The following is a 70,839-nucleotide window of genomic DNA, read 5'->3' as shown; positions in this document are numbered from 1 at the left end:
CCATTTATCCTCATGTTGTTTTCATAATGGCCAAAAAACCTCATGACAGCATAAGTTTACAATATTATCCTTATTTTCAACTACTCTTTTATTTATATTTATTATAAATCACATGAATAGAAACTAAATAAAAAATTAAACATTAAAAACAAGAAATATATGTTTTGATATGAGCAAAAAAATTAATAATTTGATACACTAATATTAGACAGTAAGCCAATATCTTTCATTTTCTTTAAATAAGAAAAATTCACATGGCCTAAACTATCATGCCATAAATCAATAGAGTCAACAATATAAGAGGAAGGAGAGACTTTATTATTAATATTTGTGTCAAGTACATTAATCTTGAACAAATCACCACTGGAATATCCTTTCCCAACAAAAATCCCATTTTTGGTCATTACAATTTTATCCCCTTCAAAGGAGACTTTTACACCCGCTTTCCCAAGTACATATACAGAAATTAAATTATATCTAATCTTGGGAACATATAGTACGTTGTTCAATGAAAGAATTTTTCCAGAAATCAATTTGAGAAGAATTTTCCCTTTTCCCATAATTGGAATAGAGTGGGAATCACCAAGATACACTTGTTCTTCTCCATCACTCAATTGAACATACTCAAAGAAAGAATTTATATCACTACAAATGTGTTTTGGTAGCGCCAGAATCTATCGCCCATTCTTTCTTTCCCTCAGCAGCAACCATGTTCGCTTGAGAGACCACCACAGCGGCAATAAAATCTTCCCCATTGACCAAATTGGCCTTAGGAGGCTTGTGATCTCCCTTTTCTGTATCTGCATTTATTAGCAAAATGTCCAGGTTTGCCACAAACATAACAATTGCCTTTTTTTTTTTCTTGAATGTGGTCTTTTTAATTTTGAAAAACGTTTTGTTGGGCTTTTGATTCTTGCTTGGATGAGCCTCATTCTCGATTATATTAGCCTTAGAAGTAATTTCCTTGGCTTTCTCCAATTGATCCATTTGTCCATGTTTTTCTTCAATTCGGATATGAACAATAGCATCCTCCAAATTCTGATGCTTCCTTTCATGCTTATTATTTTTCTTATAATCTTTCCATGAGTCAGGCAATTTTTCAATTAGGTAACCAACCACAAAAGACTCTGGAAGAATGATATTTTCATTTTTCAGATCATTAATAAGCAAATGGAAGCCATGAATTTGAGAAGTCACTTCCTTATCTTCCGTCATCTTGAAATCTAAAAAATTAGCAATGGCATATTTTTGGGCTCCAGCATCTTCTATGATATATTTTTTCTTCAATTGAGCCCAAATTTCATATGCAAACCTGTGCTGTGAATAAACATCATATAATTAATTTGAAAGAGTGTTGAGAATGGTACTTCGGCATACCTTATTTGCATTTAATCCAATTTTGAAGTAATTCCTCATAATTTTCAGAGTCGGAATCTGCTGGAGGCTCTGTGAGAAATTCAGCAAGGTTCATTACATCCAATGTATCACAGATTCGATCATGCCACCGCTTGAAAAAATTCCCACCAAACGGTTCAATTTTTGATGTGTTAGGTAAGGCTTTGGTGGCAGCCATCAATGAAGCATCAGTTACGGCATCCATGAAAGAAATAGTCTTAAGAATGTTGTAGATGAAATTAAGATAATAAATAAGATGCCGAAAAAAATAAATAAAAAGAAAGTCAAGGCGTGCTGAGCACTGTCCTTAAGACTATTTCTGTCCCTCAAAATAATATTTTGGTGCAAATAGGTTGTTGATAGATAGTCCCCAGAATACAATGACTGTAATTGTTGTAAGAGTGCACACTCAAATACAACAATGTGGAATAGCAGTAAATAAATATAATACGATGACTTATGTGGTAGAGTTTGGAATATATAAGAAGTAGAGTTGAAGAAGAAGTTAAGAAAAAGTTAATCTCTTGTAGTAATCTATCGATTACTATTTATAGATTAATGGTGTCTATCCAAAACACCTTTTCGAATAGCCACCATTTAATTTAAGTCTCTTTCAACTCCTCTCAACTTCCTTCAACATTATTTTTATAACAATCATAACTTCCTCATTAACATTTAAATTTGAACACTTGTAATTTGATTCATATTTAACTTTGCAGGATTCGGTATTTTGAAATATCCTCACATTCATACAACATTACCCAATAAGAGTGGGTTTGATTACACGAATGGAAGCTGGGAATGAATATTAATCACAGCCTATGTAATACGCACTCTCTTTAGAGACTTGGTCGAAGGGTTTTTAAATAATTTTATTTAATTAAATACCTAAGTTTAAATTTTAAAAAATTCAGTTAAAATTTTAATTTTAATTTTATCATCCCTTTACCTTCTTAAATAAATATAAAAATTTATTTAAAAAGAACCTTGACATTCTCCCTTGCAAGTTATATAAAATATTAATAATTAATTTTTCATACAAACAAAGCCTTCTTCTAAAGATTAAAAACATTGTTTTATTTAAACATAGGGAAGGTCTAAAGCAGACTCTCGTCAAATTATGTTTAACTTCGATAATTACTTATTATGTTTAAATGAACAAATCAAATCAACTTGAATATACTTGGAGAGCAGATTATTTGATAATATTCATCACAATCTCCAACATGCTCTCATTGTATTATGATGCACACATTTAATTTTGAGATTTTCTTCAAAAAATAAACTTTTGGCACCATTTGTCCTGAATGGCCGTGTGGATAGAAATTTTGGGGAGAAAATTAGTCCAAGACAGAAATCAAAGTTGAACCAGAAATAGCTAGCTATATAAAATTTTTTATTCTCATAAAATATTATATTCTAAAAAGATTTCCTTGACTATGGATAACTTTCAACGTGATCCATATATATCCTTACCTTATATAGAAAAATCTAAAGACTATAAGCAGACATAAATATAGTTCGCATTCACGAATTTATTTAATCAATTGTATACAATAAAAAATAAAGTTTCCGTTTAGACTGTGACTCCTCAAATTCGGTTGATTAATTAATGAGAAAATGATCAAAACTTCGTCTTATTTTAATAATTAAGGCAAGTTCTGAGGTTAATATAATTATTTATCTCCATACCATTTTCATAATATTCAAAACACCCTTATACTAAGAAATTTAAAGGAAAAGAGGAGTAAATGATCATTTGATTGATAATTTATCTTGGGAATATAAAATATATATTTATTAGAAGAGAAATGTTTAAATAATAACAAAAAGAATAAAAAATCCTATTATTATTTTTTATTTACATCGAAACATATATTTCTTTTTTTAGTACTTCAATTTTTTTATTATAAATTTCAATTATATGATTATTTAATTTATAATAAATATGAATAAAATTGCATTTGAAAAAAAGAATAATACTGCAAAATAATGTTGCCATGGGGTTATTAACTATTATAAAAACAATAAGGGAGTGAGTGATATAATTTCAGTAGGGCCAAAACTAGAAATATCCCTTAAAAATTGCTAAATCTAAAAATTTTTATTGATCAACGGAGGATTTTTACCACATCAAGGATTAAATAAAAAAGATACAATACAAAAAAGTTAAAAGTCAATCATTTTCTTAATAGCAGGAAGTCTTGATGAGATTTGAAACATGAAGAGGGAATCAGGGAAATGATATATTTATCTGCACTATTGGTGTTGTTTTGATAATTTTCTTAATCACTTTTTAAAAGTTAATCATTTTATCACATCAAGGATCAAAATATAAAATATACAATTAAAAAAAAGTTAAAAACTTAAAAGTTAATCATTTTGTCAACAGCAGGAAGTCTTGATGAGCTTTGAAACATGAAGAGGGAATAAGGGAAATGATATATTTATCTACACTACTAGGGTTGTTTTGATCATTTTTTTCGTAAATTTATTTGTGCCATTTTTGCATTAAGGGAGATTGTTAGCTTTTTCCCTACTGAAATTAATAGATAATGTTGATCCTTTTACTGTTTTCATAATATTCAATAGGATGAAATTATTTGAACCTACTAAAATATTCATTAGACCCATCTTTTAATGAGCATTTTTATTACTAATTTATCTCCAATGTAAATTACAATTATGAACAAGGTAATACGGTTTAAAAAAAAGAAAAAATTCTCCCATCTTGATCTTCACTGAATTGTCCTCTCACTTTGGTCAATGGGAATTCAAACAATTGGAATTACAAAGCATGAATTTATCAATTTAAGGGATGTCCTTTACTAAGGAAAGAAGGACAATGCAAGAGGAACAAAAGTTATTTGCTCGATTTGCCATTGATTCTTAGTTTAAACGTGAAGCAGCTTGATTTGATTTTTATCTCATCTTTAACGTTAATAGAATAAAGATCGAAGTCGTATTTGACCAAAAACATTTGGCCGGAAAAGACCTTTCTAGCCCACTTTCATGGGATTCAGTAGTGAATTCTCAGTTTTTGGTCAAGAATTTTGTATACAGAAAGAAAAATAGTTGGTGGGGTAGAGATTTTGTTATTCACTGTGGTTTACCTAGTCTTAGATTTATGAAAATACATGGAAAAATTAATGGAAAAGAAAAATAGTGAAGTGGGAGTGAAAACTTCACATATGGTGGAGATAAATCCAAAATAACTAGAGATGCGAAAAAAGGTTGAAGAAATCGTCAATAAAAAATTACATAAATTATGATAAATTAACTAATAAGGGTATAATAGGCATTAAGATGGGTCTACATAATAAAATATAAAAATTTTAAATTTTGATGATAGGTCTATTAAGTTAATGGGTTTAAAGAGTATTTTGGTGGGTTCAAATAACTCTACCCTAGCCAATAATCCCCCGACAATATAATTTTACTGTATTATCCTTATTTCTAAATATAATTTTATTCATATTTATTATAAATTAAATAAACAATATAAATAGAAATTACAATAAAAAATTTAAGAATTAAGAATAAGAAATATATGTTTTGATTTGAAAAAAATAATAATATTAAGATACTTTTCTTGTACTTTTTGTTTTTTTTTAAATATTTTTCTTATAATAAATATATATTTCATATTCTCAAGATAAATTATCAAGTAAATGATCAATTTATCCCCTCTTTTCTATTAAATTTTTTGTGACAAGGGGGTTTTTGAATATTATGAAAACAATAGAAAGATAAATAATACATATTAACTTCAAGGAAAATTCTATAATGTCATAATAAAAATTACGGCATCAATACCATGATAAACATAAATATTATAAGTTACACATAGAACTACTAAATGTAAAGTGAAATCAGTAAATTCATATAAGATTATTAATTATTTAAAATATTAAAGTTGTTTCTACAGAGATTTAGTGAAAAATATTTTATTCATTTACAAAAAAAATATTTTCTTTCATTAAACAAAGAAAATTTTTTCATTAATTAAACAAAAAAATATACTAAAAAAAGTGGAATAAGTTTTATTGAATTCGTTTAACCATAAATTCTATATTTATTCTACGACATTTGAGTACTTTTTTTCCCATTTTCTATAATAATATTTATTTATTACACAAGTTAATTAAGCACAATTATTTATCTTGATATGTATCAAGCAAAAACAAAATAAATAAAAAATTCTTATATTACTCAACACATATATGATAAATCACTAAAATTAGATCTTATTTTGAGTCTTGTCCATACTTCATGTAGTTTTAAACTTCTTACTTATACTTAGAGACCATTTAGGGTTGTTGTTAAGGAAGTGTAGAAACATGCAAAATAACCTCATCTTACAACAACTATGGAAGATATTAAAATAATATTTTTTTCAAAATCTGATTTTGAGAATAAATTCATCCTTAATAAAGCATCACATCTATTACATAAATGCAAAACTAGTGTTATTCAATTTAAATAAAAAAGAATATATATATAAGGTAATAAACATTAAAATGAGTTTTTATTTTACAATTGTGAACTTTTTTTTCGGTAGTAACTCTTATATTAATTTACTTATTTTACCTTTTATTCATAAGTTTTAGGCATAATCTACAAAATTTATATTTTATTTTGCAATTAATGTTGTTTTACTTGTTTTATGTTATATTTGTGATTTTTTGTTTTATTTACTAGTAATTCATCAATTTACCAGCTTTATAGTAATTTATTTATTTTACCTTCCTTTTACAAGTTTTATGTTCTATTTTCAAAATTTATGTTTTATTTTATAGTTAGTGTTGATTTACTAGTTTTATGTTATATTTGCAAGTTTTTATTTTATTTACCATTAATACATTAATTTACTAGTTTTATATTAATTTACTTGCTTTACCTTCCATTTACAAGTTTTATGTTCCATCTCCAAAAATTATGCTTTTGCGCTTAATATTGATTTACTAGTTTTATGTTATATTTGCAAGTTTTTGTTTTATTTACTTGTAATACATCAAATTACCAGTTTTATAGTAATTTACTTATCTTACTTTTTCTTTACAATTCTTTTGTTTCATTTGCAAAATTTATATTTTATTTTACAGTTAATGTTGATTTACTAGTTTTAAGTTATAGTTACAAGTTTTTGTTTTATCTACTAGTAATACATCAATTTACTAGTTTTATATTAATTTGCTTGTTTTATCTTCTATTTACAAATCTTATGTTTACTTTCAAAAAATTATGTTTTATTTTGCACTTAATGTTGATTTACGAGTTTCATGTTACATTTACAAGTTCTTGTTTTATTTAATAATAATACATCGATTTATCAGTTTTATATTAATTTACTCCTTTTACCTTCCATTACGATTCTTATGTTTTATTTCTAAAATTTATGTTTTATTTCACAGTTAATGTTGATTGACAAATTTTATGTTTCATTTACATAATTTATATTTAATTACAGTATTGATGCCGTAATTTTAATTACGGTATCATTTTAATTTCAATAGGGAAGAAATTGACACTCCCTAGAATTAATTATGTTTGATTTATGAGAATTGTTTTTAGTACTAATATCTTTGCAATCAAAAGTGCACTATTTTATATAATAAACAAAATTTATTTAGACTAATATAAATCAATTTTATTATAACGAAGTTCAAATTAATACTCTCACTAATATTTAAAAGTCATGTTTATTCTTTTCTCGTATTCGTGAGTGAAGAAATCGACCTCTAATTGAAATAGTAGGTTGCCACAACCACAAGGCAGCGACATGCTTGATTTTTCTTTTTGTTTGAAGGAAATGGCAATCTAACAACTACACGTACGATTTATTGGATGAATCAACATGAAAGAATTAATCTCTAACTGAGCAAGCCATGAATCACAATTTAATTAGTTTCGTGCATGTTTGTAAATTGCGATGGCATCTCTTCTCAAGCTTTATAAAGAAAATAAAATAAAAATTATTAATTAATTAGGGGTCAGCATCCATTTCAAATTAATTAAATAGACCTTTGACTAATTTTCTTTCTTTTTTTATTTATTTATTTGGAGGACCCCGACGACAAGGTCCTTGACCAAGGTTCTTTTTTTTTGGGTTGGGGGTGGGGGAGGAGCTCGACAAGGTCCCCCAACTGACTTGGCCTGGGCCTAAGTGAACGTGAAGTGGTGGGCCTACCCATCCCAACCCGGGGTATGCTGGGAGCCTGGGATTCGCAAGTGGAATTCTCGTCTTCAAAAAAGGGGCAGCTTTGAGTCTTGCCCTTCTTTCTTTTCTCATCCTGATACTGAAGACACATCAAACTCCTAACTAGGGCGTACAAAAGAAAGAAAGGATTGGGCTTTTCTCACTTTAGCATAGAGCGCCCTTAGCAATAGGCCTGCACGACAGGCGATTAGTTCAGTGGTAAAGCGCATCCCTGATAATTGCATTGTTATGCCTGAGCTGTTAGAGCTCAGCCACATGGATACCCATTTCAAATTAATTAAATAGACCTCGACTAAGAATGTAATATTAATATCAAGACTCATAAAAGAAAAAAAATTAAAATGGCCTAAAATCGTCGACGCCAAGGGTAAAAAGGTACAATTAATGATGTGAAAATCAACCCCAGATCATGGGACTAACAAATAGGGGCATTCGTGAGTAATAAATAAGGGCGTTCGTGAGTAGGATTTTGCAGATCAAACATTAATGCATATTTGATCCATGATTTTGTAGATAATAGATTTTTAATTCAAGCTAATTCATGGATCTGTGAAATAAATTAAAATCTAATCCATTTGAATGCGAAATTGACACAATTCACATCTAATCAACCATTTTACTTTATTTTTGTGAATTAAAAATTTTTCTTTTTGTCAAATGCACCAAATAATTAATAAAATATATAATGTAGAAATAATTTTACGATCCATCAAATTCAAAATAAAATAAAACCTAAATAGATTGTTTAAATAAATTCAAATAATTCATTCAAAGTTTAAGAAAAAATCTAATTTGTTTAGATCAATATATGAAAATTAACTAAAATTATGAATTAAATTAATAAAAACATTGAAACTTGAAACTTTGGAAGATCTGTCAAAATATCAATCTGCAATTCATATTTCTTATTTTTACTTGAACAAAGATAAACTAATTGAAATATACAACAAATAAAAATATTTTTTTTCCAATAATGTTGTTTAGGCAACTATATTTTTAATTGTTAAATGATTTTTATTTTATATTATTATTGGATAAGATACAATGTACTCTTATTGTTACTGCATTTTAGATTATTTATTTACTAATAATGCCACATTTACAGGTTTTATTTTTTTTGTTTAAATTAAATAAAATTTATTATTATTATTGTTGTTGTTCTTCTTCTTCTTCTTTTGTAAATTTATGGATTTCTACAAGTAAATACATATCTAATCCATCAACTGTAGATTTTAGAATTTTCAATCCAATCCAATCCAATCTATTTGTATTTCTACAGATTGAACAAATTGAATAGTATTTTGAACATCTCTAATAGCTAGGATAAATAAGAGACAAAATTTCAAGCATTAGTTAAAATTTTGTTGGAGGGGCAAATAAGAACTGTCCTATCTCAAACTTTCTCCTAAAATGAATCAAACCTGTTCCCTCGAATTTATTAAGAACTCAAAATTAGTTAATAAATAAATGATATTTTTCTATGCATAAGAATATTATTTTAAAATTTTTAAGGGATAACATTTATCGATAAAAACTCTGTTGAGTCTATCGAAGTCAAGCACATCTATAAACTAGGGCTGGGCACTATCCAATTTGGTTCAGTTCAAGCTTAGAACCGAACCAAATTGGAATCGATCGATTTTTCAAAATTGAAACTGAATACAAACTGAATTTGAAACCGAACTGAAATTTCAGTTTGGTTCGGTTTAGTTTTAAAGTTTGGTTCGGTTCGAAATGGTTCGACTTTGTTTAGTTTGGATGACGATACCATTTTACTGGTGAAAATATTGCTCGTTAGCTTCTTGATTCATTCAGAGAACTTATTTATAAAACAACAACAAATTTAATCCCAATCTAAGAATCCCAACTCACAAATTAAGGAATTTTTTTAAGGAATAATCAATGAATAAATAAAAAAAAAGCCAACACAAGTTACATAACTACACCGACGCGATAGCAATGGCAGGCTGCCAACGATACGATCGCGACGAACGAAAGGGGAGGCTGACACGAGCTTGATGAACCAAGGCGAGGCTGACACAAACGCGACAGGACGAACTACGACAGGCTGACTACAGTGGCAATGACAGCAGCGTCATGGTGAGATAAACAACGAACGGGTGGCTGATAAGTGACGACGGTGGATGGGGAGTGTTTGTGTCGATGTGAGATGAGGAGAGAGATGGTGAGGGTGTGTGTCGACTGGTGTGAGAGAGATGGGGACGGGGTTGTGTGTGTATGTGATTTTAGGGTTTAGAAATTCTTCATTTATTTATATTTATATTTTTAATTTTTTTTTGTTTCAAGTAGAAGAACCGATCAGTTTGTCGGTTTAGTTCGATTTTCACTAGGGATGACAAAATCCTCCACGGGTTTGGGGTTCTATGGAGCCCCATTCTAAATGGAGAAAATTTTAAATAATTTTTGGAGAATGGGGTGGGAAATGGAGGGAAAATAATTCACAAATTCTTCATAGGGTAGGGTTTGATTTTAGATTTCCTATCCCACCCCCACTCCAATCCCCATTTATATATAAATATATTTTTAATTCTTATTTAATAATTTTTATTTTATGAATTATAATGTCAATTAATTTTTTTTAATTTTTATGCAATATAAACAAGATATGAATGAAAGAAAACCCTACAATATTTTTCAACTATGAAACATTGTTATATTTTTTTTTCTCTTTTAAAGTGCTACACTCTTTAAATATTTTTCACTTTTAATATCATTTTAAGATATTGTTTCAAACTTTTAGATATTTTTTAAAAAGAATTTAAATACTTTATAATATAGTGATGATTTTATTTTAAGTCTCTAATTTTTAACTTACTGAAATCATATATTTATACCTAATATAAAATAGATAAATGGAGAATGAGGTGGGGATGAGGAAAGCATTCCCCACATGGAAATTCCCTATCCCCACCCCACTAAATTTATTAGAGAATGAGGTGGGGAATGGAGGTAAAAATTTCTAATAGGGTAGAGAATGGGGTAGGCCTCCCCACCCCCACCCCACCCCATTGCCATCCTTAATTTTCACCTTAACCGAACACAAACCAATTGCTTTCTCAATTTTTAAACCGTTCGATTTTTGCCTTTTAGAACTGAATTGAACCAAGAAATTTTGATTTGGATCGGTTCAATTTAACAAAAAGCGAACCGTTTGCCCACCCCTAAAACTAATTATTGTGTGAGTAATTTGAAGAGAGGGAAAAATCTACTCCCACAGATACCCAAAACACTTGAACTTCTATCCTAGAAACAACAATCATCTGATTTTAAATAGTAAAATATCCAATTCTTTGTCAGTTTTGAGTTTTATTCTTATAATTAAAATGTACTACGAAGACCACTTGAGATGAAAACAATAACAAATATAAGCCCAAGAAGAAAACAAGGAAGTTGAATCAGTCAGTAACAAAAAAAATATTTAATTTTCGGCAAGAAACTTTTGTAGAAGTTATTTGTTGCCGTCCTACGAGTTGTCAAAATCATATCGATTTTTCTTTTCTTTCAATAATTTGTTGACTGTTAGAGATTTTTTTTTTTACTTCGTCACTGCATTTAAACAATTATATAAGAGTTTAATATTTAAATTAAGCAAGTGCTAAGTTACACTCAATGTAACTTACATAATTCATCTCAACCACATAAAATTATGGGACCTATAATTTATGTGGTTGAGATAAATTGTGTATGTTATATTAAATATAACTTAGAGGCTCCCTTTAAATTAAGATCATTTCTTGATCGGAATACTTTTAAATTTTTAACTAAATAAATTCCCACACATATTTTTATTAAAAAGGAAATGAGGAAATCTTAATCCTTAATATTTTCTTAATATTCTAATTTTTGTCTCATGCATTTGAATGTTCTAACTTTTGTCTCATGCATCAAATTCTCTAGTAAAAGCAAGTGTATTCACAAAAATAAATCCCCTATAAATTCAGAGCATGCACCAAATGCAAACACATCGCCTTAAATTTTCACTTCCGCTTCTTTACTCTCTCACATTACAACACATCAAAATCAACATGCATCCATTTGTCTTTATTGCTCTCTTCTTTTTGCTTCTCTTCATCTTGAAACTACTACATGTAATGTTATGGGCTCCATTGAAAGTTCAAGAACACTTCAAAAAGCAAGGCATTAATGGACCTGATTACTCTTTGATAAAAAATATTGGCGAAGGCATGGCCATGTTTGAAGAAGCAGAAAGATCAACTGTGGATCCATCGAACCCTAACAAATTTCTTCATCGTGTTGCGCCATTTTACACTAATTTTGCTGACAAATATGGCAAAACATTCTTCCTTTGGGGTGGCCCTTTGCCTAACATCAACATTGGTGACCCAGATATGATCAAGGAGATTCTTCAAACCACTGGTAAAGGATTCTTTGAGAAAAATGATTGGGATCCTTTGACTAAAATGCTCTTTGCTCAGGGAACTATTGGCTTGACTGGTGAGAAATGGAGTTTCCATAGGAGAATCGTCAACCAGGCGTTCAACAATTTACCAAAGATTAAGGTGCTAATAATATTCTCTCAAACGCTATAATATCTAATATTTAATCTTTGTTTATATTTTTTGAATATTGGAGTTCGATGAAGGATTAATTGGGTTTACTAAACTGGTTATGGGTAAGAGGTTTCATTCCAGATATGTAAATTTGATCATGGCTCATGAGTGCCGGCCATTAATTACATCCTAGTTAGGCGTCATTTTTCTCTTTTTTTTTATTAATAAAATTTTCCTTCAGATTGCCGTGGTCTACTATAAAGTTCATCGTGGGAGCTGGCCGGCAACACTCAAAAAAAAAAAAAAATCTTAAATGTCTTACACTTCTTATTTTTAAAAGGTCGGCTAAAGGTAGCGAGTCCATTAATTTAGCATTACTCTTGACAATTAACCCAATTAAATTGTAGAATATTATTAACTTGTTACTTTTCTTTATTGGGGTATAGGACAATGCAATGCTATTTGGTATATCTAATGAAAATATCTTTTTTTTTTCACACCTTATTAAGTTTCAAATGCTTTCATTCTAAATTTTAAATTTTATACCAGTATACATAATATATCATAGGTTGTGGGAATATGATTTGAAATTTTGAGGAGTTCAATAACAAAATTTAATATCATTGTCATGCCTAGTCTATATTTAGACATGTCCAGTAAACATCTCCTTTATTTCATTTGATGGGCAACAAATTAAACACATTTTGAAAACAAGCTTGGGTGCCGGATCAAATGCTTTCATTCTGAATTTTATACCAGTATACATAATATATCATAGGTCGTGGGAATATGATTTGAAATTTTGAGGAGGTCAATAACAAAATTTAATATCATTGCCATCCCTAGTCTATATTTAGACATGGCCGGTAAACATCTCATTTATTTCATTTGATGGGCAACAAATTAAACACATTTTGAAAACAGGCATGGGTGCCGGATCTTGTTGAGAGCACCACACACATGCTGGAGAAATGGGAGCAATTAAGAGGAGGAGAAGAAGAATTCGAGATGGAAGTGAACAAAGAAATAAATAATCTATCAGCAGATATTATATCGAAAACGGCTTTTGGAAGCAGTTACTCAGAAGGAAAACGTATCTTCATGTTGCAAGAAGAGCAAATGTATCTTGCCTCTGATACTATGAGAAGTGTCTATTTTCCCGGGTTCAAGTGAGTTTATTTTATTATTTTTCTCAATTCATATAATCTCGAAACTTAAAAGTCTAATTAGTTACACTTTGATGCATGAGTTCTGATTTAATATCATATATATTGAAAATTCGCTAGTCTCATAATTCATTAGTTAGATCGTGAGATCGTTTATATCACCAGCTAATGGCAGAGTCAGGATCTTGTTCGAGAGGGTCATGAATGAAAGCAATAAGTTTAAGAGACTATAACATAAAAACTATTGTATATTAAGGTGTCAAAATTCACATATACACAGAAGTTTGCTTGAATTTCAATATATCTGAAATATTTTTCGACCCCCCAACCCCTCAGGTCTCAACATAGATGCGTTCCTGCCCATCACTTCACCATTATATGATAACCTAATCACAAAATATTACATGTAATTCAAATTTATTTCTCGATTTATCATCAATTGGGTAATCTCACAGTGACATTCTACATGGAGATTGTCTTGCTTAAGACTTTCTCATTAAAATGTAAGCCAAATGATTACTGTACATTTACATACAATAGATACATATTTTTTAAATTAGTATAATATGTGTGTGTGTGTGTACGCAGATATGTGCCGACAAAGAAGAACAGAATGAGATGGAAATTGGAGAAAGAAATCCGAGAATCAGTGTGGAGGTTGATCAAAAGTAACAGAAAATCGGCTGAGAATTCGAGAAATTTGCTTACTTCTTTGATGACTCCTCACAAAAATCCTGACGGCAAAGAGGAAATGCTAGATGTGGATGAAATAATTGATGAATGCAAGGGCTTTTACTTTGCAGGAAAAGAAACAACAGCTAATCTTTTGACATGGGCAATTGTGCTCTTAGCACAGCATCAAGATTGGCAGCACAAGGCCAGAGAAGAAGTGCTTCGTGTGTTGGGTGACAAAGAGCCTGTTGCCGACAAGCTGAATGAACTTAAACTTGTAAGTGATTGATTCCTTAATTACTTGCCAATTCGGCAGTGGGAAAATATTTAAAACCCTTGTCGATTTAACAAGTTAGTAATTTCTTTCTTTCTTTCTTTTTTTAAATAGTAATTTCTTCCTCATTTATGTTTCAAAAACTCATCAAAACCTCCGTGCTGTTAAAAAAAATTATGTTAACTTTCAGTTTCTTTTTATTATTTAGCCATTAGAATTAGACTTAGATATATGTATATGATTCTATGGGTAAAATAATAAAAGACACAATAATGTTGAAAGATAATATAATCATTTTAGTGGTAAGGAGATTTAAATGAATTTTAAAATATGAGAGATAAGTGATCAATTTCGACAAACATCATCGGGTTTTTTTATCATTTTCTTTCATTAGCTTTACAGAAAACACTTTATGCTCAAAAGTTGCTTTTTCTAATTTTTTTCTCAACAGGTGACAATGATTCTCAATGAAACGCTCAGACTCTATCCTCCATCACCGTTGATCTTAAGGAAAGCAGCGAAAGATGTCACAATTGGAAACATCCACATTCCTGCTAACACAAGAATCGTTATAACAACAATTGCTATCCATCACGACACTGAAATTTGGGGCCAAGATGCTGAGCAATTCAATCCCTTGAGATTTACTGAGTCTCCAAAGCACTTGGGGATATTTTTGCCATTTGGTTTGGGTCCAAGAATCTGCTTAGGCCAAAATTTTGCCTTGATTGAAGCTAAAATTATCCTTTCGATGATTCTAAGGCAATATTCCTTTGTAGTTTCTCCAACTTATGTTCATGCTCCCATGTTGATCTTCACAATGCAACCCCAACATGGTGCACAAATCGTTTTTAGCAAAATTTCAAACTGAGGGTTTGCTTAAGTGTATTGTTTGGGGAGTGAGCATGGTTTAATGTTTTTCTGTGCAATAAATCTAAATGGGAGATGTAATATCTGCTTTTATCATGTAATGTTTTTTTTTTTCGTTTAGAATGTCTAATAAGAGTGTAATAATATTACCAACAATAAATACTACCAACAATAAATACTACAAACTTTAATACTCAAGAAAGAATGGCACTTTCGTCCATTTTATAATTTGTCTTTTTTTTTTTTAAGATTTCTCTATGAACGTGTATATGTTTTACAACATTGATATTGGGGTTATTGTGAACCCTTAAATTTAAGTAACTTCCTTATCTTTTTAATCTCTAAAAGAAAATTATTTCTTTAATTATTTGCAGATTTTTTTTTTCAAAGTTCATTATAAAAAAATATTAATCTAGTGAAGATAATTTTTATAAGTTGAAATATAATTTTTTTGACTTAATTTTTTTCAAATTTTACTCGAATGTTTATTTAAACGTCAACTATATGAATAGTAAATAGATTTTTTTTATATTGTAATTTAAAAACTTAATACTAAATTAATCATGAGTGATGTATCAAGAAATTTAAAATAATCTATTAATGCATTTAGAACAAAATTAAAAATGAATTGGCGTGTGAGCGAATTTATGCCTCTAATTTCTAATGTAAGTATAACATTGTAGTATGTTAGCATAATTTATTTTGTTTATTAATTCCCTAATTTAGTGAAATTCTAATTTATTAGGAATATTTGTTTCCTAATTTAATTAGATGTCTAATTTAGCAAGTCAATTAATGCTGTGATTCTATAATTGGCACATAAGATTTATTTAGAGTAATAAATTGGTCCAATTAGGAAGTTTATTAAATGCTCTACATATTTCTTAGGAGACAAGAAAGACAAGAATATTAGATTTATTCTTATTTATATTCATAGGAATTATAAGAGGAAAAAAACTCTTATTTGGAAAGAATTAAAGTCTTTTAAGATTTGTAATTTTTGTGAAACCCTAATACCTATATAAAGAAATGTATTTCACAACTGAAAAATCAGAACATAGAGCATAAAGCAAAGATGCAAAATTCAACCTCCTTTCTAGAGAATCTGAAATCGGCGCATAATGTTGTGTTGATTTGTTTTCTTATCTTCTTCATTTAAAGTCGTGTAACAAGACTATTTCTTTTCATCTATGTGGAAAAGTCAATGTGGATCTTGGATCACTAGACATTAAAAAATTAAAGAATTACTATTGACTACTTTGCGAAGATCGCGGATCAAGAGGGGTGGCAGTTACTCAAGAGAAGCAAATTTGGTCTAAGGTTGAGAAAATTTTATGGTGATAAACTATAAGTGAGAGTATTAGGTTTAGTAAATCCATAGGTTGTAACATTTTAACTTAGTGAATTGCTTTTCATGGGCTTGGTCTCACGGATGTAAGATTGATTAATCTGAACCATGTAAAAATCTCCGTGTCATTTAATTTCTGTAATTTACTTTGTTTTGAAAAATTAATATTTTTTATGTGGATGAACAGTAACCGTAAACATTAGTTGTCAACAGTAATTATGAACAGTAACTGTAAACAGTAACTATGAACAATATTTTTCAAAATTAATTTAACTTATTAATTTTGTGTTTAATATAATTAGGTTAATTATACAGGAGATTTTCTCAGGCTTTATTTTGTTAAGAAATTTAATTAATTAAGTTGATTAATTAATTAGTTTTAGGGTTTTAAAATTGTCTACATCTATTTATAATAAATCTAAATTTCTTCCAAAACAAATGAATCCTAACCCAGATTGCACTCCCAATTTTCATGAAATTCTTAAGGTATTTTATGCTTGGTAAACATTTGTGACTTAGACTTTAGTAGCATAACTAACTATTTTCCACAATTGTTTACTAAAAAATAAGTGCTAAAAGAAAAAAAGAAATTAATAGAACATACTTGATAGCTAATGGCGTTCACCAATCATTGTCAATATTTTTTTTTAATTTTGCAATTAGAGCTACTATTCCCACTACTACAAAAATGATATTTACTGACACTTAATTTTTTGACACTTTTTAAAAAATGTCAGTAATTGTGTACATATGTACTATTTTTTATTTTTAACAAATAAGTATCATAAATTATTGATACTAGTGTGTCAATAAATTAAATTAATTTCAGCGTTCCTTACTTGTTCTTTTCTTTACTCTTCGTTTAAACCGATATATTTCATGACCAATATTTTGTTATTGTTTTTCTTTTTCAAAGTATGAACTAAATTTGCATGTAGTTGAGTGAAAAACAATCTAAATGGGTATTTAACTGTTCTTATGAGTTGTTGTAGCATGTTACTCTAATAGCTATTATTATAACTGTTATTTCGGTTGACCACCCATTTAATGGTTCGAGTTAAGATAGAGTCGCAAAAGGGCCTGTCTTAGTGGATATTATTGAAGTAATACTTGATCTTAATTTGAGTTTCTTAGATTAAATTTTTCTTGAATCTCATAAGGGCTAAACTTGAAGTTAAGATTTGTGAAGAACTAGACATAGACATTCACTTTGCAGGGTAGAGAAAGTAGATGTTCATAATGTCATACCTTAGGTAGAATATCAACTGGTCATTGTTAGGATACTTAAGGGTATGAGAAGTCCAACACGCGACAACTGAGGATGCAAAGTGATTCTGCCCAATGCTGTAGGAATTGCTGTAGCAACTGGTGTTAATTTGACGAAAAACAGTCAACCCATGAAGAGAGTTTGATCATTCAGCTACTTCATTATCATTCGATTCTTTTACGAAATTTATCTAGTCTATTTCATGCTGCAATTATTTTTTTTATTTGCTTACAATTGTTAGTTTCAGTAGTAATCGACTTTAACTAGGTTCATCGTGAAATAAAGGTATATTACACTATTGTGATTACTATACCATTTCTAGTAATATCAGTTCCTGTGGAGATGATCTAGAATATTCATCACTTTATTACTTGTTGTGTACACTTGCACATTGGCATCAATAGCAATTAAGTAAAAATTCACCAACAAAGGTGAATCCCTATATTTAGTTCTCATTAATTTTAGATTAAGCATAACCCTTTTCGAATCAAGTTAAATCCAACTTAGGAAACCCAATCTAAAACCAAGTATTACTCTGATATGTTCCACTAGGACAGGCTTTTTTAGGCTCGTTCTTAACTAGTATCACTAAATTGGTGGTCAACTGAAATAATGAATTTAAATAAGCATTATAAAAAAAAGTGCTATAGCAAACATACAGCAACAAAGAATATCAGTCAATTAACTATCAAGTTTGTTTATCATTTAACCACAAGTAAATTTAGTTCATAATTTGCGATAAAGCAAAAAGCAAAATAGTTTCAGTCATCAAACAATTCATCATAACTAGATAAAAACAAGAGAACGAGAAATAAATGTTGAGATCCACTTGATGTTTATTTCTCGTTCTCTTGTTTTTATCTAGTTATGATGAATTGTTGAGATCCACTTGATGTTTTTTCTAGAAACCTTTGTTGCCGTCCTCAATTCTCTCTCGATCTTTGTTTTCTCTTGTTTTGTTTCTATGTTCTTTTTCTCTAATGATCGTCTCCATTTTATTTTTCTTTGCGTGTGTGCTCCTTTTATAGCTTAGAATTAGGCAACCGGAAGTCTAGGACGCGCATCTTCTAGTTTTAAAAACTCCATATCGCAATCTTTTAAGTATCTTACGCGAAATTTTCTCTGTCAATGCTCCAGAATTGCTACAGCATTGGCTTCAGCACTTGCACTGTTCTAGACTTGTTTCAATTCTTCTATAACCATATTTTTTCCTTATCTTTGCAAGCCTGCTACAACAACATTCTTTCCTTGAATCTTAAGCTTTCGGTCACTTACAATTAGGCATATGAACTAAGCACACAAATTATTCTAAATCAAACAAAATTTATTAAAAATAAACTAAAATAGATTTTCATGCAAAATATAACTAAAATGCAATAAAAACATGTCATTTACTCTTTAAGTAATCTTGATTCAAATCTAAAAGTGTCATGATAACCCTTATTTCATAGAGTTATCATGCTACAATAAGCATAAAGTGATTACAAGCTCCTTTTGCAAGTGGTCAAGAGTACTAGGTTCTACCACCTTAGAGCACAATGAATTAAAAAAGAAGTACATCCTGATTATAACATTTCTAACATTTATATGCAAATAATTTCAAATGACTAATGGTAGTAGTTGTTGCATTAAAGTATGATAGTCATAGAACTTAAGGCCTTGAAGTCGATAATCATCCATTAAAGAAAGTTTTTGGACATTGGAAGAATAGCCATCAGGAACTTTCATACTTTGCAAGGTTTCACAAAACTTTTTTTTTTCTTTTTTACTCAAAGCGTATAGAGCTGGAGGTAGGACTTTGTTATTTTTTTGTATTTCATTAGGAACTAGTTTTCCTCTTATCTCAAGATGCTCAAGATCATTTCTAGCATTAATCTCATTTTTTGTCTTGCTCGGTTGATGAAGTAGTATGCCATAAATGTTTTCACACACATTTTTTTCAATGTGCATCACATCTAATTGATGGCGAACTAATAAATGCTTCTAATCTTCTAAGTTAAAAAAGATTGATCTCTAGTTATGTTTTCATTACTGTCACTATCATTACCTCCATCCTGTTTTGGCTTTTTGCTCTTCTTTTTCCTAAACTTATTGTCAATATCTTTCACTATGTTAAAGATTTCCTCACCAGACAAAGTTGTAGGAGGCTCATCCCACTATTGCTTCCCATTGAAAACCTTTTAAGTTTCCAAAATGGGTGGGCGAGTGGTAGAAATCGATGATGGCCCATATATGAAATTTTTTATTATGCGGCAACCAAGATGCACAAGCGTCTATCCCACAAATTGGGCAAGCATAATAGCCCTTAACAATACACCTAGAGAGGTTTTCGAATGCTGGGAAGTCATTAATTGTAAACACCAACACAACCCGTAAATTAAAGATTTCTTTTTTATATGCATCATAAACATCAACATCTATATCCTATAGAGTTTTTAAGTCCTCAATCAAAGGTGCTAAGTATACATCTAAATCATTTTCTGGTTGTTTAGAGCCAGATATCAAAAGAAACAACTTTATAAACTTTCTTTTCATATGCAACCAAGGAGAAAGATTATATGTTATTAATGTAATGAGCCAACAACTATAAGTAGTGCTAAGTGTACTATGTGGGTTAACCCCATCAGTTGAGAGAGCTAAATGAAGATTTCTAGATTCTTGAGCAAATTTTGGCCACTTATTATCAATTAGTTGCCATGGTAGGGAGTCTGCTGGGTAGTGAAGCTTACCATCTCTAATTCTCTTATTAGCAAGTCATGTTAAGTGTTGAGCCGTTTGTGGTTATTAAAACCATCTTTTGAACATAGGAATAAGAGGAAAGTACCATAACTCCTTTTCTGGAATTCCTAATTTTTTTTAGCTATCTTTTTTTCCTTGCCACCTAAATGCTTTACAATTTGGGCATTCAATACGATCAGCAAATTTATTCCTATACATAATGCAATCATTTGGACATGCATGTATTTTTTATACTTTAAGCCTAGCACTTTCACTGTTTTCTTGGCCTCATACATTGACTTAAGTAGATTATTATTATTTGGCAAAATATCAGTAAGGATTTCTAACAACGTAGAAAACCCTTTATCAGACCACCTATAGTTTCCTTTCACATTATAAAGTCTCATTAATCCAGATAGCTTTGAATATTTTGCACCTGAATACAAAGATTTTTCAGCATCTTCAAGCACATCCTTAAAAGAACTAGGAGCTTATCACAATGCTCAGAAGCATCTTCGACCATGTCAATTATGCCACTGTAATCATGACATCTGAATCTTTGATTATGTTGATGGTCTTGACACTTTGTAGATGTAGAAATAGTGTCAATCTCACCATGCCAAATCCAAACTCTATATTTTATAAGAAAGCATTTTTCAAATAAATGATCCTTCACCTGTTGAGGAGTATGAAACTCCATATTATAACAAAAGGTGCAAGGATATCTAATTGACATTCGGTCTTCAACATTCAAAATGGCAAAATTTAAAAAATCAGTAACTCTGGTACTATACTCTAGGGACAACCTATTACGAGTTATCCAAGTTCTATCCATTTCAAATACTTTAACCAGTTCATATATTATATAGTATCAGTTTAAGTTTAATCAAATTGCATGATTAATTTCAAATATTTAAAGTTATTATGATTATAACTTTAATAATAAATTCGTAATTAGGGAAAATTATTTGCAGCTCCTATGCTATAAATCAATGCATTACCATAAAGTATAATAATTTTTCTAGTATAGTCATATTAGTTTGAAAACATTAATAATAACATATTTTTGTTTGTGAGAATTACATAGCTTATGTATTAATTTGAAAACATTCTACTTACAGGTAATCCCGATCAAGTTTAAATCATTGGAACATCCTCTAATTGATGCTCCACATATAAATTTAAGGAGATGAATTACTAAGATTGGCCTTAATGGCTTTTTAATAAGCCGGGCTAAATTTCTAAATAATGAAGTTTATTAAATAATGATGAATTAATAAAACTAGGATTTTATGCCCTTTTATAGAATAACCCTTAATATTGTGAATTTAACAAAATAGGTAAATTAGAGATATTATTTGATAGTAAAATTCTCCTAATCAAAATAAGAAATCAAAAATAAATGGTGTCCAAATCCAATATCAACAAAAAAAAGATAAAAATCCTAAAAGAAACAAAAAAAAAAGAAAATATCTTAAAACTAAAAAACAACCAAGAAAGAAACAGAACTTCAGGCTTGAGCTTGGACTAGAAACGCTTGACCAATTCTGGATTTGATTCATCTCGTCTCAAGCTTTAAAACGGTATATTATATGCCCAAAACGGACACCTATAGCCCAAGTTATGCCCTTTGAAAGATACCCTACTCGCAACACTCAACCATCCTACATTATTATTTTTAAGCAAAACCATATTTCCTTAGTGGAGTTAGAGACTGCAAACACTAATTTTATTAATAAAGATGACCTTTAATTCTATCTAATTTTACACTATTACTAAAACTAATGCAACCAAACAAAAACTAACCTTCAACGAACTACATGTCAGAGTTTGGTTAAAATGTCTGTGTAGTAAATTATTGAGCTCCAACAAAGTAGGTATTATACAATTCAACTAACAGATAGTGGCTAGTCTAAGCTATAATATTCAATTCAACTAAACCCTAAATTCAAATAAAGAAAGTGAGCGAAATGGTCAGAAATGAATTAGTACCATAAATGCCGACAACAATGACGATGTTGATAGAGCTCTGCTTTGCATCAAAATATTATTGAAGGGTGAATCAAAGGCTTGATTTCTGAAATAACAATTTAAATAGTCTGTAATTATGTTTAGGGTTTGTTTTATGCCTTTACATGGTTAGTGAATTTAGGCTAGTGTGTGAACTGCCAAGAATAAGTATAAGGGTGTGTCAACCAGCATAGTGAACTGAGGAAAGAAATTTTTAGGTTAGGATTGATGAGATGAGGGAAAGAGGTTCGATTGAGATTTAGGCATATTGCTTTTGCTATTACATTTTTGTTTAAATTTTTAATGAAAAAATTTGTATCTTAAGTTTATATGGTTTAGTGGTTTGCGTTTCAAATATAAAAATTTTGAGTTAGAGATCTTAGGTTCGAGTTGGTTAATTTACAAATTATTGAAAATTGAATCCAAATAACTCTACTGGATTTTTTCACTGATGCAGACTTGGTTCCCTTCAATTCTGATTGTTTTCTTCTCTTCCTCTTTATTTTTCCAATGTTAATTCCTTGCCGTCGTTTTTTGTGATACGCGCCCCTTTTTATAACTGAAAACTAGGGTAAACAAAACCCTAGGGCGTGCATGAGTCAGATTAGGAAATTGCAGATCGTAATTCTGCAGATATCCCGCGCTAAGTTTTCTCTGTCATTCTTCCAGGATTGCTACAGCAATAGTTATTCCAGTAACGGCTACAACACTGCACTGATCCATATTTTGTTTCACTTCTTTTGTGACCATATTCTTCCTCATTTTTGCTAACCTACTGCATCAACATCCCTTTTATGAATTATAAGCTTCTGGAAACATGCAATTATGCATATGATTTGAGCACGAATTACTTTAAATCAAGCAAAACTTATTAAGACTAAACTAAAATGAATGTTTATGCAAAACGTAACAAAAATGCAATAAAAACACATCATTTACTCTCTAAGTAATCTTGATTTAAGTCTAGAATTGCCATAATAACTCTCATTTCATAGAGTTATCAACCTTGTAGAGTAATTAAAATATAAAATGTGTAATGTTATATCTGATGTCAGCATAACAATTGGTCATTGTTAAGTTACATTTATGTATAAGGCATCCAACATGCAATAGCTGAGGATACAAAAGGATTCTGCCCAATGTTGTAGCAGATGTTGTAGCAACCGATCCAAAAACTAGAAAAATAGTCAAGAACCATTAAATGAGTTTAATCATTCAACTACTCCATTCCCCTTAGTTACATCCTTGTATTTGTCGTGATATCTTACTTTATTGCATTTTTTCTTGTTGCGTTTTAATTTTAAATAGTTCATTAATTTAATAATTTGTTTTAATTCTAATTTAGAATAAAAATTGCACTGATAAAATTGTTATAGCAATTCCCAGAACAACAATCCATGTAGAAACGATCTTGAATACTTATCATTATATTACTTATTGTGTACACTTGCACATTGACATCAATAACATTAAAAATCCTACAACATAGCAATACTTCCTACCTAGCTCTTTTGACATAATGATCTATTTATCAGTCTATCTAGTTGAACAAGTTAAGTTATATGGGTCAGTTTACCTTCTATAGATGTATCCTTCTGAGAGAGATATGAAAGCTCTTAAGGATTATGTTCGCAATCACTACTACCATGAGAGTTGTATTGCAAAACGTTATTTTACTGAAGAAGCACTTGAATTTTGTGCTGAGTATCTCTCAAATTGTGATGCTATTGAACTATCTACTAGTTTTCAAATTGATTTTTCAATTGAAAGGCCTTTGGGAAGTGCAAATATTAAGGTGGTTAATGATCTTTTATTGGCGTAAGCACACCGGTGCGTTCTAATGAACATCGCTAAAATTTAATCATACATCAAGCAAGTTATTTGTTAATTTTTTTTCCAATACATACGACTATTGAATTATAATTTTACTATTCTAATTTTAAATGTTGATATGGTCTCATTATAGGGAGCATATGCATTATTTGGCATCAACACACCCTTATAAGGCAAGAAAACATCTATGGTGGCAAAATGAACACACTTGTACATTTTCTGCTTGGTTATAAAAAAACGTTTAGAATTAATGCTTAACTAAATGCAATATAAGTTAAAAACTTTAATAAGATTTTTTTATTAAAGTTTTTATTTTTATGTAACTAATTACTATACTTTTTAATTTAAATTATAGGTAGCACATGATAGAACAAATAATGTGCCAGTTGAAGAAATAGTGTGGTTGTTGGTAAATAAACCGCGCTCAAGTGTGGTGACATACCCTGCCTACCAAATTAATGGCTTCAATTTTGCAACAAGGAAAAGAGACAATAATGGTGTAACCCAAAATAGTGGTGTTAAAGTTGTCGCTAACACTCTACAAATTTTAAGCTCAAAAGATAAAAGTCCTCTTTCTGGAGACATGACTTTTTATAGAGTCATTAATGAGATTGGGCAGCTTGATTATTTGATGATTAAGAAAACACTTTTCAAGTGTGATTGGGTAGATGATAGGGGGGTTAGTGTTGACGATTTGAGTTTCACTATAGTTGATTTAAATCGAATTGGTTATAAATCCGACTGTTTTATTTTAGCTTGTCATGCAAAGCAAGCGTTTTATGTAAATGACCAAGTAGATAAGAGTAAATCAATAGTTTGTTCAGTAACTGAAAAAGCTTACAAGTTAAATGGGGATACATGTGAAGACATGGATGTATTTTCACCATTATCCAACAAACTTCCAGTATATGAGTTGGATGAGAAGGATGACAAAGGAATTTATAACAGAAAAGATTGTGATGTTGTTCCAATAGATATTGATTTAGAAAATCACTAAAATCATTATTGTAGCTAGCTTCCAATACCATCTTTTACACTATTCTAGTGAGTGGTTTATTTATTTTATTATATTCCACTATTACTGTATTGACTTTTTAATTTAATTGATTTACTTATTTATTTTAATCATTTTCAAGATTATAGGAGATATGGCTCAAAAGAATGTGTTCACTCTTCCAAAACTCGACGGAAGACCAAGGAGAAGAACACAAACAAAAAAGAAAGGCTTACAAAAAGAAGAATTTAGTAATGAAGCTCTAGTTGAGTACAATTCTTACGGTGTTCCAGTTGGGAAGGGAAAAAATGATCTAAGGAGTTACATTGGTGTCATCGTGTGTGAAACAATTTTGATCTTACTTGATGATTGGAGGCGTTTGCCACTGGAAATGAAAGAAACTCTATGGCTTCATTTTCAGGTTTTATTTAATTGTTTAATAATATGTTTAATGATTTATTTAAACTTGGTGCTAATCCATGCCATTACTTTATAGAAAAAGTTCAATTTGAGCTTGAAATGCAAAAGCCAAGTGTTAAAATGGATGGGTGTTGTATCAAGTAAGTTTAGAAGTGAGCCAGCAAAAGAATTCATTCTACCATACAAGGACAATATAAAGTCACTGAGGTTGGCTCATATTGAATATTCAAGCATTAAAAAAGGAAGATAGAAAACTTTTTGTTGACAAAGTTTTGTCCTAAAAATTTCAGGTGTGCTGTTTATTAATATTAATTGATTTTTTTGTTGTTAGTTACTAATAATTAGTTATAATCCTTTTGTCCTTTATTATATTATTTGTGTAGGAAAAAAGTACAAAAGCAAAAGAAGAAAGAGCATAAAATGTATACAACCATCGCTTGGGTAACACATGATATGGTGGCATGTTGTATGGAAAAGTATGTACAATAAGTAATTTGATATAGTTGTGCAATAAAACTCAACTAATACATATAATATAATAGAATCAATACTTTCTGTTTTCTGTCAACCTGTACCAAAAAAGGAGAATGGAGTTTCTGAGCGAGAAATTGACCGTAGTGAAGCTTTGTTAATGACGCGAGTAGACCGAGATGGCAAATATGCTTCTAAAGTGATGCTAGTGGCTGAGAAAATAGTAAGTCACCTGCGTATTTAACTCTTATGTATTCCATTCTTTTTGTTAGCCTAAAGGGCTACACATAATGTAATTTTGATGATAACAAACATGTGTCTTAAGTAACAATAATAAATATTGTATTTCACATTTACACTAGTTTTTTTAAGGATAATATTTATGCAAGTGAATCAAGTGAAATCAAGATTGAAGACACTCAACGGACAACGGCGAAATCAAGAATAAAGCTTAGAGCTCAACGGACGAATTATTGCGACAAATTCTTGTAAAGCCGGTATGATTTAATTGATGCATGATTTAGCATTTGAGAAGCTCAAGAGATTAATTTAATTAAATACTTTTCATAAACTAAAATATTTTATTTTTATAAAGTAAAGTATTTTGTGGATTTGAGTAAAATTGGACTTAAATGTTAAGATTTGAAATCTTTGATTTTAATAAGTATCAAATTTCGGAGTTGGATGTTTTTACAAATATTTTAAATATTTTGGGCCATACTATAATTTATGAATATTTTGAACTAAAGTGAAAGATTTTGAGAACTTTGAAAAATATGGGTATTATGTTGAAAAGGACCTTTGTGCGAAACAATAAAATCTTTGGGGTCATATCATAATTTTAAAAAGTTTGGGAAAGACACTATTCTTGAGAAGTTCTGAAATTGGACCTATTTGCAAATTTTTCTGACGTTTTGGGCCATATTATAATTATAGAAAGTTTTGGGCCAAAGTGTAATTTCAATGAACAGTGTTACTGTAGCAAATTCAAAAATAACGGTAATATTACTGTTCCTGAGCGGCTAGCCGGATAAATCAAGCGGCTAACCGCTTGAGCGCTGGAATTTGCCTATAACGGCTAGTTTTTGGGCTTCCACTATAAAAACTCAACTCAAACTTCATTTTAAGTACCAATACATGCAAATATAAGATCATACAACATATATTGAGCTTCCAAGACGCAAATCATTATTGATTGAATCATTGTTGAGCTATTAGTTACATATCAACTCTTAAAGAGAGTTTTTGTTGTAATTTTCATTCCTTACCAAATTGTGAGTGTTTAAGTGTGGGAAACACTTGGGGTGAAGAGATTGGGGAGATAATCTCTTGGTTGTAAAGGTTCATTGACACCTTGGAAGTCAATTGTAAAAACTTGAAGCCTTGGGAGGCTTAGATAGTGAAATCCTCGAGCTCGGTTGGCTTGGAGGCGTGGACGTAGGCGGGGATTGCCGAACCACGTAAAAATCCGCGTGTTTGTTTTTCTCTTCCCTTGCTCTTTTTATTTTTACGCTTGCTTGAATTTATTGTTCTCTATTTCATTAAGGCGTTAGATTGATTTATTGTGCGAATCGTATTGCATTATTTTTAAAAACCCAATTCACCCCCCTCTTGGGTTGCGTTACTTGCATTTCACTTTTATGGTATTATTAAATTTGCTTGTGTCATGAATTTCGAGGTTCTGATCAAATGTTATTAATGATTCTTTAATTCCTTAATTCAACTTGCAGATTTATAATTTTTTTTGTTTTGTAGAATGAGCTGAAGAGTCAAGTTGAACAAGGAAAATTCCAATCACATGGGTTAAATGACATTCTAGGTGAAACCCTTCAAAAGCAGCCAAACGAAAGTAGGGTGCAAGGAGTAGGACAATTCATCACCCTATCCATGTACTTTCATGTTCCTAATGCTACAGAGTTGGCAAGAGAAATAAGGATGTATCAAGAAAGTTTTAAATTTATATATGCTCAATTGGAACACATGAATGCAAGGTTGAATGCCTACAACAATGTTGAAGTTGGTAGTTCTAACTATTCTAAGCCTAAACCTTCCATTGGTGTTCAATTTGAGATTGATCAACAATCTCCTGAAACTCTTGGAAAAAGAAAAGTTAGTAAAGGGAATGTTATATGTCATTATTTTATTTTTATTAATTTTCTATATATCTATGCATGTATTACTACTAATGGTGTGCATATATATTTTAATTCTTTCATAGTCTGGTTTCCCATCGGGTATGTAAGCTCTCTAGCATTTTGTAAATAGTAGTAGTGCTAGAATATTCTAGACTTTGCTAGAAATATGAGATTTCAAAGTAATGAGAACTCTATAGATTGGAAGATTCTATATAATGGTGGAACTATGCAAGCCTCCCTATAAATAGGGCTTGGCACTTAGCATTATACTCAAGCAAGCAACTCAAAGCATTCTCCAAGCTCTCAAGCACTCTTGTACAAAGACACTCTTGTGAATACCACAAACTCTCTTTGGCTCAATTGCTTTCTTTTCTCTCTATCTCTTCCGCAAGTATTCTAGCTTAGCTAGCAAAAAGTTCAAAGCTTACCTAGAAACTTTCGAACAAAAGTTATCTAAGTACCGCATGGATGCACTATACAAAATACTCATCTCATGACAAACGGCTCAAGTTCCTAAAGGACGTGAATACCGAAATAAGACACCACCATTAAGTTTAAAGCTCATCTAGCATATTCGTTATCTTTTTGAAATTGGAGCTAATAATGGGTTTATTAGGGATTGTAATTAAATATTATTTGTTTTATAATTCACAACCTACGGAGAATTGATTAATTGTTAAAATGGATAACACATAAAAAGTAAAAAATTTTAGAACTTGGAAGTAACAAATATTTTTACCAAAGAATTCATTGATTTTTGCAGTGACTATATATAACCAAATCACTTATTTTAGTTATAAATTGGAAGTGTGCCTCATCTTTGCACCTAACATGCTCTGGTGATGATGTGATTAAAATCTAAGGTAGTAAAAATAATTTGAATTGAAAAATAAAAGACATTTATGGTGCTTTTATATGCCGGATTGGAGAATCAAAATCTAGAATCAGAATCATTGACGGTGTTTACTTCGTAAAATAGAGGTGAAAATTGGAATCAGAAGCTTAGGGCCCACCTAATTGGGAATGAGGAATGGAAGACTGATTCCCAAGAAAGTTGCAAACTGGTCTCCCACTCTCGAGAGTGACAATTTTGGCCCTCATCAAAATCAATACTTCTAATTTTGTCCTTAGTTAAAAAAAGGGGGGGGGACACGATCTCGTTGACAAGCTCCCTCATCGTTGCCGTTCATTGCCTGTGGAGCAACAACTGGTTGCTAATCGCTGCATCAAGATAACGGTAGTCACGAGAGCCATCGCGTTCCGATCAAATGTCGACGATGATGCCGATGACGACGACGACGCTGGTTTCGATCTGCTGATGTTGTGACGATGATGATGCTGCCAAATGACGATTACAAGGATGATGATGATGGTGATGCAACAATGATGATGCTGGTCATCACATCACAGGTAGTGACAGAGACAATAACAATAACCATCGCATTTGGATTGGATGTCGACGATGATGCCGACGATGAGTATTATTATTATAATTATAATGGCAATTCAGTTCATTTTGATTTCAATTTTTACAGTTCAAATAAATAATTTATTCTAATTCACTTTCCCTACTTCTATTTCAGCCTATTATGATTCATCCAATCCCCATTCATGTTTAGTAGACACATTATCCATATGAGAGGAACTTATTGAAACTAAGTACAAATGCCAAAACTAAGGCAGTTGACCCAAAAGGAAAAGTACAAGTAAAAATAAGTAATGGACCTCCTCACACATCATATAAATTGTAAAGCCAATAATGAATTATTGTATGTGTAGATATGACCAGGTTTTACTGAACAAAAGAATTAGAAAGAGCCACTGCATAATTTTATCATAGCAAGTGCAGGGGATATTATTATTGATCATTTAAATTTTTAAGTAGCTGTTTGTCAGTCATATCACTGGTAAGAAGCAGCCATTCACTGTAAATCCTCCGTCAATGCAAATAGTCTGACCCGTTATGTCTGAGGCCGCAGGGATGCAAAAAAATGCTACCAGGGCATCCACTTCTTTGGACTCCGCAGGGCGTTCCGGATCTTATTTCCTAGGCGAGTTTCTCATTACGAAGTCCCTAATTCAAAGTGAGAAAATTAAAATAATGATATGGTAAGTTAGCCTCATATAAGATTTTTATTTTTTGACAGGAATTCTGTTTTAATTGAGTCCCACATCATTAAGTTGAGGGTACATAACAATGGAAAATCTGGTGAAATTCATCTTACATTTTCACTCAGGGGAGTTGTGACAATCCAGTGCAGTACAGAATTATCCCTTATGTTGTCTTTTTCTGACTCACATGCCAAATTCCCCGCAAGTTGGTTCATGGCTCCTGCAAATAATCCATTAATTATGCTTCCCATGTCAACACGACTATTAAACAATATTGTACGGTTATTAAAGAATCTGATGATCACCTTATGATTGGTCCATATATGGAGAGACCACTTACTGGCACCACGCCTGTAGCCGAAGACATCATAACAACACTACTGCCGCTGATTTTGAGAAGAGGTTGTCCAAGTCGGGACAAGTGGAAAGCTGACTCGAAATTGGTAGCCATAAGAACCAAGAAGTCTTCAGCTGCGAAATCTACAGTTCTTGGTCTACTCACATGTGTCCCAACATTGTTAATCTAGAGACACATGGACCACTTAAAGATAATCAATAAGAAATAATATTTTGTTTACCCCACCTTGTGTTATAACTAAATGGTTTTCAAACAGCTTAATGCAAAGAGACTGCATTAAGAGACTGCTTCTGCTTCATGTTGGACATAGAAACTATTGAACTGAGAATAGAATGCAAAGAGAGAAAAACAAGTACCGGATTCCTTTGGCGCCGCCAGTGACAAGCGCGCCCATGCCCTAAAGAGACCATCTGCTATTTGCCTTGTCATGAGTCATTCTCTCTGCCAATTGCAGGGTAAAAGGAGGAGCTCCAAGCTTTTATGTTTAGCAAAATGTTCATGATGATCATTAGAAGGCACCTCTTTATTTTATATAGAGTTCATAGGACTTTGCCACTTTCTACGAACTCTCTGAAACCAAACCAAGCGGAACTTTTCAAAGTGTTTTTTTTAAGAAAAGGGGTGGGCCTAAAAATTAATTTAAAACTTTGACAAACCCCTATTTTAAAAGAATAAAATAAAAAATAAGAAAAAAAACTTTAAAACATTATTAATTGTTTAGAAAACAAAAATTAATACATAAGTAGGTTACATAACTAATTACTAATATGACATCAAAATAAATTAAAATTATTTAAAAAATATATGTATCTCCATTAAAGTTGCGTGAAAGCCACTTTGCCACACCCTTGGGAGGCGAATTTTGACTTTGGATTTTGTTTTCCCTAAAACCACCAAGAATGTGGGGGTTAGGTTACATCTCTACTTGTAATATAAATTAAATAAGGTATATTTAGGGAGTAATGATATAGTCACAAACTCTTGTACAAATTTATTTTGTACAAACTTATGTGGTATGATAAAATTGGTTGAATTAAATATCTCTTGACCCATATGATTTATTTTAATTATTTTATATCTTCATTCAACCAATAAATTAAATCCACATCAGTTTGTACAAGAGTTTATGGTTGTATCATCACTCATATTTAGGAGATAGGATTATATGTAGGATTGGATTAATTTTGGGACTAATTATTTATCTTATGTTTGGAAAGCTCCACTTTGGATTAGATTATAGGACTAAATTTGAATCTAGTCCTAAAATCATGTGATTAACAATCCTAATTGAAACATGGGTTTAGTTAGGATTATCTTTAAAAAAGTTGTCTATTTAATTAATTGTTACTTGAATATCTAATGTAATATTTAATCTAAGAATCACTATATTAAAATTAATCATGAAAATTAATAATACCAGTAATTGCTTGCCTTTATATTATTTGCTAACTTTTTGATAAAATAAAATATATTGAAAATATTTAATAAAAATTAAATTTAATATTTGAATAATTTTTAATTTAATTTAACCTAATCTAATTTATATTTTTTTGTTATAATTATGATTACCTAATAACTAATTTTCTAAATATTTAATTCTAATTAATTGTCTTTTAAATTAATATTAATAATTATTTTATTATTAAATATCCACAAATAGTTCATATTTATATTTAAATGATATTAATTTAATTTCATTCAAATATAATGTAATGTAATCTAATCCAATACTGTACAAAACATAAGACAATATTATATAATCCAATCTAATTCAATTAAATCTAATCCAGTCTAATCTTAATAATTAATCCAAATAATCCTACGTACCAAACGTAACCATAATGAATAGAACATAAGGAGGAAGATATAAACCACAACCTCTGACAAAAAAACAAGAATAACAAGCAGGATATAAAATGGTTCTAGAAAAACAAGCTAATGAGGCGAAATCAACATCAAACATGTGGGAGTTTGGTGGTCCTAGATTTAACAAAAAAAAAATTAACATATTGTCATTTTTTAAGTTTAAAAACATTCTTTAAAATTATACATTAGTTGTCGTCAATTCAATCGTCATACAATGTGTCCTAACAATTCATTCATTCATTCATATAACATTCCTCCAATGTGTGTCCTCAACAAATTATACCAGTAGAAAGCCCACAAAATGGAGGAATTAGCTTTGTTTGGTTGTGCTCGGAAACGTGCATTTGCTGCTGTGCGTGGATATTGTGCTACTAGGTCTAGAAGTTGGCCTTCCTTTGGCTTTTTTGACAGCTTGGTGACCCGGGTTTAATTTTTTAAGTTCACTGGTCTATATGTTCTTACTCTCATTCGTTCAATTATAATAGTAATAACAATAATTATTTATTATTTAATAGGAATTATGATGATGACGACGACGACAATATCAACAACAACAATTAGTTATTTTAATAATGATAGCGATACACTCAATTTTATATAAATATGCATATATTCCCCTAAAAAATGTCTACTTATCTAATTTGTTAGTGAAAAATACAAAATTTTAACTTGAGAGAGAACGATAATTTTATTTTTTCCATTTTATTATTTTTGTTTTTTTAATACTATTTTGAAGATCCCTAGATAGCTTATCATTTAAAAATAAAATCTTAAAAACGTACAATTTTTTTAAGAGTTCCAAATTTTGAGACATTTTGCTCTATATGTTTGATCGAGTGATTTTCAAACAGTTTCATTTAGTTAATTACCTGAGTTTAAATCATAAGGGAGTTAGAGCCTAAGAAATAGATTTGAGAAGCCTAAAAAATTGATTTAAAACTTTCCCCACCTGTTATGTTTTAAAAGAATAAAATAAAAATAATAAAATAATTTAAAGTATTATTAATTATTTAAAAACCATCATATTAATACATAACTTGTTGATATTACTAATTACTAATACAATATCAAAATAAACTATGTCATTATATATATATATATAGATAGCCAAGAAAATTGTCCAAAAGTAAAGCATTAAAATGTGGACATCAAGCCTTAAGAGTATCAGCGTCCAGTGGAGAATTCTACTAATTCTAAATACATAGATTTTTTTTTTATAGAATATTTCATAAATGAGAATCAAGAATAAAAGCAAAATCAGATAAATGGGAAGGGGGCACGTGGATTACAAGAAAATTGATCCCATGTCCATTCCCTAAAATAAAATCAAATATGAAGAAAATCTCTGTTTCTATTTTTGAAATCAAATATTTATATTTTTAGTTCCGGAACCCTAACTGGTTGAGCACCAGAGTGTGTCACCGGAGATTTCAGTCAACTCTAAAAATACATTCATTTTTCTTTTTAAGAATATTTCGTTATCTTTGAATTGTGTAAATGTGTCCTTAGTTGCAATTAATTAGAGGTTATATCCTCATTGCACATTAAAACTTATAAAAATCATATTAGGCAGAATCTGCTTCCAAACTTTCGGAAGAAAAAAAAAAAATCTCCACTTAAATAGATTCTTTCCAATAATTCAACCTTGTCATAATTGTCATGCATCACTGATTGCTCATAAATATAATGTAAAGAAATATATGGTCTTTAGAGCCGCAATTTGCTCCCCCCAAAAAAAATAATAATAATAATAATAATTAGGGAGAGTAAGACAAATTTAAGTACGTTACTTGTTTATCTTGTCTACCTATAGCTATGAATTATCTTCTCTAAATGCATTAAGAGAAAAACAATCATATAACAAGCTACAATGTGACAAAATTTTGTTCACTTATTAAATAATTTTAAACTCATAAACTCTCGTATGAACTGATGTAATACGATATAATTAATTAAAAATATAAAAGATAAAAATCTTATGTGAATCACGCGATCGTTTATATTTCAATTAATTATAATTTATCATATCAATTCGTATAAAAGTATTTGTGCTAATATCATCGGCGAAGAAATATATAAGAGACCACTTAACAATAAATTTGATATAAAAAATTACAACTTTAACTCGTAGGATATTTTATTTTATTTTATTTTTTAATGAAACGGAGAAGTTGCCACTTGTGGCAAAGCGAGCTCCATAATTAGGTATCATTATTCTTCTAAAATTCGTCAAAATCGTATCATAAACCAAAAAGTTATCATATCGGCACATCTCTTTCTTAAAAGAAGCTTTTTCTTTATTTATGTTTAGTGGCTAAGTTAAATCATTTTAAAAAGTGAAAAATAAAGAATTTTATCTAATAAGAAAAGAGGAAAAATATCGGCCCTTTATGGTGCTGTTAGAAAATTCTAACATAAATAGTGGGATTAACATGGATTATTAGATAAAATCTACTATTTATAATAACTAAATAAGATAAAATAAAAAAAATAAATTGTTTATTATGTAGGTAACTCTTTACCGGTTAAATAACTTAAATTAAATAAAAGATAAGAAAATAAATTACAGCATTTAAATAGAATAGAGAGAGGTATACAACTGAAAAGGAGAAGAAATTAAACCAACAAGACAATTAAAGGTCATAAATTTATACTTTATACTTACAAAATATAATTAATTATACCACTTATATTTTATTTATTTATAAACGGTATACAGATTGCATAATATAAATTTTTTCTTATACGAAATAAATTGCACTCAAACAAATTGGATTTTTATCTTCTATTAGTCATAAACAAATTATACGGTCAGGCCTAAATTAAATTAAATTTAAAGAATTACCTCTAATTTGAATGACTGGTAACTGCTCATTAAAAATAAATAAAAAATAAAACTGTTTTATTTTAAATCAAATAGTTCATGGTAATCTTATTATTGGTATTGTCAAATTTTTAACAGCATTGTACACACATATATATCAATCATAGGTGGGTGGGTGCGCAGCCATCCAACGGGTCAACAAAGGACGGCTGCAATAAGGCAAATTCAAAGCATTATCCACAAGTCACGAGGAGCATCTACTCATCCCCACTTTGCAATCCTACGCGTCCGTTTACCGCACGAGATTCCTCCACGCGTCCAACGCCAGCCAATCACAGCAAGTTCCTGCGCTGCCACGGAAAGAAACTTCGCTATCCGGGCCCCAAACTTTATCCACAAAAATCCTATATCACGTGCACTCACGTGACACTTACGCTCCCGGCACAAAAACGCCAAGCTATAGCCCGACCTGCCGCTCAAAAAGACAAAAATACCCCTCAACCGGGAGGACACTATCCTAAACAAAAGGGATATTTAAGTAAACTCAGTTGAGTTCCGTACAGCGATATTCGAAGAACACGTGGCGTTTCTATTAGGCACGTGCGTGTGGCTGAATCACTGACTTTAACAGTAGACGGTGGGGGAGGCATTCATCAAATTCGATCAGAACAGCCCAAAAGCTCAGTGGCGAGAATTTGATTGAGGGAAAAAAGAAAATTTGGATCAAAATCGGCGATAAATTGAAATTGAAGAAAAAAAAAAGAATAAAAAATGGTTCAGTTGATGAGCTCGGGGAAAAAATCGGCCGTGAAGTTGGAACTCCACGACTCGTTAGAAGACCAACTCGGCCCGCTTAAAAAACGATCCAAGCTCAAAGAGGTATGAATTAATAAATATTTTATAAATTTTAGGAATTAACATATTTATTTGATTTAATTCGCAAAATTTGATTGAATTTTCATTTTTATTTTCTGTTCAGGATTGTGATAGTGAAACGACGTCGTTTCAATTCCCGCCTTCGATGTACAATCCACTTGAGGAGCCGAGTCCGCTGGGACTGCGGCTGAAGAAAACTCCGTCGTTTTTGGATTTGATTGAGATGAAGCTCTCGCAAGAGAACGCTTCCAGATTAGCGAAATTGAGTAAGAAAAGGGGAAATGCTGTTTCTGGGTCTGCGGATAAGCTCAAAGCTTCAAATTTTCCTGGCTCGCTTCTCAAAATTGGCTCTTGGGAGGTATAAAATTAAATGCTTTTTAGATTAGTGCTCATTCTAAAAACTTAAAACTCTTTCACGTGCTTCCATTTTATATATACTACTATCTCTAGCACTTTCAATGTGAAGACACCTTTCATAGTCACTGAATATTTAAAGCTTAAATTGTTGCTTTAAATGTTCAAAAGTCTGTTGTAAAGTCCATTCTGGGGTGGTAGTTTTTGTCTATGAATATTAATGTAGGAATCTTGGGTGGCAGTATAAATCGAGATACGAGGGAGACTTGGTGGCAAAGTGTTATTTTGCAAAGCACAAGCTTGTGTGGGAAGTGCTTGACGGAGGTCTTAAGAACAAGATTGAAATTCAGTGGTCGGATATCGTGGCTATCAAGGCTACCTATCCAGATGATGAGCCAGGGACCTTGGATGTTGTGGTAATTTTACTTGTTTTTTGCCTATGTAATATATTTGTGTTTGCATACAGAGATATGCACATTGAATTTGCATACACAAACCATCTTGTTTCTTTGGTTTCTTTTATTGCAAGTTAAAATGAGTGTCTGCGTGTGTTTGTTAACATCTCTTTCACATTCATGTATAGGATGTTGAGATGGTCAGGAGCAGTTTTTGTTAACAGTGGTTTCAAGTAAAAGTGTTGTTTTGTGAAGCACTTGAGTCTGCTGGTTTCTGGAAAGCACCTGCAAAGTGCTTGTTCAAAAATTTTAAAAAGTACATCTTATATTTTCAGAAATTTTGTCGCTTATTTTACCAAATATTAGAGAACTTCTTCAGAATGCTTTTGGCTGTTTGAAAGCGCTTTTGACAACACCACAAAACATGCCCTTATTCACTTTGATGTTATCTGTGACATTTATGTGCACATCATGTGGTCTATCACTTTTCTTCATGGGGAATTTGATGTTCTGAAAGTAATTGTGCTCAACGTAGTTGGCTTCTATAAAGGCAAGAAACTATCCAATTTTCTAGTTATATTGAGGATGGAAGGGTGTTCTTGTTTGATGCAGCTTGCTAGACAGCCCCTTTTCTTCAGAGAGACAAATCCACAGCCCCGGAAGCATACTTTATGGCAGGCAACATCAGATTTTACTGGTGGACAAGCGAGTATCCATAGGTAATAAATATGAACTTCAAGTTAGCCTATGTGCTTTCCCATGACATATGTTTATTTTATCTATCTCTCCTTTTTTTTAACTGATTTTTTTTTTCACTGTATAAATATGTGTGATCAGTGGCATTGGATGCAATATTCAATATTTATGAATTTTTTGTAGATGCCCAAATTGGTAATTAGGTGTCATGGGAAAGTGTGCTTTTATAATATAATTACTGCCATGATTATATATTTATTTAATTATTTCAAAGCATTTCATTGCCATCAGGTCACTATCTTGATTTTATTTGTTATCCTTGTTATTTTGATTATTATTCAGGGTTGTTGTGTCACTGGGTCGTGCAAGCGTCAAAATTTGAATGAAAGCACTCCATTATAATGTTAAATTTGTACTGATTATGCTGTTTCAATTGTCACAGGCATCATTTTCTGATGTGCCCCCAAGGCATGCTAGGCAAGCATTTTGAAAAGCTGATGCAGTGTGATCCTCGCCTCAACTTTCTTAGTCAAGAACCAGAAATTTTGTTAGATTCTCCATATTTTGAATCTAAAGTTCCTATATATGATGAGCCAGATGTTTCCAGCCATTCAAAGAGAGAAGAGGGACCTGTTTCTTTTGATTTGCAGCATGCAGCATCACCATCTGGGGTTCAGTCATCGTCCTCAAATTTTGAACAAGATTTTTTCAAACCTTCGACCAGCTCTGGTAAAATTATGAACCTCAAATTGAGATTTATGAAGAAACTGATGCATATTAAAAGGATTAATTATGCCTTACAATGAGTATTTGATGTATCAAGAGCATTTCTGCATGTCGTTCTAGTAGTCAAAACAATATGTTTTTATTGCAAAATATCCCACACAAAGCTATCATCAGTAATCTGGGACATCGTCTTTTGTTGCTATCAACTAAAAGGATTTTCTCTTGTATGACTCTTATTATTGTAATCTGCAGTTTGGTTGGTTTGAAAGTATTATCTGTTAAGGATGTTGTATTTATGTCTGCCTTTCTTTATATAGAACAAATATTCTCAAAAAAAATAAAAAATAAAAAAGACGGGGAGAACAGTGAACTCTAACTAATTAGTTGCACAGTGATTTTTTGGGGATAAGATTCTGTATAAGTATTTGGGTGTGAATTCACTTCATTAGTGTTGAAAATTTCCAAAGAATCTTTTGGGATGCTAGTTCTGTGAGAATAGTTATCTTTAATTATCAGCTAGGATAAGTACTAGCCATCAAGGGAACCTGTGTGTTTGGGAGAAAAATATAGAATGTAAGTGCACATGTAATTACGTATTTGGATTGATATTACCTACCGTCTTGGAACTGGTGATCGTTGTTTGGATTCAAATGTTTGGTATTCTTACCAATGACATATTTGGCTAAGTATGGCACCCACCCATTAATATCTGGACTTTTTGCCACTGAAGAAGAAAAACTGCTTGGTCTTGTACCATGTTTTTCGCTTCCACTTTAGCGCCTTAGTAAATTAATTCATATTTGTGTCTATTTTAAACTCTTCCGAGATTTTGTCTTGATATCCCCTGCAGCAGTTTTCATATTTCTGATAATAATTGCTATGGCAACTCCTCTTGTCACTGTGTTTGATTGAACTTCTTTCTGTCTTTGCAGTAACTGATACCTGTGGAATTGGAGAAATCAGCAGCAGCAGAGCTAAGGAACCTAACATGTTAAGCCACTGGGACCAGATAAAGATTCCTGGATTTCATCCATCTATATCAATGAGTGATCTGATGAATCACATAGGTAATTGCATTTCGGAACGGAGGACGTCTGGGACTTCCATGATTTCTGATGATGATCTGCAGGCAAAAGAAATTCTGGATGAGATTACCCAATATTTGTTAAGTGATGCTCAATTTACAGCGGCCTCTGACGAGAAGTCCCTCATGTCAAGGGTCAATTCACTATGCTGCCTTCTGCAGGATTCTACAGTTGCGCAAAACACACAGGCTCAGAGTAATGAAGGTATCAACATACATGGTGATGGGAATATCCGAGAAACCAACTCTAGCTCTGTGTCAGCATGTGAAAACAAGGTTGGAAAGGGTTTTTGCGGACCCAACGGTGATCCCAGTGACACTTCTGGCTGCAAGCCGGCACCAGGAATGTCGAGGAAGGACTCAATTGCTGAACTGTTTCACAACCTTCCAAGGATAGCATCTCTTCCCCAGTTTTTGTTCAACATCTCAGCTTCTAATGAAGAAAGATAGCAGGATCTTTTTCTGCTGTTCTCATCCTTTCTCAGTCCAAAGGTACTCTTTACGGTATGTGAATATGACACTTGCAGGTTGTTCCCTGATTTTGTGAAGTTTGTGTGTTCGGAAATGTATATTAGTGGATAGTCCCGACATGTACATAAGTGTACCTGATGTTTGTATCGTGCTTTAGGTTTAGCCACTCTTGTAAATATATCTACTAATAAAATGCTTTTCTAGCCGTTCTTCCAATCAAATCTTCTTTCTAGCCTTTGTGATCAGTGGATTTATCCTTTTTTGTTGGGCATGGATATTCAGATAATTGATTTGCTATTGTCGCCATTAGTAAATTTGCATGGTAACTCTTAAAAAGGATATATTGTACCTTCTGAATGGGACTTGCAAAATGAGATATGGTTTCACACATTCTTGCTATCAAAGCCTGAGATCATTACAGTCCGTGTCAAGTAATTTTTTGAGAGAAAATTTAGGTACCTTCAGGGTTATAAAAGTCCTGAGACAAAAAAGAGACCGACAAAAACTGATGTGGTTCATCCTCTGATAAGTGAAATATTGTTTAGAAGAGAACCATTCACAAATAAAGAATTCTTTGATGCATAATAATTACATCAGTTTGATATAATTTGTGAAAGTTCATTACAAACAGTAATAAGCATGAGCAAGGTCTTGAAGCATCAAGCAAGCTATAATGGCAACTTAGTATACCTATAATTCTATTGGACTAGCTAGGCATATATATATATATATATATATATATGTATGCATGTGTGACTCCTTTCTACAGTTCCCAAAACTAACGTACAAAAGAATAAACAAACAAACATTAAACAAACTATGCTCAAGGTTCATCTGCACCCTCGTCCCCCATTGTCTCATTTTCCTGCAACATGTTCATCAGCATGTTTATCTGTTCTTGCAGCATTCCGTTTTCTCTCTCAACCTCTGAACGTTTGCTCCGCTCTTCTAGAAGTTGGAGTTGCAGATGCTCCAGGCAACGTGCATCCTCTTCCAGTTGTTCATTTAGTCCATCGATTTCCCGGTCCTGCAAAATTAATCACTAGGTAATTCATTCCATGAATTTTTGTTGCAATACAATTTTCTGGCTCTCTCAGCAAGCAGGGTGTGTGTGTGTTCACAGGTTCATAATTTGTTATTGTGTGCGCATATGTTAAGAGAGGAGGTGACATGTTTGGAACAGCACCTTTCTATTTATTTCCTGGACGGCAATCCTTCGCATACTCTCAACGACATCAACATTTACTAACTTACGCTTCTTCCCAATCAGCCAACCCTTGGGATAGGCGGCAGAATCAAAGTCTGGTGGGGGTAGTAAGGATTCAGCTGATTTCCGCTTGCCATTGTTAGGCTCCAGTGGTTCAAAGAGAGACTTTCGTCGCTCGGTGAGGACAGGTTCTGGAGTTTGCTGCTGTTCCATCTCTTGATCTGGGTTTTCATCCTTATTGATGGGCGTTTCGTTAGCGCTGTCTCCTGTTACGTCGAAATTCCTCCCGCTAGCTGTTAGAAAGAAGATACTTTTCTAATTCCAAACACTTCTACAGATATTGCCAATCTTAACATAGTAATGTTGAGACAATATATGGTTACACTCGCAAATACTTTCTTCAATGCATATTCCAAGAAAAAGCAAAGTATGTCATAATAATTTAAGCGTCACTTAACCAAGCAGGTCATCATGCTGGTCAGCATGCAGAAAACATCAAGGACACAGAATCTATCTCAGGCAAAATTCCAATGCGAGGGAGAGGAGGTGGTGGGACATAGAGGATCGTTGAAATGCAGGAGCTGGATTTGGATGTTCCGAAGAACTTGACCCACCTATAGGCTGTAATTACAACTGGCCATCTATAGGCTGTAACTACAACTGAAACATTTTCACTTTTAAAATGTCTTCGAAGGCATATATCCTCATGGAGCCATTTGGATTTGAATATATGATGGAGCCCTTGACAATATTTTTACATTATACTGTATGATGCCACTCAAAATCCACAATATGTTAAGCAACAAAACCTTACATTGGGACAAGGTGCTCTGATTTGTATAACATTTAAAGCTATTCAACTTTTCCTCATGTATGAGTACATATGGTGGCCTCCCTAGGTTTATTTGTATGCTGAAAAATACGTCTCAACACCTAATTCTAAACTCCAGCATACGCTAAGTGAAACAATAGACTTATCAACACGTGAAAGGCTAGCTGGGAGTATGCCGAATGGTAAATCATTCAAATAGGCAGGCAAAAATAGTTTGCAAGTAATGCAAACTATTTCCCTTCTTGGTCTAGGGAAACAAGTAATGCTTGGAATCACTATCGTATAATGTAATACATAATTAATCGAAGAAATGATGAAGACTATGAAATTTTGAAGATTTAGGGAAATTTGGCAGTGATCAGATAAAACATATGTAGATTCATCTAACTCAAAGTTGGCATTCAACTTGAACGCATGTCATGAAATCTAAAGATTGATAAGTGTTCTCTAATTCTCTTTTGCTTCATCTCCATATAGCTTTGTTGCCTTTGCATAGTTTTGTTTAATTTTTATCAGTTATTAGAAATACTTTTGGTTTTCCATGTTTGTGAGGCAAGGGAGGTTAAGTTCTAATCTAATCCCTGTTTTGCAAAACCTGCATGCAAGCATTCCTTAATATATATATATATTATACTATTTTAAGTATTTCACAACAAATCCCATCCAGCTACATCAGGAATTTTATTTTATTTTATTGGTAAGAACAAAAAATAGAATTGAAAGAGAGAACAATTTCAAAAATTTTCACCCAACTACTATTTGGATCACCCCATGTGTTTGGTGTGGTGAAATTGTCAATATCACTACTCGGTCAAAATTGCAGCACTTTATCTTAATAATGCAAAATATTAAAGTCTCCAGCTCTCTCCTTTGGATCAAAACTCATATTAGTTTATTTTTCTATTCTATGCCTTATCAATATATAATCTTCATAAGTTTCTGAAGATTATATAGCCCAATTATATCTGTCTACCTACCATTGTCCCTAATGAATAGCCTAATTAGTTAGATCTATTGTAAAGGGAACAAGAAGAATCAACCCCAACCGTCTTATGTTTCCATTTTTATTAATAAATAAAAACTGCTGAGTTTGATGACAGTTAGATGAACAATAAATTGTAAAGTAATGCAGCTTGCTCAATGTCAAAACATACAAGAGCAATTAAGACAATGAACAAACAATCTGCTGCTGCCCAGGAAATTGAACCATGAATGCACATAAAAGCTAAAACTAAAGATGCACAAAAAGGAAAAAGAATGGACCCTATCATTATTGAGGTAATAGACAAGAAAATGAAAAATAAGGTAAAGTAAAATGAAAGAAACAGATAAAAATCATGAAATTGACAGAGACTAGTTAGCCAGCCAAATCCAGTAAAATTAGCTTAGGGGCAAAGCAACGGCAAGTCAAAAAATTATTCTCTCCACCTTCTCCACCAACAAAAGAAACTTTTACAAGAATAATTAAATAAATGAAGAAACCAAGAGGAATGAAAAAGAAGGAAAAGAAAAAAAAATGATTCAGCTTCAAAAAGATTAATAATAAACACCGCTTAAAAAATCACATTTTTGAGAAATACAGATCTTTCACAAACATGCAAAAAAGGATAAAATTTCTAGCAGGACTTGATCAAATATGAAATGGGTATGTGCTAAATCATGCAAACAGCCACAGACCAAGTTCAAGTTAGCAAATTTTACCATTTTCACATAATTTTCCTGAGAAACAAACAAGAAGCTGACAAACTGAAAGCCCCAGAAAAAAGTAAAAAAAAAAAAATTGCATCTACTACCTGATCTCTTGCGAGACCTCCAAAAAATCCTAGGAGCAGAAACAGGGGAGAAGCCAGTCAAAGGTGCATCATCAACCTTGTGCAGCCTCTGCTGATGCTGCTTCTTGACAGGATGAAAATTCGTTTTTTCCATTAAAACTTAAAAAATAAAAAAAAAATTAATAAAATCAACCACTGGTAGCTTTCTTCAGCTCAAAAGTTGAGGTTTGCTTTGCTTTTGTTTTTGTTTTTTTGAAGAGAAGAAGAAGAAGATAAATCCAAGACTTGTAAGGAGAGCATCGTTGTGTTAAGAGTTTGTGAAAATGTGCTGTTAGTTGTCAGAAGCGTGGCGGGACCATCAACAACTTTCATCTACGGTTTACGTTTGGTTTTGCCTTCGGAAGATTTTACGTCTACATTTGTCTTTTCCGTGGGGCCCACAGCATTTTCCATGTTTTTATTTTCTTTCTTTTGCTTATTTTATTTGTTGTTTATTTGTTTGGCGATTTATGTTTATCATTATATGTATATGTATTTGTGTATCAGTGGATGTGTATTGGAAAAGAGAGAGCTTCTCCAATAATTAATACAGATTTCATGCGGCTTTATTATTATACTATATGGTGGTAGTATAGTATTTTTATTCGATTAACCATTACACTAAATAATATAATAACGAATTTGCATGAAATTTACATTTAAACATTCAAATTTGAGAATTTTTGTGGGAGAAGAAATTTATTCATAAATTCATGTTTTATAAGAGCTTGAATATGATACCTTAAGCCATCATATCCATAATTTATGTATAGTCAAATAGATAGAAAATTAACAGAAATTATATTCTTTTTCAATCTCATTTAAAATGGTGTTTTAAACCTATATAATTATATTTTTATGAGCGGTACTAGGAAAATCTGTCTAAAAAAAAAAAGAAATTTAAGATTTGAATTTGCCTCATGCAAATAGAGAGTGTATTTAATTTCCACTTATATTATGTCAAAATGGTGCAAGCTAATAGAATTGGAATAATCCATTATAAGAAAGTTAACATGTTGTATCAATTTTTTTAATTGTAAAGACAAAGCATCAATTTTTTGTAATATGAGAGGTGAAATTGTTAACTCATAATAGATAATTTATAATCTTTTAATTTTACAAAATTTAAAATGCAAAAACTTACACAAATTTTATATCAAAAAATATGAATTCCTTATTATAAGTTGATAAACTATTAAAAGTTACTTTTCCCGAAATCAATATCAATATACTACACATACTAATACTCAAACATGTTGTCTTATTATTCTTTTAAATAATTTAGCCACACCCATTTCATAATTTTTTTTCTCTTTAATTTATATTTATTATTATTATTATTATTATTATTATTATTATTATTATTATTATTATTGTGTTGTTTTGTTCTCCGTGCTTTGTTGTCACTACTATATGATTAAAGTTGACAGAACCCAGAGAGCATATCCGTTTATTTCTGTGCAAAACGATATGCACCACCATTTTCTCGAAGAGATAAATTTGATGCATAATGCTGGACCTCCTCCTGCGAATCCTGGGACTAATTTTCTGATTTTCTTTTTTCTTTTTTTTTTTTCAATGACATTTATGCAGAAGAATCTTAACGTGGCCTATCCAAAGCATTTTGCAAATGTAATTTTATTAATTCAATTTTTTGAATAGATTATACTAATTTGTCATGTGTATGTAATTTACTAAGCCTTGTTAAGATCAGAAGTTATTAATAAGATCATGCTTCATAAAAGAGAATCCGATCGTGATATTGAGCTTAAGATATTTTCGGATGGTTAAAAAGTAAAAAAAAAAAAAAACCAATAAAATTTAATTATTTACCGATGTGAGATATGATAGTATATCGTAATTATTGTAATTTACAAAAAAATATTTTGATGCAAATTGATTGGTTTTTATTTTCTTTTACTAACTCACCGTTGATCAATAATAAAACAGCAACTATAAGTTCAGTCTAAAACTTACCTCCATGTAAAAAGAAATTTACTCTAAACGATCTTAACCAACGTAAGGAGCATAATTTAAATTTGACTCTAATTTTTTTTTTAAAAGGAGATATTTATTTAGTCTCTATATTTTGATTTAAGTACTCGTTTAGTTTTTATATTTTAAAAAATATCTCAAAAATATATGTACAGTTAAATATATTATATTATTACACTTACTTTTTCTTTTCTTTTACAATAATACCCTTCTAATAATATTCTTAAAATTAATTTTTTTTAAAGTCCAAAAAATTTTGGGTTATTTTTGTAATTTTTTCTAAGTAATTTTTATCCAAATAGAGAATACTAGATAAGACTATGGCTTATCTAAATTAAGGGTAATTTTTAAAAACCTCCCCTGAGGTTTGGGTTTGTTGCAAGTAGATAGCGAGAATTGATTTATTTGTAAAAAACCCCCTACCGTCAGTTAAGTTTAACATTGACCGTTAGTTGACCGTGCAAAGACAATATTACCCTTAACAATAGTTTATAAATGAAAATAACTAAAAAAAAACCAAAATTATTAGCTATTTTACACTTTTTAAATTATTGATATTTTCTTAAAGTTTCTATAAAAAAGTTAAAATTAAAAAATTAAAAAATCATCTTTAAATTATTGATATTTCCTTAAAATTCCTACAAGAAAGATAAAATTAAAAATTTAAAAATGAAATAGTCATAATCTTTAACTATGATATTGTAAATTTTTAGAATTGACAAGGATAAAATTATCAAAAAATAGGATTTGTGCTTTTTGCACCAATAATTTTGGTTTTTTTTTAGTTATTTTCGTTTACAAACTATTGTTAAGGGTAATATTGTCTTTGCACGGTCAACTAACGGTCAATGTTAAACTTAACTGGCGGTAGGGAGTTTTTTACAAATAAATCAATTCTCGCCATCTACTTGCAACAAGCCCAAACCTCAGGGGAGGTTTTTAAAAATTACCCTCTAAATTAATAATATTCTTAAAATTAATTTTCTAAGGAACAGTTTGTGCATCCAAATAGAGAATACTAGATAAGCCTGCAAGAAGATCCCGAGAATTGAGAAAATGCCGACTAACTCGATGAGTATAGACCCAATTGGCCAAAAAATCTACAACAGAAGTGGCCTCCCGAAACACAGGCCTAATTGAAATAGGAGAAGAAGGAATCAAAGCACACACCCTACGCAGCAAATAAGCATAATCCCAACGAACAGGACCCTGGGAATGAATCTAAGAAACCACCGTGGCCGAGTCTGACTTTACCTCAAGCGCAGAGTAATCTCACAAACTGTCATAAGCTCAGTATAAAGGATCGACTGATGGCCAAGAAAAGACTGAAAAGCAGCCACACTGCACCCCAATGATCATAGAGAATACTAGCCGAAGCATCCATCATAGGATTGCCCCTAGAGCAACCATCCAAAGTCAGCTTCGCAACCCCAGGAGGCAGCCTCATCCAAAAAACTATTCGAATTGACCTCTTAGGTGGAGCCATGACTTGCAAACCCTCTGCAATCTAAGAACCCAAAACTCCCCTTAGCTGAGCAAACTTAAAACTAAAGGCGGAGGTAGCAAGTCTGAGATCCAAAACCACCCGATAAATGATCACATCAATAGAGAAAAGGCTATGATTCAAACATGAAAGCATTACAAGCCTTTTAAACTTGCCACAAAATAAAGTAAGGAAGAAAGACTCGAAGATGACTCCAGGGACACATCGCCGCCAATGGAGAAGCAAAACATGGGGGGGTTAAAAAACCAACATCTCGCATGCCCAAAATCAGCCAAAAGTGAACCCAGACCTGGCAAACATGCAGGCAATCAATAAATGAATGCTAAAGAGTCTCAACAGCCCGACCACAAACACTCTAGGAGACCATGCAAAATCCCCTTGAGCACAAAGCATCATCGGTAGGTAAAAACCCATGTAACAACCGCTAGAGAAAAAAGGGAACCCAAGAAGTGATATGTCACTGCTAGATAAACGAGAAAGCCTCAAAAAAATTAATTATTTATTAACAAATTAACATTAATTAATTTATCTTAAACAAGTTAATAAGTAAATTAATAAATAATTATTTATTAACGAATTAATCAATAAATATCAGTTTGAAAAAACTGATATTTTTGTACTTGTGCAACAATTTTACTAATAATTATTTATAAATAAATTCATATCAACTAACTTCAAACAATTTTTAATATCCTTACAACAATCTTACTAATAATTATTTTATAAAAAATTAATTTACCAAATTAATCCTAAATTTAAAATAATAATAAAAGCTTATGCAATTTTATGTTATTTTAAGATTAATTTGTTGAATTATCATTTTTCATTATTATTAATATCCCAAGAATACTGTTACAAGGATATTATGGTTAAAAAAAGAAAAAAAATAAAAGTAAAAATGTAACATACTTCACAAAAGAGATGTCTTAAAATGTAACATATTTCACAACAGATATTTTAAAGTATTTTTTTAAATATAGAAAGTAAACAAACACTCAACTCAAAACATAAAGACTAAACAAATATTTAATTAAAAAAAAACTCCGAATAATTGTTGAAACTATGCGTTTGTACCTGAAAATAAAAAGTAAATTCTTCTAAGATAAATGATTCTACCAACCTCTCTTTTGTTTGTTTAATGTTAATTTCTATGAGCTGTAAATTCGGTTGCTTAATTGGGTTTTAAAGACTAAATCTATAAATATGTTCACTCATTATCATTATAATAATCTATAACAGCAACGTTGTAACTGCATTGATATAACAGTCGTTGATTGGTAGCTTTCTACACCATTGCATCTACAAATCAAACATGAACAAATCTGATTGTAAACTTATCTGATTTTCCCAAAATGAAATGGTTACAATAGAATCCCAGTCCAAAAACTATAAATGGGTTTCAAGTCTTTTGAACACTGTAATTTTCTAATCTTCTGCGGCCTACTGAATATTTTTTATCACATATCGATCTACTTTATCCGCCATACACCTTTACATCAAAGTTTTTGTATTTGTTTCAGGGACAGTTCATCCAAAATCTACAGTTCGTTTTTTCCCTCTTCATTCTGACAAATCTGTACCAAAATTGGAGATCCGAGGTCAGAAGTAGAATCTAACCATGCAAAAAATTCAAGTCAAGTCTCATGCATGTCGCAATGGATGCATGGTGGATTATCAGTTTGGTCTGCAGGAGTGATCTGCTGCAAGCAGTAATCGTGAAAATGGTGACCACATGGTAAAACAGCAGTGCTCGGACGAACGCCTGGCTGTAATATTTGGCCTTCTGATGCGAAAGAAAGATCCCTATTGCATAAGTCACACTTATAGCCGATTGGCTGAGGAAATCTATTTGAATCTGCCAAGAAAAGTCAGGTCTTATCATCTTTGCTATCATAACGATTGTCATTCATGTAATCAATTATTAAAATAGTATAACCATTATAGCCATATTTAAGTATAAGGTTAATGCAGTGGAGGGAACATGTCTATTGAGGCTATGATAAGAGGCTTGCCTAGCTACAGGATAAGCATTTCTGTGTCTAACTTAGTGAATGAATCAGGGCATAAACTTGAAACAAAATCCTTTGCTGCCAAGTGGGTTATCAAGAATAACAACACAGAACAGTTCTGGACAAAATAAAGGGAAAAAGTTATCAAAAAGGCCTTACTACACCCAGACGGAGGTCATGATTGCACCTGATCTAATCCATCCTATTTTTGCACGCCTATGATAATGCCAGCATATAGTGAAAAACTGAAAATAGCAAAATGACAGCCACTAAAAACTAGGTAGATAGTCGACAAACCATTGATCACAGGTAAACTTTCCTATAGGGTATCATGACTTTGAAAAATTATAAACCATACTCCGCAAAATAATAATAGGGGACATAACCAACAAAAATAGATGTGAAGTATCAATAAGCACCTTGCGGTAAACGAAGACGAATTTCCCTGGCCATTTGTGAATAAGGATGAGCAGTCTGGAGTGGATGTGGGAGAGGATAACGACTCTGGGACAAGGTCCGTAGAAAATCAGCAGTTCGAGGGAATGATGGGAAAGAAGCAGCAGTGGGGGCTTGGGGTGGGACAGGAGCAGTCTGGGATCGCCGTGTGAGAGGGGAACCAGTTTGAGCAGAAGCTAGAACAGATGAATGAATGGTAGCCCTACGCTGACCAGGGCTAGCAATTGAAGGGGCTCGGATAGCACATCTCTTCTGACCAGGTCCAACTGAAGCAGCATTGGAAGTCTGCACAAGTCCACTTGCTCGTGCATCTGATATACCCTGACCTGTAAGTTGAGAGTTAGCAAAGAAGATTGTGAAGAGTGTAACCCTTGCCTAAATAGTATGAGAGCACGGATCCAATATTAATTACTAGAGGTAAGCAGAAACAATAGTTACCTGGAGGCCGAGTAGGAACATTGATTTTAGATTTACCTGCAATTATTCACAAACAGCTATTACAAAGGTAACCCATCCATTAAATACTTCACCAGGATAAAAATTAAGGGTCCTCGGTTGACCCAGATCGAATTCATGATATGCACAATCAAGCCTATTTATGCACATCTAATGTCCCAGCATGAAATGAAAATCGCACAACCACTACTTATGAAAGCAGGTTTATGATTAATAAAATGTCAATTAGGTCTGAGTTTTCCAAAAGCTTATCATGGGTTAAAATTGGAGGAAAATGTTAGATGCGTAGTCAGAGGAAGTGAACTTTAAAAAATAACATCACGGGAAAAAAATAGAAATTCAGAAGTTAAAGAATACCTTTTGATGCACGAGGTGGTGGTTTTTCCTTGCCTATGGGAGGGGGAGGATGAACAGTCTCAGCTAGAGTTGGAACAGTACTCTGGGATGCAGGTTGAAGAAAAGCAGCAGTCCTAGATAAATGAGTGAGAGAAGCGGCAGCCTGGACTTGGGGCTGCACAGGATAAATCTGGGTGGCTTGATTGACAGAGGGAGCAGCTTGGGCAGATTCTGAAATAGATTGATGAGTTACCAATCTAGTCGAGCACTGAGTTGGACAAGCAATGGGAGGGAATCGGGTTGCATATATCATTTGTGACAGTCCAACTGGAACATTGAAACCTTGAGCAGGTCCACTTTCCCTTGCAACTCGCAGTACTTGACCTGTACGTTTAAGAAATCACCATAATCAGTAAAAACTTGTAACTGTAATCAGGGAGCTGTATAGAAAATAATAAATAAAACTGAACAACTCGGGTTCAAGATTGACTAAATTAACTCATAAGCATTCAGCTATTGCTCTTACAAAAATTACCTGTCCAATAAATACATAACTAGACTAAGAGCCAGATTCTGGCTAAGTTTGGATTATTTCTGCTCAAGTTTGGGAACTACAAACACATAAATATTATCAATCAGTTTAGCAACATCACTTCTGTGTCAACATCATGAAAGACAAACTTACTTTAAAATTGTTTTCAGAATACCATCTTAGTCGCGACAGCAGAGCATGGTAGCCATTCAGTCAAGCTAGTTATATAATGTAGTTAGGCTTTAAACGCATGAAATTAATATTCAAACTACGAGGCCTTAACTAGGCAAATTCATTGTATGTTTGTCAAAACCTGAATCTCTGTAAGCCCACAGAACTATAATTTTAAATGTTCTCCTGTACATCTAATACTTTCATTGCTTTGTCAAATCATGCGAAACTTCCACTTCCCTAGTTATTACACAGCTGTGGGTTTATTTAAGTTTGAGATCAAAATTTATTTAACACATCTGTGACCATATATCTTGCTAAATAAAAAATTCCAGTGCAAAAAAATTTCTGAAAAATACATGTACGGCGCTTTTGTAATAAAGTGAAACATTAAGTATGTGATCACAATTAGCTTGAATCCCAATATTCTTATACAAACAGATTACCTTGAACAACCTGAGCAGCACTGCCCTTGTTATCTGGAAAATTCAAATCTGCAACAAAAAGTTCAACCACAATTCATTCAGCAACGAAGAACTAGTATCTGTAGACGACTGAATCAGAATTTCCATGACATTTTGAAGTTTGAACAGCCACATGTATGAGTAAGAACTGTAATTCCAGTTTGTCTTGCATGAGAAGCAGCTGGCTCACTATTGTTTATCCAGAAAAGTGAATATTCCAAATCTGAAAATCTAGCATGGCTAATCAGCATTTCCTGCTTTACTTAGTGGAACAAAGTACAGTTAATCACCATTTTATACTTTATTAAGGTTTTGAAAAATGTGTCTCTTACCCCAACCGAGAGATACCCTTTCCAACGACAGATACAGCCTGAATGAATGGAGCAGAGAGAATAGAGAGGGGAAGGCCATACCAGACAATTGATGCCTTATTCTCTCAGGAATTAAACTATCTTCAACAGTTTGAAAAGAAATAGATGGCTAGCATTGTATTTTAGAGGCAACTTTGAAGTCATGACATGCTGCACCTAATTCAATCAAGCCTATTTATGCGCGACTAATGTGATGGCATGAAATAAATTAGCGCAACCACCACTTTAGAAAGGAGGTTACAATCAATTAAATGTCAAATCAGGTCTAAATTTTCCAATAGCTTACCATTGTTAATATAAGAGGAAAACATTTGATATGAAATCCAAACAAATGAACTCTCAGAAATAACAAGGACTATCACTGTAAAAATAGAAATTCAGAAGTTAAGGAAATACCTTTCGATACATGAAGCAATGGTATTTCCTTGGCTAAAGGAGAGGGAGGATGAGCAGTCTGGACTTGAGATGGGAGAGTAGTACTCTGGAATGCAGGTTGAATAAAAGCAACAGTCCCAGGTAAAGGTGAGAGAGAAGTGGCAGTCTTAGCTTGCGGGGGGACAGGCATCAGGGGTACAGGAGTGAGGGAGGAAGCAGCTTGGGATGGCCCTGAATTAGATTTATGGGTAGAAGGCTTTATAAATCTAGTCATGCGCTGAATTGGATGAGTAATGGGAGGGAATTGGGTTGGATATCTCATATGAGACGATCCAGTTGGAACATCGGAAGCCTGAGCAAGTCCACCTCCCCTTGCAACTGGCATTACTTGACCTGTAAGTTGCAGAAAATAAAAGCAGAATCAGTGAAAATGCGTAAGTGTAACCCAAGTTTATTTGTGACCATGGAGGTGTACATTAATGCAATAAGATTAAGAGCTAAATAGGAACTGTGGTTCAAGATTGACCAAATTTACCAAAATACATTCAGCAATCGCTCTTACAAAGATAACCAGCCAAATAAATACATAACTAGCCTAGCACTTGAGCCAGCCAAGACTCTGCCTTGGACTTTTTCTGGCTAAGTTTGGATTATTTCTCACTAAGTCTGGGAATTACAAACAAATACTATTAACAGTCAGTTTAGCAACATTGTGAATTAAGTCAACTTCACTCCATTTTGTTCACAAATCTAACCGTGAATAAGTTTGAATGCAAATACATAATGACAAACGTACTTTTAAATTGTTTCCAGCATACTTGCTACTTCATCACCACAACAGAGCAGGTCAACCATCTAGTCAAGCTAGTTGGATAATATAGTTAGGCTTTAACAGATAAAATTAATATCCAAAATACGAAGCCCTAACTAGGCAAAATCACTTTATCTCTGTAAGCCTGCAGCAATATAGTCTTAAAATGTCATCCTATACACCTGATACTTTCATCGCTTTGTAAAATCGTCCTTATCTTCCAATTTCCTAGTCACCACACAGCTGTGGGCTTGCTTAGGTTTGGGATCAAAATTGATTTAACACAGTTCTGACTATTTATATCTTTTCGATACCAAAATTCCAATTTCTCATAAATACATCTACTCCACTGGCGTCATAGAGTAAAACATTAGGGATGAAATTGCCATAAGGTTGAATCCCAATATTCCTACGAAAACAAATTACCTTGAGCAGCACTGCCCTTGGTGTCTGGAATATTCAAATCTGCCCAAAAAAAAAAAAAAGGCTAAACCTTAGTCAATTCAGCAAGGAAGAACTACCATCTGTAGATGGCTGAATCAGACATGATGTATCCAGAAAAGTGAGTTTAGTGAATAAGCGAATCTTCCTAATCTCAAATCTAGTATGGCTAGCTAATCAGCAATTTTTGATTTATTAAGTGGACCAAAGTATAGCGAACCACCATTTTATACTTTATTAAGTGGACCAAATAAGAATCTGCCCAGGCAAATCCAAAGGTTCAAACGACAGATACAGCCTTAAAGAATGGAGCAGCAAGAATGGAGAGGGGAAGGCCTTACCAGGTAATTGAAGCCCTATTCTCTCAGGAAACAACCTTTTTCCAACAGTTTGAACAGGACTGTCCTGATAGGCTGGCAACTGTTGCCCTGCAGCTAAAATCAAATGATGTTAATTCAGGCAACAGCTGGCTCATTACTCTCTATCCCACAACCCAAAAAAGTGAATAAATAAATCTTTCTAATCTGAGAATCTAGATAGCTAATCACCATTTCATACTCACTAAGTGGATCAAAAAAGAATCTGCCGAGAAGAATCCAAATAGAAGGTTTTGAAGAACTTGTTTATTTTCCAAATGAAGGATAACCTTTCAAATGAAAGATACAATCTGAAAGAATAGAGCAGTGAGGATGGATGGGAAGGCCTTACCAGGCAATCGAAGCCTTTTTCTCTCAGGAAAAAAGCCATCTTCAACAGTTTGAACAGGGTTATTCTGGTAAACTTGAAATTGTAGCCCTGCAGCTAAAACAAAATGATGTGAAATTTGGGCAAGGAGAAAGGAAGTGCAAAACATCTAATCCTGAAGAATATACAAATTTACTGAGAGATATTTAAATTCTGAAAATTTTCACAGCAAGAGGACAATTTAACCTTGTGGTTGACACTTAGAGTGTCACCGGCAACTCAACTATGAATACTGTGGTAACATGTCATGCAAATTTTAAGCGATCAAGTCTTACATGAGGCATTAGGATTCAGTATTAAACAAATAATATTATTATATTTCTGTCTAACACATTTGGTTTTAAGCAAATAAGCTTATCTTATTTTTGTCTAACACTTGGGTGTTGGGGGTGGGGTGGGGGAAGGGGGGCGCGGTATGTGGCAATCCTATCATGTTTCTGGCTTGCACCTTCACTTCCACATGACTGGCTTCATGTTCCAAATGAAGTATGCAATTTAACATAATAAATGGAAAGATTATCATGTCCTTTATTCAAGTTCAATTGCAATAAATATCATCAGCATGATAAAAGCACTCACAAGCAGTCAAGCACACCACTTAAACATAAAATTATGAAGAATTATGATTTAATCACCATAAAGAACTAAGTAAATGCTATTTTGAATATAAACAATTCATTTATTTCACATTATTTTTATAAGTTTTCTCTCGAGATGATGGTAAAGATTAAGCCATCCAAATCAAGATTAACAAAAGTTTGAAAATTTCATTCTAGCACTAGGGTTGTACTACCCACAAATGATAATAGATTAGATTTTGTAAAAGTAATAATAAAATAATAATAATCATGCAGCATCAGACTTGTCAAATTAGGAAAACAGTTTAAAACTATATCCTGATCCACTCAATTACTAGATATTAAGAGGTGAAAAATAATCTTTTGCCAAAATCTTGTTTCTCATTAATTAGTATCCACAAAGCGCAAAAGCAAAAGTGAAAATCACATCCAGACGTGCGCTAAAATACAAACTTCAAGTCAAAAAAGTATAAGAAATAACAAAAATAGCCAGTAATAACAAGACAGTGATCCGTACGCTACAATATGGCATATTGAATGGTATTGTAAAGGCAGCTAGTATACCTGGAAATCCTGTGTTGGAATCTACAATTTGAAATGTTGCACCCATGTTCCCTCCAAAACCTATGCTCAAGAAGTCAAAGAAGAGTGTAGTTAGTTATCTACATGTGAAGCTTGAAATGGAAGCAATGAACTTAGGATGAATAATCCAATACTAAAATTGCCACCTGGAACAAAATCAACATTCTTATTCAAGGTCCAATCATGCATGTTCTGAGCAGGATAAAAAAATTCACTTTCATTTTGAACCGTGCTAGAATGAGCATCCATGTTCTGTGCAAAACTAGAAGATATACCCACATTATGCACTAGACTAGAAATTCCATCTGCCTTCTTTGCAAATCCAGAAAAACCAGCATTAAATCCAGGATTTGAAGGATTTCCATCGGATATTTGACCACAGATCATACTTAATTTGGGAATAGCTGCCCTCATGGTTCTATGAGGACCTTTTGATTCTAATATGGTGTCTGAACTATCTCCAACTCCAAGGCTTGGAAGATTGTCATTGACCTTTTCTGGATAAGTGGATTGAACAGCATCAGTCACCCCATTGCCATTGTTTCTCATTTCTCTAATGTCCCTGCTGCAGCTTAACACGTTTGTGCTATCTTCATGGCTTAACTCAGCTCGGTCATGAGTATGGTCATCAGAAATGCCAACAAGGCCAACCTTTTCATTCTGCATTCTAAGCAATCCCACGTCTTCATCAGTTTGTACAAAAGCAGATGTCCCAGTGCTGTCCTCACTATTCGACTTCTGATCTCCCATTCTGCTATCAATCCTAAAGGCAAAATAATTCGCACAAAAACATTACTTCTAACACAGAAACTATTAAAATGAAGCCGATATCAAACCACATGGGTTTAAACAAAGGAGAACAAATGAAGAAGATGAATTAATAGGACAATAACCACAAGAATGCCCAAAAATTGTCAAAATGCAGAACAATAAACAAAATTTAGTGCATCAGACATTTGGCAAGAGCATTTCTCACAACCTCAGGGCACAAATTCTTCATCTGGAGCAACTAAATAATACAAATATCATTAGAACCCTAAGAAGAAAAATTAAATACAACTCCCAACAACACGAAGAATCTAACTTTACAAGCCAACAAAATATCTCTTTTATTTTATTTTATTTAATTAATTTTGATGCTGGCAGTGTCAGTTACCCAACAACAGTACGAAAAATCCAATCTTTATTGACAAAAACACAACCACTAACAAAATGAACAAATTCCCATTTGCATTACCAGAAAAAGAATCTAAAAAGATAATCTTTAGAAATACTTTTATAAGGGAAAAAAAAATCAAAATCACAATTTCAAGGATCCTATAAATTCCAGAATATTGAAAGAAATGACAAAATAAATGATCATGGAAAAGAAAAATTTCTTGAAAAAAATAAATCAACTTTTAAGTGATCGGACAAGAAAACATAATATGAATAAAAAAATTTCGATCATCAAAAATTAAAATTAAAAAGAAAAAGAAAAATCGTTGAAGATGAAACTCACCAGTGTAAATGAAGGAAAGACTCGAAGCTGAAGAGGTTTTGGTATTTTGGCGCTTACGGGCATTTTGGAAAGCTTTAAAGGGTGCGGTGTGGGGCCCTCCTTTTTTATGACGTGTCATTTTTGTGTTCTTTTGGAGCTGACCTGGCGATGACTTAGTGGTGAAGGTCAAAATGTTTTTACTGTGAAACGGTGTATTTTGTTACAGGAAGCGCTTACGTGTCGTTATCATCGCGTGCTTAACACGCCGCTAATAATTTCATTTTTCTCGCACGTGTAACTGCTGGTGCATTTTCCCGCCTTTGATTCGAACCCGGCTCAGTTGCACAAGTCAAAGTTTATTTATTTTAATCAAAACATTTAAACTATTAATTGAATATAAATAATAACAAAATATAAATAGATCGTACATTTTTAATTTAAAAATAAAATATTATTTTATATAATATAATTTATAATACACTAAATATAATATTAGTCTCGTTGGAATTGAGGTGTTGCAGCTTTTAAACTACAGTTGCTGTAGAAAAAAATAGTAACTATAAAAAAAAGTTAATAATATGTAATAAATATAAATTTTAAATAATAATTTTGATAAAATTATTAAAAATATAATTGATTTTGTATTGTATAAACGAAAAATTATATCAACATATCTTACAAGTTACAACAGTTAGTGTTTACCAAACACTTTAAAACTACAACTGCCCAACCTCAATTCTAAATACATCCATTGTATTATAACTTAACACAACATAATGCATCGTTTATAGTCCTCCAATTTTTCTTGGTTTTATACTACAATAATTATGTTTTCAAATAAATATAATTAATATCAAAATCAAGTCTAATATTCTTATTTCAATATGAGTTTTACACTTAAATAGTGAAATCAACGGTTGGATGCAAAAACTCCAATTTTGGAAGAGAAGACTTCAAATTCTCGTAAAATTTACCAAATAAATAAGTAGAGCAATTTTTTTTTTTTCCATGAGATGATAGGAATTGAAAACAAAGAAATTGTTTAGAGTTGACAGCTTCTATATATATAATTTTTTCTCGTACTCAATTTACCAAATCATATAAATATTCCTTGAACACAACGTAGATCATCAAAGGGATCTCAAACACCCATAGATGAATAGACTCACTGAAATGTAGATCATGTAGATATCTCTTCAACATAACATAGATAATTTTCTTCAAAAATTATTACATATATATAGAGAGAGAGTAATTTTCCAATTAGAAATCTGTTAATTTAAAGTAAAAAATAAACTAAAGGACAAGAAAAACACACATTCAAATGTATATGTATAAATATAATTTCAAGTCAGCTTTAGAATTTTGGTTTTACTGAAAGCTCGTTTCTCTCGGTACAACAAAAGTGTAATCAACTTCATTGGTTAAATAAACTTCATATACACACATTCAAATGTATATGTATAAATAAAACTGGGAAGAAAAAAATGCAGCAAAAAATATGTCCTAGCCAACAAAACATTACGTGTGAAGACTGAAGTCACTGCTTCTCCCCTTCAATCATCAATGAATAAAAACACAATGAAAAATGCAGTCACTACTAATAGCTAAAATTACTGGACTTCCTAGTCTGCTTTGGGATGCTGCTGTCCGCCACGAGCTAGTACAAGGACGAAAGATAGCACCATGGTGATGAGGTACCCAGCCATGGCTCCATAACTCACACATATTGGCCATTCCTGTGTATGGAAAATGAGATAATTCAGGCCTCTAACGAGAGATTGCAACATGGACATCGTATTCAATTATTCCACGAAAAAGAACCATAACTCAGTTTGAAAACCAGCCAAGTTGAGCAATTATCAAACAGGAAAACAATAAAACAAAAGGGGAAAAAAATTGATATTCATCACTGATATGGAGTCATAACTGATAAATGCTAGGTCAGAATATTAGTTTCTTCACCTACAACAGACGACTTGCTGATTCAACTGTCAAAATTTGTATTCACAAACAACTGATATAACATCACACACGCAGATGCAGTCAGGATTTGAAGATTGAGCCTTGCAAAAGCCTTAAGATAAGACAGAAGCAATTCTCCAATTCTCATGAGAAAATAGCATAAAATGCTAGATGCCAATTAAGAAACTCTAGAGTCTGCATAACCAATGTGACATCAAATGTTCGACTAAAATTATTGAAACCACCTAAAATTGGAAACACTACTCAGACTTTAATTTTCAAAATGCTCTACAAAAATGTTACTAAAAACAGCTTGATCCCAAAAACCAACAGAAAAGTTGGTAAGAAAACTCACAAGGATGCTTCACTTCAAGCAGAATATAGCGGTTAAAAGGGGAAGAAAAATTACCTGCCATGGCCTCTCCCAATCAAGCGGCATTGGCCAAGCACCAAACCAAGCTCCAATAACAGCTCCATGTGCTGGTAGACAAATCATATAGTCTACTGATGCATTTGGTCTAAAGAGTAATAGGTATAAATTTCACATCAGCTTATGGTAATTGTAGCAGAAATTCAACAGCCAGTTCTTTAATCCAATATATTTTTTACTATCCTGCCTTTGAAAATTACAAGACGGAGCTCCATTGTTCCATAACAGATAGTGCACAAAACACAATTACGCTAAAAAAAAAGAAAGAAAAAAGCTCCTTACCATGCTAAAACACTTATTATGAAATCCGCCCAACAACATGCTGAGGTCCACATAAAATCAATAGAGAAAATTGTAACAGCCCAGACTGTTACTCACCCCAGGATTTGATAACACCACATAAAAACATCATATACTATTAAACTAGTATTTACTATGTACAATCATGAGAGATAATCAAGGAAAATTATACTGCATGGCCAAATGCTCTAATGCAGAGATCAACCAACAAAAAATGTAAGAAGCTTACTTTGTATGGGCAAATATACGCCGCCAATCTTCCCATGATGAACCAAATACTGAGGCAGCCGGTACAAACTGTCAATACACCATAAATTAGTTCAAAAAATGTTAATGGGACAACTCACATGACAGAATGCATAACTCTAGATGTAGCTAAAAGGATTGCTGTGCATGTTTTTCACATTTTCCATTCCTGTGGACAGAAGGGGAAAAGAGAAAAGACCTTTGTACGATAGATAAACTGGTGACCCTTATTTCCAAAATGTATGTTAAGTTTAATGCACATGACATCATGTTTGTTTTGTAAACAAATGCCTTTATGCACAGTGGTTAAGACCAAAAGGTGGGGGTTCTTACAGTGAAAAGTGACATTAGAAGAGACCAATTAACAGTCTTTGGAAAATACCTGTATCAAATAAGATATATACAATAAGCCATCTGGGTGACACTAATTAAAACCAGCAACAAATGCATAAATAAGTTATCATAGTGAAATCTTTTTCGTACATGATCAGTTATAAATTTTGAAAACAAAGTCACAGTTGAGATTGGACAGTTGTAACAAACTGACCATTTAAGTTTCACCATTATATTGAAATTTACTTTATTTTATTGAGAAAAAAGGAAAATTTACAAAGCCAAAACAGAAGAAATGAAAGTCAGTTTTAGAATACATTGAGGATTCATTTACCTGGGTGTAAAAAGGTATTGTTTTAAGAGAGGCATAAACCGATTTAGTTCCAATCTCAACTATGACTTCTGTATTCAGAATTATGCAGAAACACAAACTTTATCGAACTTTATTTCACGTACTGAATGCCAACAGGTGCACCCAAAGCAATAGCTCCCAAAGCATTTACAAGAGCCCCTATAAAGTAGAAGACACACAAGATATCTTAATATATGCAGGGTTAAAAGAAAAGGACTAAAATATAGGGAAAATGAATCCTCATAAAGACCTCAACAACAGGTTAATTCATTGAAATTTGAAGCTGAAAGCATAACAAGAAGTGGAAAACGTCTTTCACCACCCTATTTATCTTCAAATGAAGAAATGATACATGCATACTAAACAACCGCTTAAAAAGCATATTCAAATAATCAAATCCAGAAATAATACAATAATAATAAACATCACTGAAGATAATTTAAAATGAAGCATATATTTTTGTTCCCTAACAACGTCATAGCCAGAAACAATTTCCGTAGAAATTATAGAAAGCTTAAAAGATTACAATTTTCTCTCGGATTCTTAAATAATAATAATAATAATAATAATTTTATATTTAAATTAAATAAGATATTCATACAACTCCATTAATTAAAATCACAACTAACCAATAGGGAGCGCCAATACGCCTCGTATCACAGCTTTCAGATACTGTTACAGAAAAATTAATAAATATTCTTAAAAAAATTCACCACAAATAAAAGCAAATACAAGCTTATAAATTTAATTTAAAACAAAAATCAAAGTGAATTACCGAGCATTTCTCCGGATTTTTTCGGAAACAACTGTAAAAAAGTATCACTAATGGGCACATCGTCACCTGAACAAAAGAGTAAAATTTAATGAAAATAAAATGAATGATTAATTTGATGATTAAAAAAAAAAAAGAAGAGTCAAATAAAAGAAAAGGTACCCAGATCAGACGGAGACTGCGAGAAGGATCAGAGATGAGACTGATGGAGTAGAAATTGTGGGCCACCCATAATCCGACGGCTAAGCCAACTCCACATATCAGATGAATAAAAAATGTTTGCATGGGAGACACTGACTGCGAGGGATTTTCGGTTGTTGAAGCTTTCACCATTTTTTGTGTTCTTCAGTTTCCAGAAACAAGGCGCAATTTTCACAGTTTTACGTTGGTACCATGTCTTGGGCCGGGTCGGGCTGATCATTATAATTAAAGGAGTAGTACGTCTCTTCACGCCCCCTAAGATTCCTCGTAAAACCCTTTTCAACTGAGATTGCCTAACTAACTAAAAATAAATAAATTATTTTTTATTTTGAACAGAAATTTAATTAGGCACTTAAATAAATTAATTTTTGGACAATTTTTTTTACACCCACCCATTTTATTATTTTACAATTATATTTTAAATTTTAATTAAAAATATTTCTAAAAAATTATTAGAGTTTAGAATTATGAAGATGGAAACTATATAATAAGAAAATAATTTAAAATTTTAGGAATTGTATATTTTATAAATAAAAATGAAAAGAAATATTTTTAGTGTGAAAATTTTATAAGAAGATTTTTAATTTAATACATTTTGTATTTTATAAATGAAATTGGGGTGTTTTAGGAAATAAAATTTAAAAGGGGTGTGTTATAAGAAGTTTTGGGGAGTATTAAAAAGTCCACTTAATTAAAGTTGTATTAATTAGCCCAAAATTAGGTATTTGCTATTTTAAAAAATTTACAATTTCAAATGGAAGTGAAATGTATAATTATCTAGATGAAGACTGTGTGCTCCATTTAAATTTCTTTTTAAAAGGTAAAAAAACCAAAATTTTATTTAAAAATTTGTAACTAATTTACAATGGAAATATTTAAAGCGTCCCCTGCATATAATTTATTTTTATTTAATAATTAGAAAGCAAAAAATTAAATATATAATTAAAGTTTTTTTTTTCACATCATAGGATATGAAGGTAGACGTCGATTGTATTGTAAACAATTTTGGATGCCACCAAATTAATAATCATTGTCAGTTTTTAGAAGTGACCAAATCTCTGATTATGAATATTAACCTACTAGATTTTGATTTTCAGTAAAAAGAAGAAAATACAATCTCAACTTCTATTTATTTTTTTCAACTATTGCAAGAATATCTCTTGCATAAGATACAAACATAAATATATTGCTTAGTGTATACTGAGAATATTTTTGTACTTCTATGTTGCACTCATCACTTATTTGATCAAAAATCATCTTAATTTATTGATAGAAATTATCAATAATGGTTTTCTCTTATGCTAGTCTCTTCTCCATTATTATTAGTCTTTTTCTACTAACTTAAGTAGGGTCCTCCTACTATGCACCTGATGTATGCATGATTCATTTTGACATGACGTGTAGCCAATTAAAATGCTACATCTGTGCAATAATGATGACTAGGTAACCAGTTATTCCGGTTGAAGTTACAAGATATTTTTTATATGCATTAGTATTCTAAGTTTGCTCTACTTTGTCACAAGTTCCGTAATTGGTTTCCAATTATCACAAGTTTTGTCTTTAATATTCCTAATTAGATAACCCATGTCACAAGTACTGTAGTTAGGCTTTTGTTGAGTTCACTAAGCCGAAAATTTCAATCTCACACCAATTTCAGTCTCCCACCAAAGGACCAAAACATTCATATTTTCAAAGGGGCTTACATTATCAGGAGCAATATACACCTTAACAATTTCTTCCATCTCACCAAGTAAATACACTCGATCTAGTAGAAACCGGATAAACCAACCCCATTCAATCGATCGACGTTGTAGAACCCTATACACCATTCAAAAAACTATGTTCACTCGACTGCCGTTCATACTCCATTTATCGGGCCATTAGAGTATTCAAAAATCCTAGAGAACGAAAATCACTTCGTCATATTGCAAGTAAATAGTGGCATCCTTTCAATTGTTGTATGTTTTGAAATTAATTTAAAAAATAATAGTGTCTCAGTATCTTTTACAATTGAATCAACTATTGATTTTGTCCTAACTTCATAATGTTATTATGTGTTGGTTTGGTTTAGTTAGTTGCGAATAATTTGGTTTCTTGTTATTGTCTAGGTAACGGCATCGAAAATATTAGCATTATTAATGAATATTGAATTTTCGTTTGTCATAGAAGAGTGAAGGATAAGAAGGAAAAGGAGAACCCACCCAAAAAAAAAGGAAAAAAATATGGGAGTGATGATGGCTCGAGCTGAGGATCGGGGTCAAGTCCTTATTTAATGGAGCACCACTAGGTAGAATCATAAGCTATGCATTATGTTATTAGTTTTCGAAAGTAGTGTGTTTTGTTGTTGACTTTGCTGGATTTATTGGATTTCATTGATGCAATGATGCCTTGATATAAGGTCTTCGTTTAAGAAGAAATTTTTTTTTTGGATAAAAAGATGATTTATTTGATGTATTTTGGATATATTGGATTGAAAAAGCCCAAATTTATCTATCTGTATAATTTATTGGGTTTAATGTCAACAACTCTAAGCAACAGAAGTTGTCCAAGCATCGTTAAGAGAGGAAAATATATGATTGACAAGACAGCAAGACAAATAAAGTTGGTTTCTCAAATAATTTGCTTAGATGTTTGTATGAATATATTTAGTAAGTTACTTGCTAGCAAGAAATTTGATTTTGGACTTTTTTTTTGGATGGTGGACATGCCTTTCGAGTTCATTAATATACCTCATTATACTAATGTCAGTGATTAACACTGGGTTAAATGAACTGGATTTTGTTATCAGTAGTTTTAGTTTTCAACTAAAACTTTGTGTGGATTTATATCAATGTTTTCCTTTTTTGAAATTGAGACGTAAAAAAAGATGAAAGATTGATTTTTATTTACTCTCTAAACTTGTAATTCCACCTGTGGATGTAGTAGTAAGACCTTGTTTTTGTAATTGCCTTATACTTTTCTTTTTATAGAATTATGGTATTAGGTTATTAACTTGTTTAATACCTTTTTTTGAGGCAATTTTCTTATAATTCCTTAATTTTTGCTCAAACAAGATGACAAGCTTGAAGAAATGAGATATTGGATGGTAGATACAGAAATATCCATTCATGATTTGGCTTGTATTCAAAACCTTTGTTTCTTTGACAAATACTACGGCCAATTTTTTTAGTTTCTTCAGTTCTTATTTTGGTTTTGGCCATGGTTGTGTATGGTTTTGTATGTAGAATGAGAAATGCTTTAATGAAATATTGGTCAGAACTTCTAATTGGAAGTCTGATAAGGAGCCAAGGAGATCAGCAAGAGCACCAAAACCTAATTACAAGTTCAAAGGGTACGTTTGAGCTGTGCTCATGCAAGTTGCTCATGCAAGCCATGCATGGCTTCATGCAGACCGTGTTTCATGTGCAGGATGAGTTTGTTGAATGTCGAAACGAGAGCAGGAGAATTACCACGTCAAAATATTTATTTCTTGTTTGGAAGAGAATCAAAGTGTGGCGGTCATGTTTGATTTGGATTCGACCTCTAAGTTATCTTTAAATATTTCTTCTTGTTTTATTTTACTATAATCTAGCTGATATTGTTGGCTAGGAATCAAAGACTTGTAAGGTTAGCTACTATAAATTAGTTTTCCGCTGCGAATAAAAGGATCAGCAATTATCAAACCTAATTATCTCAGGTCGTTCTCACCAAAAGCAGAACAAAGTTATCATCTTTTTAGTCATTGTTAGCGAGCATTTGACTGGGACCTATCAATTGGTATCAAAGCCGCATTATCTTGTTCAAAAACTTTATTATTCTCATGGCAACTAACAAAGAAAGGATTGAAAATTTAGAAGCGAGGCTTGATGGACTTAAGATGAATTGCAACAAATGGAGATTGGCATTAATGACAAACTGCATCAGCTCGAGGAGACCATCAATCGTATGTCCGAGGCTTTCTTTTCAAACAAGGAAGGGTCCAGCCATAACGTCAATAATCACCCTAGCCATTCTTACAAGGAGCATACCAAGGAGGAAGCTGGTGGAAGCCGAATGATTTTTTCCTCAAAAATGGCTAAGCTTGAATTTCCAAGGTACGCTGAAGATGATCCTACGGAGTGGTTTAGCAAAGTTTCCGAATTCTTTGAATACTAGAGAACAACGGAGACACAAAAGGTTGCATTGGCATTATTCCATCTTGAAGGTGAAGCCAACCAATGGTGGCAGTGGCTGCACAAAGCTTATAAAGAGGAGGGAAGAACGGTTACATGGACAGATTTTGAAGAAGAATTATGGGCACGATTTGGACCTATCGAGTGCGAAGATTTTGATGAAACTCTATCCAAGGTGCGGCAAGTGGGCACCTTACGTGATTATTAACGAGAATTTGAGAGATTGGGCAATCGGGTTCATGGGTGGATGCAAAAAGCTTTAGTTGGAACTTTTATGGAAGGTCTTAAGCCTGAGATATCTGATGGCATTAGGATGTTCAAGCCAAAGACTTTGAAAGAAGCTATCAGTTTGGCGCGTAAGCAAGCAGACCAAGTCCAACGCAAGTTTTCTCAGCCATTCCCAGTTAGCGGAACATCAACATCTAATGTCAAACGCTTGACGTGGGACGAAATGTAGAGACATCGTGCCCAAGGGCTTTGTTTTAATTGCCCTGCGAAGTTTACTATAGGTCACAAATGTATGGGTCCTCAAATATTGTTGCTTGAAGGAAATATTGATGCGAGAGATATTATGTATCAAGAAACTGAAATTGCTGCAGAGGTTACCCCAACAAACCGTGCCAAACTAAAAAATTCATTTCATTCCTTATCGAATCATAAAGGAACCAATGAATCTATTTAAAAATAGGACCCTTGAGGACAAGGGTCCTCTTCCACGAGGGGGCATTGATAAGGAGCCAAGGAGATCAGCAAGAGCACCAAAACCTAACTACAAGTTCAAAGGGTACGTTTGAGCTGTGCTCATGCAAGTTGCTCATGCAAGCCATGCATGGACAAGGGTCCTCTTCCACGAGGGGGCATTGATAAGGAGCCAAGGAGATCAGCAAGAGCACCAAAACCTAACTACAAGTTCAAAGGGTACGTTTGAGCTGTGCTCATGCAAGTTGCTCATGCAAGCCATGCATGGCTTCATGCAGACCGTGTTTCGTGTGCAGGATGAGTTTATTAAATGTCGAAACGAGAGCAGGAGAATTACCACGTCAAAATATTCGTTTCCTGTTTGGAAGAGAATCAAAGTGTGGTGATCATGTTTGATTTGGATTCGGCCTCTAAGTTATCTTTAAATATTTCTTCTTGTTTTATTTTACTATAATCTAGCTGATATTGTTGGCTAGGAATCAAAGACTTGTAAGGTTAGCTACTATAAATTAGTTTTCCGCTGCGAATAAAAGGATCAGCAATTATCAAACCTAATTATCTCGGGTCGTTCTCACCAAAAGCAGAACAAAGTTATCATCTTTTTAGTCATTGTTAGCGAGCATCTGACTGGGACTTATCAAAGTCTTTACTGAGTTCCATACTATGTATATCTATATGTTGTATATTTTAAAGTAAGCATGCATGTGCTCATCATCTCCGACAAAACAACTAGTGTAGGCTTCTAATTTACCAAAGAAATGTTACTTTGCAGCACAAGGGAATAAAAAAGTCTGTAAATTTTTTTTTCTTATTGTTTATGAAATTCAAACGAGCCTAAATCTAGTTTAAAGTCTAGTGTCATTCATAATTTGTGGGATTGGCTAAATTTTCGAGTCGAGTTAGGTCTTGAATTTTGAGTTGGTGTGTTGACGACAAATTTTTTTTTAGTAGGTGGTAGTCGACTAAAAGTGATATTTAAGCTTCCAATTTACCAAAGAAATGTTACCTTGCAGGACAAGGGAATAAAAAAATATGTAAAATTTTTCTTATTTTTTATGAAATTGAAACGAGCCTAAATCTAGCTTGAAGTTTAGTTTTATTCATAATTTGTGGAACTGGATAAATTGTCGAGCCAAGTTAGGTTCCTGAATTTTGAGTTAGTGTTTTGATGACAAAATTTTTTGTAGTAGGTGGTAGTCCACTAAAGGTGATATTTAGGCTTCCAATTTACCAAAGAAATGTTACTTTGCAGCACAAGGGAATAAAAAAAATCTATAAAAATTTTTCTTATTTTTTATGAAATTGAAACGAGCCTAAATCTAGCTTAAAGTCTAGTGTTATTCATAATTTGTGGGACTGGATAAATTGTCAAGCAAAGTTGGGTTCCTAAATTTTGAGTTGGTGTCTTGATAATAAAATTTTTTTGTAGTAGGTGGTAGTCCACTAAAAGTGTTATTTAGGTCTTTTGAGGTTTTCTTAATTCATTTCTGAAAGCATTTTTCGGTTTGTGATGCATTTGTTTTACTACTTGTGAAATTTAAGGTCTTATATTGTTCAGTCATTTGGTTCCTTCTGATAAAGAATATTGTTTAGTTGTATGGTTCTATTTCTGTTTTTTCCTCCCCCCAGAATGCATGCTAGAGTTATTTCTTATGCATTTATAAATATCTTGTAATTGTAATAGAGCATTTAGACTAATTTTCATGAATATCAATCTCCTTGGGAATAGTTAATTTTCATGGTTGGTTAGTTGACAATTTAAGAGCCAGAACTTCTTTGATTCCACAATTCATAGATAGTACATAAAGATAACATTTAAGGTTTTGGTTAAGTTCATACTTATGCCAACAAACTTACAATTGAGATACAAGTCAAAATACGAAAGCATGATTGTAGAACACAAAATTAAAATTATACCCCAATTTAACTATAGAGCCGTAATTGTTTATAGTTCTATGGAGCATGTGCCGCCATCCAGATATCTACCCCAATCTTCCTCCGTATTAGGCTTGCATGTTCAGAGGTGAAATTGAAGGGCATGCCAAATATTAACTACTCAATTATTTTTAAAACATTAGGTCCGTAATCTCTGGAACCATAACACTGTTGTGGGACACCAAATGGAATCCGCACCAATCTGTAAGGATCAATGTTTATGTTCACATCTCTCCTATTAACATAAAAATTAGGCAATACATTAAAAATTGGGGCATTAGCACACACAATGGGTGCACGTAAGCTAGAATCTCATCATCAGTAAATGACATTAAGACTGGATCGTAAATAATGATAGTTCTGTCAACCACATTTATCCTACCAACCACCTATTGTACTCAATGTATGTTTATTGGCATATATATCTGCGTAGAGGAAATTGAAGCTAATTAATCAAGACAAATAGATAATAATGTTCCTAAAATAAACTTAAAACACATGCCTCATCGATGTTTGCCCATGCTATTTTGCTCTCTACAAATCTTTTTATAATGCCATCATCAAACCAATCTTCATATGACATTAGTGCCAGTCTATGATTATGTGCCTAATTTTCTTCCATTAAAGCCTAAAAAAAAAAGAGTTATTATGTAAATTAGTATGCTAGTTCATGCAAGTCTCTAGCACATTGAACAATTCCTTGCTGAATTATTATTACCCATACCCAAAAATTCATGGTCAATTACACTGCATCTATTTTCAACATTTTCAGGGTACCTCATCATCCGAAGGTGAATGGTATTGATGTACACAAACATATGCTACATGTGATAATAATCCAAAAATATAGTTAGTTTCATAAAAAAAATATAAAATTACAAACCATATCGTTAAATTATTTACGACAACTAAGCAAAAAATAATTACCTCTCATTCAATCCATTCATTACCCACCACCGTCCTTAACCAGTCAGAGACACCGTAATTTCAATAATCCAAAAATTTTTAACTTTTCTATTGGTAAATGAACTTTCAATCCACCTCCACATTCCTTCTCTAATCTTTGTATTAATTGGATTGTTTATATTAATTTCATCATCTAAGTCCATATGGTTCAATAATGACTTAACTGGACCAAGTTCATCTGTCTCAACCATTTTGCTCCCCACAATTTTCTCTCCTACTGACTGAGTATTTGTATTTGCACAAAACATTCAAACTCCCTTTAATATAACCCTTTTGAACCTTGCCAAAGCATGAATATTCCCACCATTTTGGAAAACTATTCTGAGGCGTTTGGAAAACTTCTTCGTTAACGTCAACTTGGCAAACATCAACCTTGGAGTACCTAAAAATCTACACACAAGTCTTAGAAATATGTCAACACCATCACATATTTATAGCACAAATTTAGATTAAGAACACTACACAATAAATTATAAAGGCTTTTTCAGGAAAAAAATTATAAATTCCATATTATTTCAAAAATACTATAAACTTTTTCACTGGCCTCCAATTGGTTTAGCCCATCATCATCTCCCTCAATAGATTTTAACTTCACTTTCTTTGGGTTCCTTATATCATCCATAGCTATCATATGGCGCAACTTCATATTTTCTGTCATCTCAGCCTTGATTTGATTCTTAAAGTTCTCTAACTCATTTCTTACACTTCTTACTATAGTTTCGACAATATTTTCGTACAAGTTATTATCCAGGCCAACATTTGGTATGACTACATCATTGTTTTCCTATTATACAAATAATGGGTACATTACCAACATCCTTGCAAATCGTGTATAGCAACGTAATTTATTGACAGTCAATACAAATTTTAAACCTCTATGCATAATCATTATTATTACACAATACATAATATTCACATCCATTTTGTCATGAATTATAATTTGTTCATATTTGCACAAAGCATCCAACAAGTAATACGATTGGAATAAATGCATTCATAAAGAATTATGATACCTTATACAAAGGATAAAAAATTTATAGAGAACTATGCATGTATATTATAATATACAATCCGCACTAAAACCATTTGGTTGCTTGGGAATGTCATTGCGATGACAAATTTCAAATGTTGAAAATTTCTTTTTTTCACATTATAAACTTTTCATGTCTTCATTCATAATAAAGTCTAAAGCTGTTAGCTACAATGAAAAAAAATTATTAATTGTTTACGTATTCGATTTTACTTTC

The 70,839-nt window shown here is 32.1% G+C and overlaps 6 protein-coding genes across 21 annotated transcripts; 2 read left to right on the top strand and 4 right to left on the bottom strand.

Annotated features, from left to right (window-relative positions):
* Nucleotides 1–11,617: 11,617 nt before the first annotated feature.
* Nucleotides 11,618–15,309, top strand: LOC102627918 (cytochrome P450 734A1-like). Its single transcript, XM_006493409.3, has 4 exons — nucleotides 11,618–12,156; nucleotides 13,072–13,316; nucleotides 13,902–14,262; nucleotides 14,711–15,309. Exons 1-4 carry the CDS (start codon nucleotides 11,662–11,664, stop codon nucleotides 15,128–15,130), a joined length of 1,521 nt encoding a protein of 506 aa, XP_006493472.3. The 5' UTR covers nucleotides 11,618–11,661; the 3' UTR covers nucleotides 15,131–15,309.
* Nucleotides 15,310–29,306: 13,997 nt separating this feature from the next.
* Nucleotides 29,307–31,344, bottom strand: LOC107174606 (senescence-associated protein 13-like). Of its 3 annotated transcripts, XR_008056356.1 has the most exons (4): nucleotides 31,152–31,323; nucleotides 30,743–30,866; nucleotides 30,551–30,657; nucleotides 29,307–30,399 (listed from the first exon to the last, which is right to left on the bottom strand). XR_008056356.1 is itself a non-coding variant. In XM_052443950.1 (3 exons), exons 1-3 carry the CDS (start codon nucleotides 31,203–31,205, stop codon nucleotides 30,621–30,623), a joined length of 309 nt encoding a protein of 102 aa, XP_052299910.1. In that variant the 5' UTR covers nucleotides 31,206–31,344; the 3' UTR covers nucleotides 30,406–30,620. The 3 variants fall into 3 exon arrangements, 1 of the variants encoding a protein (XP_052299910.1); XR_008056355.1 differs by having other exon boundaries at nucleotides 29,308–30,399; nucleotides 30,743–31,306; XM_052443950.1 differs by lacking the exon at nucleotides 29,307–30,399 and having other exon boundaries at nucleotides 30,406–30,657; nucleotides 30,743–30,960; nucleotides 31,152–31,344.
* Nucleotides 31,345–36,127: 4,783 nt separating this feature from the next.
* On the top strand, nucleotides 36,128–42,176 carry LOC102624004 (uncharacterized). 6 transcript variants are annotated; one of them, XR_372435.4, is made up of 8 exons: nucleotides 36,128–36,364; nucleotides 36,465–36,719; nucleotides 36,958–37,131; nucleotides 37,723–37,829; nucleotides 38,249–38,535; nucleotides 39,465–40,120; nucleotides 40,992–41,133; nucleotides 41,760–42,176. XR_372435.4 is itself a non-coding variant. In XM_052443949.1 (7 exons), the coding sequence occupies exons 1-6, from the start codon at nucleotides 36,257–36,259 to the stop codon at nucleotides 40,064–40,066; spliced, it is 1,533 nt and encodes a 510-aa protein (XP_052299909.1). In that variant the 5' UTR covers nucleotides 36,128–36,256; the 3' UTR covers nucleotides 40,067–40,108; nucleotides 40,992–42,176. The 6 variants fall into 6 exon arrangements, 2 of the variants coding, with proteins under 2 accessions (XP_052299909.1, XP_006493461.2); XR_008056352.1 differs by having other exon boundaries at nucleotides 41,211–42,176; XR_008056353.1 differs by having other exon boundaries at nucleotides 40,992–41,672.
* On the bottom strand, nucleotides 40,643–44,266 carry LOC102623530 (protein HEADING DATE REPRESSOR 1). 2 transcript variants are annotated; one of them, XM_006493397.4, is made up of 3 exons: nucleotides 43,920–44,266; nucleotides 41,274–41,560; nucleotides 40,643–41,114 (listed from the first exon to the last, which is right to left on the bottom strand). In XM_006493397.4, the coding sequence occupies exons 1-3, from the start codon at nucleotides 44,050–44,052 to the stop codon at nucleotides 40,911–40,913; spliced, it is 624 nt and encodes a 207-aa protein (XP_006493460.2). In that variant the 5' UTR covers nucleotides 44,053–44,266; the 3' UTR covers nucleotides 40,643–40,910. The 2 variants fall into 2 exon arrangements, with proteins under 2 accessions (XP_006493460.2, XP_006493459.2); XM_006493396.4 differs by having other exon boundaries at nucleotides 41,274–41,587; nucleotides 43,920–44,265.
* A 4,493-nt stretch (nucleotides 44,267–48,759) lies between these two features.
* Nucleotides 48,760–57,504, bottom strand: LOC102624479 (uncharacterized). 8 transcript variants are annotated; one of them, XM_052431543.1, is made up of 12 exons: nucleotides 57,264–57,503; nucleotides 55,909–56,525; nucleotides 55,745–55,804; nucleotides 54,567–54,659; nucleotides 54,200–54,292; nucleotides 53,844–53,882; nucleotides 52,628–52,999; nucleotides 51,843–51,890; nucleotides 50,715–51,077; nucleotides 50,340–50,375; nucleotides 49,865–50,227; nucleotides 48,760–49,291 (listed from the first exon to the last, which is right to left on the bottom strand). In XM_052431543.1, the coding sequence occupies exons 2-12, from the start codon at nucleotides 56,510–56,512 to the stop codon at nucleotides 49,071–49,073; spliced, it is 2,292 nt and encodes a 763-aa protein (XP_052287503.1). In that variant the 5' UTR covers nucleotides 56,513–56,525; nucleotides 57,264–57,503; the 3' UTR covers nucleotides 48,760–49,070. The 8 variants fall into 8 exon arrangements, with proteins under 8 accessions (XP_052287503.1, XP_052287505.1, XP_052287504.1 ...); XM_052431545.1 differs by having other exon boundaries at nucleotides 54,200–54,286; XM_052431544.1 differs by having other exon boundaries at nucleotides 54,567–54,653.
* Nucleotides 57,505–58,637: 1,133 nt separating this feature from the next.
* On the bottom strand, nucleotides 58,638–62,029 carry LOC102625326 (PIGF/3-ketodihydrosphingosine reductase fusion protein). The gene is made up of 8 exons (XM_006493403.4): nucleotides 61,803–62,029; nucleotides 61,644–61,709; nucleotides 61,498–61,540; nucleotides 60,973–61,027; nucleotides 60,517–60,565; nucleotides 60,167–60,234; nucleotides 59,617–59,725; nucleotides 58,638–58,981 (listed from the first exon to the last, which is right to left on the bottom strand). Exons 1-8 carry the CDS (start codon nucleotides 61,971–61,973, stop codon nucleotides 58,868–58,870), a joined length of 675 nt encoding a protein of 224 aa, XP_006493466.2. The 5' UTR covers nucleotides 61,974–62,029; the 3' UTR covers nucleotides 58,638–58,867.
* Between the last annotated feature and the right edge of the window lie 8,810 nt (nucleotides 62,030–70,839).

The sequence above is a fragment of the Citrus sinensis genome, chromosome 7, assembly GCF_022201045.2.
Source record: "Citrus sinensis cultivar Valencia sweet orange chromosome 7, DVS_A1.0, whole genome shotgun sequence".
NCBI classification, from domain to species: domain Eukaryota; kingdom Viridiplantae; phylum Streptophyta; class Magnoliopsida; order Sapindales; family Rutaceae; genus Citrus; species Citrus sinensis.
The sequence above is the reverse complement of the archived record's forward strand: the minus strand, read 5'-3'. Positions and strand labels throughout refer to the sequence as shown.

What these genes read in the sequence shown, in the direction of transcription:
- LOC102627918 (XM_006493409.3), top strand. Translation starts at nt 11,662, where the DNA reads ATGCATCCATTTGTCTTTATTGCTCTCTTCTTTTTGCTTCTCTTCATC. An exon ending in GTCTATTTTCCCGGGTTCAA is followed by an intron (nt 13,317 to 13,901) that starts GTGAGTTTATTT and finishes GTGTGTACGCAG; the next exon opens with ATATGTGCCGACAAAGAAGA. An exon ending in AGCTGAATGAACTTAAACTT is followed by an intron (nt 14,263 to 14,710) that starts GTAAGTGATTGA and finishes TTTTCTCAACAG; the next exon opens with GTGACAATGATTCTCAATGA.
- LOC107174606 (XM_052443950.1), bottom strand. Translation starts at nt 31,205, where the DNA reads ATGGTCTCTTTAGGGCATGGGCGCGCTTGTCACTGGCGGCGCCAAAGG. An exon ending in GGCGGCGCCAAAGGAATCCG is followed by an intron (nt 30,961 to 31,151) that starts GTACTTGTTTTT and finishes ATGTGTCTCTAG; the next exon opens with ATTAACAATGTTGGGACACA. An exon ending in ATATATGGACCAATCATAAG is followed by an intron (nt 30,658 to 30,742) that starts GTGATCATCAGA and finishes GATTATTTGCAG; the next exon opens with GAGCCATGAACCAACTTGCG.
- LOC102624004 (XM_052443949.1), top strand. Translation starts at nt 36,257, where the DNA reads ATGGTTCAGTTGATGAGCTCGGGGAAAAAATCGGCCGTGAAGTTGGAA. An exon ending in CAGGGACCTTGGATGTTGTG is followed by an intron (nt 37,132 to 37,722) that starts GTAATTTTACTT and finishes TGTTTGATGCAG; the next exon opens with CTTGCTAGACAGCCCCTTTT. An exon ending in CAAACCTTCGACCAGCTCTG is followed by an intron (nt 38,536 to 39,464) that starts GTAAAATTATGA and finishes CTGTCTTTGCAG; the next exon opens with TAACTGATACCTGTGGAATT.
- LOC102623530 (XM_006493396.4), bottom strand. Translation starts at nt 44,052, where the DNA reads ATGGAAAAAACGAATTTTCATCCTGTCAAGAAGCAGCATCAGCAGAGG. An exon ending in GAGGTCTCGCAAGAGATCAG is followed by an intron (nt 41,588 to 43,919) that starts GTAGTAGATGCA and finishes TCTTTCTAACAG; the next exon opens with CTAGCGGGAGGAATTTCGAC. An exon ending in TCCAGGAAATAAATAGAAAG is followed by an intron (nt 41,115 to 41,273) that starts GTGCTGTTCCAA and finishes TTAATTTTGCAG; the next exon opens with GACCGGGAAATCGATGGACT.
- LOC102624479 (XM_052431543.1), bottom strand. Translation starts at nt 56,512, where the DNA reads ATGGGAGATCAGAAGTCGAATAGTGAGGACAGCACTGGGACATCTGCT. An exon ending in AAAAAGGCTTCGATTGCCTG is followed by an intron (nt 54,293 to 54,566) that starts GTAAGGCCTTCC and finishes ATTTGATTTTAG; the next exon opens with CTGCAGGGCAACAGTTGCCA. An exon ending in TCGTCTTCGTTTACCGCAAG is followed by an intron (nt 49,292 to 49,864) that starts GTGCTTATTGAT and finishes TTTTCTTGGCAG; the next exon opens with ATTCAAATAGATTTCCTCAG.
- LOC102625326 (XM_006493403.4), bottom strand. Translation starts at nt 61,973, where the DNA reads ATGGTGAAAGCTTCAACAACCGAAAATCCCTCGCAGTCAGTGTCTCCC. An exon ending in TTCTAATGTCACTTTTCACT is followed by an intron (nt 60,235 to 60,516) that starts GTAAGAACCCCC and finishes GTGTATTGACAG; the next exon opens with TTTGTACCGGCTGCCTCAGT. An exon ending in ATTGGGAGAGGCCATGGCAG is followed by an intron (nt 58,982 to 59,616) that starts GTAATTTTTCTT and finishes TTCCATACACAG; the next exon opens with GAATGGCCAATATGTGTGAG.